At 35.4% G+C, this 61,994-nt stretch overlaps 3 protein-coding genes and 1 long non-coding RNA gene across 4 annotated transcripts; 2 read left to right on the top strand and 2 right to left on the bottom strand.

Annotated features, from left to right (window-relative positions):
• Nucleotides 1-5,358: 5,358 nt before the first annotated feature.
• On the bottom strand, nucleotides 5,359-8,217 carry LOC133869292 (receptor-like protein EIX1). Its single transcript, XM_062306246.1, has one exon. The coding sequence runs from the start codon at nucleotides 8,215-8,217 to the stop codon at nucleotides 5,359-5,361; it is 2,859 nt and encodes a 952-aa protein (XP_062162230.1).
• An 11,820-nt stretch (nucleotides 8,218-20,037) lies between these two features.
• Nucleotides 20,038-20,600, top strand: LOC133867665 (uncharacterized). Its single transcript, XR_009900131.1, has 3 exons — nucleotides 20,038-20,102; nucleotides 20,204-20,272; nucleotides 20,396-20,600. It is a non-coding gene; the product is annotated as an uncharacterized LOC133867665 (long non-coding RNA).
• Nucleotides 20,601-22,595: 1,995 nt separating this feature from the next.
• On the top strand, nucleotides 22,596-24,286 carry LOC133868798 (uncharacterized). Its single transcript, XM_062305809.1, has 2 exons — nucleotides 22,596-22,947; nucleotides 23,946-24,286. Exons 1-2 carry the CDS (start codon nucleotides 22,758-22,760, stop codon nucleotides 24,083-24,085), a joined length of 330 nt encoding a protein of 109 aa, XP_062161793.1. The 5' UTR covers nucleotides 22,596-22,757; the 3' UTR covers nucleotides 24,086-24,286.
• A 1,858-nt stretch (nucleotides 24,287-26,144) lies between these two features.
• On the bottom strand, nucleotides 26,145-61,521 carry LOC133869291 (receptor-like protein EIX2). Its single transcript, XM_062306245.1, has 2 exons — nucleotides 58,791-61,521; nucleotides 26,145-26,557 (listed from the first exon to the last, which is right to left on the bottom strand). The coding sequence occupies exons 1-2, from the start codon at nucleotides 61,519-61,521 to the stop codon at nucleotides 26,280-26,282; spliced, it is 3,009 nt and encodes a 1,002-aa protein (XP_062162229.1). The 3' UTR covers nucleotides 26,145-26,279.
• Nucleotides 61,522-61,994: the final 473 nt, after the last annotated feature.

Below are 61,994 nucleotides of genomic sequence, written 5' to 3'. Positions count from 1 at the left end.
AATTACCAAACTTGAGCATCAAAGGGCCAATTGGCCATTCACAACCTAGAACCATAACCCAATCGGTTTGAACCAAAGAGGACCCAATCGATTCAACAGAAATCAAAGGAAAATTACATCAATTTTAGTTGAAAAGTAAAGAGATAATTTTTAACACGAAGTTGAAGGGAAAAAAAAAACACCAACCTTTAAATCGGGCATCGGGAAAGGGAGGCAATGTATGGCTCCTGGGATAGCTGAGACGTTTGGGGGCGTCTCCGGAGAAGATGAGGAAGCTAGGCTAGCCAGGTTTGACTTCCAGAGGTAGAGGCCGGATGGATCAAGGTACAAGCTAGCTGAGCTAGCGAGAGAGAGAGCCGGCGGAGGCAAAGAGCGCCGGCAGAGGGAGAGAGCGCCGACGGACGGAGATAGCACCGGAGAAGGGAGAGAGTGCTGGCGGCGGCCGGGTGTGAGAGAGACTCTGAGAGGGAGAGAGTGGATGTTCTTTTCAGCTGGTGATCGAGCTCTGTACGTGCAGATCGATGAGCTAGCTGCGTTTTTCCCTATTTAGATCTAGGGCTTCGACGGTTATTTTAAAACCGTCTATAAATATTATAGACAGTTTTTAAAAAAAAGTTAAAAAATCGTCCGTAATTAGAAATTTCGGACGGTTTCAAAAAACCGTCTATACTATTTTTAGAAATTCCGGACAGTTATTTTAAAACCGTCAATATATTTTTACAAACGGTTTTAAAAAATCGTCTGTAATTATATAATTTCGGACGGTTTTAATAAAACTGTCTGTATTTTTAAGGACGGTTTTAGTAAACCGTCTGTATATTTTTTTTCCCGACGGTTTAAACAAAAAAGTCCAGAATTTTTTTTTTATAGACGGTTTTTTAAATCGTCTATAAAAAAACCGTCAATAATTCCCTTATTTTTTGGTAGTGAAGTGATTGTAATTGGTTTAAATTTTAAATTTTTTCAGGAATTCTTCTAGCCAAATGATTCATTGATAAATTCATGATAACCAATCTTAAGAGGCTTGTTATACTATCAAGTATTTCTCCTGATAGATTGTTATGCGAAAGTTCTAAAGAATAGATAAGATTATAAATAGACATACCATATAGGCATTCTCTTCCTTCCGAAACCAACGACATTTGTGAATTACCATAGCCAACTCCATCATAACCATCATCTCTATACAAGTTTCCTAAACATTGAAGGATTTCTCCTGAAAAATAATTGTGGGCAAGGTCTAGGATCCAAAGTTTTGAAAGATTACACAACTCTTGAGGTATGTCCCCGTGAAAGAAATTGGACCTTAGGTTTAACATCAATAAAGATGGCTGACTTTTTCCTATCCATGCTGGAAGTTTTCCAAAGAATTTGTTCCTTTCAAGATCAATACTTTACAAGCCTCTATAAATTCTAAAGAAAGAGGGAAGCTCTCCTTCTAGATTATTTTAGTTAAATGATATTGCATATATACAATGAACTCAAATGTCGCATTGAACTTGGAACATTTCCGAATATATTATTCTTTGCTAAGTCCAAGACCATTAAGTACTGATCTAAATCCTTCCAATGAGGGGGTAGTTTCCCAGATAGCGAATTGTTTTTCAAAACAAAAATTTTCAATTCCTTTAACATTCCAATAGAATGGGTAATTTTTCCAGTAATTGAATTTGAAGACAGGTCCAACGAATGTTACTTGGGCAATAGCTCCCTTATGTTTCCAGGAATAGGTCTAGAAAACATATTATGATTGAGACTTATGTATCTCAAATTACCAGGATAGAGTGGGAGTGGGCCGTCTAACTTGTTGGAACTCAAGTCAAAATAATATGCCGAGTCACCATTTGATTTTTTTATTTTTTTTTAATTAAAAAATTTTACGAGTCCTTGTATTTATTCAACTTTGTGATGCGATTGTTCTGAATGCGTCCACTTTGAGTTTGGAATTTTACCTCATTGCATGCAAAGACTACAGACCATAAAAAATAAAAGAAGTCAAGATTGTTATCCCGGGGGTGTACATTGGGTTTGGAAGTTTATCTCAATACCAAGACTCCTAGCTCAAGTCATCGTACATATAATTGATAAAGTCATTTAATTAATGTCGTGATGGGACAATAATACCGGTATATATGGAATTTCTGGGTATCCACTCCTTCATTCATGATTCATCCACAATAAATCCAAAAGTTGATGTAATTTCCGTCCAATTAATTTGTGATTGAGAGTTTATCTCAATGCAAATTAAGACTCCATGCTTGGAGTCGTCTATTCATAAATTGCACGTAAGTTCCATTTATGATGAATATAAATTTTTTATAAATCGATTTGTGAGAAATTTTTAATAATTTATATATAAGAGTGACATGTTTTCTTTAAACATATTCTCTATCAATTTGTCCCATCCATTCAAATGAAACATGTGGAAGTGCACCCTCTAAGATGTTGAAACTCAAATCAATATAAGTTGCAAAGACAATATATATTTAGCAACAGCTTTTAAGGGTGACCACATTGTCATAAAAGGAACAATTTAATTGATGAGAATTCATTCAATTCCCATGAGAAATGGTTTCCCCTTGCCACCAATAATTTCAAAATAAACTATGACATTGCCATCCAGACCTCCTTCTCAGCCTAAGCTACGGTATGTAGAAATCAAGAGGGTCACTCATCAGCCCCTCTTGCGACCCAAATCAAGGTGAAGCATATGCAGATTAATTTTCACTCTCGGTTCTCCTTGGAAGGTGACTCGGAGATTGTCAGTACTCTAGCTCTACAGCATCGCAACATATTCCAAAATTGGCAAATCTCTTCTACTGTCTCCAACATTCTTTCTTTTAGAGCACTAGCTGCAGTTTCCTGAAACTTTTCATCAATTTAAAAAATTAATGCTCTGTTTGTTTTAACGTATAATGCTTTTTGAAAAATATTTTCCGTATTTTCCGGTATTTCGTGAAAAAGAAAATAATACTCAAGCCGAAAATAATTTTGGTTTAAGCAAAAAAGCTTATTCAATTTTGGAAAATGATTTCCATTTTTAAATTTTGTAAATTATTTTACAAGTTTGAGTTTCTCTTTCTCAAATCATTGAACTATCACTGGAACCCAGCTGGACCACCACCACGCCACCCTAAGACTACCACCGGGTCACCACCAAGCCACTCTAGACCACCACTGAGCCACCTTCGAACCACCGTCAGATCAACACAAAGACACCTCGTACCACTCCTAAGCCACCACCGAGCGACCCTGAACCACCACCGAGCCATTGACGGACCACTGCCAAGCCACCCTAAACCACACTCGGACCACCGTCGAACCACCATCAGGCCACCGTCGGCCACCGATGACCATCACCGAACTACCGACAAGCCTCCGCCAGACCACTGCTGAAACTCAAATTATTAGGTTAATTTTTTTAAGGGTTAAATATATAAAAGCCCCCCAAACTACCACCCTTTCTCCGGATGGCCCCCCAAACTACCAATGCTTAGATTCTGGCCCCCCAAACTACCACTTTCTGATTTTTTGGCCCCATCCGTTCATTTATGCCGTTAATTTTAAACAGAATTCCGAAAATACCCCTCCTACACTTTGAAATTCTCACGGTTAAGGGAGGGGTATTTTCGGGTTTTTGTCCAATTTCCGTTAGAATTAACGGCATAAATAGACGGATGGGGCCAAAAAATCAAAAAGTGGTAGTTTGGGGGGCCATAATCTAAGCATTGGTAGTTTGGGGGGCCATCCGGAGAAAGGGTGGTAGTTTGGGGGGCTTTTATATATTTAACCCTTTTTTAAAAATATTTTATATTAATATTTTAAAGTTGTGAATAAAAATTGATTTTTATATTTTAATATGATTGAATGAAAAAATAAAATGGGGTTTTGTTATTTGTTCAAGGCATGCTTGGTTTTGGATTTAATAGCTCAGTTTATTTAGCTAGTAGGGCTTTGCTTTTCCTCTGTTTTCTGTCATGATTTTGTTATAGTTCAAGTTTTTCCTGCTTGGTTGTTGGTCTTGTCTGGAGTATGCCCTCGAGTTTTTGTAATTCTTTGAAATTTAAATGAGAACCATCCAAGGACGAATTCAATTACTGCTAGGATTTATAAATAACAGCTTCACCTATTATTATCGCTAAAATTTGTTAAACTTTTCAGTTGCTTGGTATATTGTAATCTGGAATGTGATGGTCTCTTGCGTAAAGGGATGATCTCTCTGAAATTTTGCTTGACGAATTGATGTGCTGCGGATAGGTTATCAGTTGCCTCGATATAATGCAAATGTATATATCTTTGTGTATTTGTTGTATGCATATGCAGAATAATAATTAACATTAGATCATCGCTAAATTTCAAAGATATATTACTTTGATTATGAGTTGCATATTTGGTGTTAAATCTTGATTATTAAAAAGTGATTTGGCAAGTAGCTAGTTCTATAATAGATAAATTATATAAATGTAAATATAGGAAAAATGATACACATACATCACCTACATATCTCCTACACATCTCCATACAACCAAGTTTTAAATCTACCATTAAATTTGTGGGATCCAATGTGTGTCCCATAAATCCAATGATGAATTTGAAGATGAGATATGTAGGAGATGGATTTATATCATTTATCAATCCTTGTAATTTTGGCTTGACTTTTTCAAATTAAAGTTTGGAAATAAAATGATGGTTTGATAATAAATTTTGAATACAAGTTTTGCATTTGTTAGAACTTAATTATTTTGGGTTCTAGTTTGCGAGCCCAACTTGAGCAGAAATTGTTGCATTTAATAGATGAAGTCGACCAAGAATGTGCATGCTTTGGTCTACCTTGAATAGAGGAACAATTGACGAATTGGTGTGGGAGGCCAAGCAAACAACCTACCTACAATTCTATAAGTTGGTTATGCATGGTAAAGTTTCTGTATGGTTCTCTGGACACCTATTAACAAAGAAAAAAAAAATGCATAGAAACGGCCTTTGTTATATCTAGATGAAGGAAGGGGTTTTTCCTTCAAATTAGGTTGAAAGAAATTTTTCCACTCCAATTTATACAATTGCTATATATATATATATATATATATATATATATATATATATCTTAATATTTGAGAAGTATAAGCTTTTTTAATAGTCGTACCAACAAAGTTGAAAAAGAATTCTATTAAAAAATCATTTGTTTCTCATATGATGATAAAATGATTGGTGGGATGGAATAAAAGCAAAAATGTCTCACACTAAAATAATTCATATATAGGACATTAACACACTTGATTGGAGCGTATATTATTACAGCAAAATGAAAAACTTATAATACATAATTGATGCATCTTAAGGAAAGCTCCAATGCCTATAGCCTCAACTTCTCTCCGACTTGAACTTCCGTTGCAAGTGAACAATTTTGATCATAACGAGCACAACAATCTTGTCTTTCAATTTATCAAAGCTTCTGAAGTAAGCTTGTCTCCATGAAGTTTTGATAATCAGTGTTCCACAAACTCCCCAAAATCCAACAATAAATCCAGCTGCCATGCTAATGTAGAACGAGATTGACTCAATTCCGTTTCCATTTTTGTTGGCTACTCTATTACCACCATTTGGTTTTACTCTCGGTCTAATTTCGTCTTCTGAACACTTGGTCGAAAGAGGAGGTCCACAGAGTAAAGCATTACTTTCGTAGATAGAAGAGTCATGAAGTGTTTGAAGTTGATTCCCATTTGGAATCTTTCCAAACAAGTTGTTGAATGACAAATTCAAGCGACTTAAGAAGTTCAAAGAAGACAAGCTTTTAGGAATAGGACCAGATAGCTCATTCATTGAGAGATCAAGTGATTCTAACATGTGTAAATTCCCGATTTTTTTAGGAATTCTGCCAGACAGATGGTTCATTGATAAATTCAAACTGACCAATTTCGAGATGCTTGTTATATTATCAGGTATTTCTCCTGATAGGTTGTTACCCGAAAGGTCTATTGAATGAACAAGATAAAGGATTGGATCATCGTATAGATATTCTCTTCCTTTTGAAACCAGCATCATTTGCTCACCATATGGAATTTCACTATTTTTATCATTGCTGAAGCTTCCTAAACATTGAGGGATTGCTCCTGAAAATTCATTGTGTGCAAGGTCTAGGATTCGAAAACCTGAAAGAAGGCATAATTGTTGAGGTATGTTCCCATAAAACAAGTTGGACCTTAGGCTTAACCTCAATATATATGGTAGACTTTCTCCTATCCATGTTGGAAGTTTTCCAGAGAATTTGTTTCCTCCAAGATCAAGGGTTTGCAAGTTTCCATAGTTTCTAAAGAAAGAGGGAAGCTCTCCTTCAAGACGATTTTGGCCCAATGATAATACCCCTAATGAACCCAGATGTCGCATTGAACTGGGAACATTACCGGATATATTGTTCTCTGACAAGTCCAACAACCATAACTGTTGTAAATCCTTACAATGAGGGGGTAGTTTCCCGGATAGGGAATTGTTTCTCAAAATAAGACATGTCAATTCCTTTAGCTTTCCAATAGAGTAGGGAATTCTACCAATAATTGTATTTGAAGACAGGTCCAACCAAGATAACTTGGGTAGTAGCTCCACTATGTTTTCAGGAATAGGTCCAGAAAACATATTATTATAGAGAGATATGTCACTCAAATTACCAGGAAAAAGTGGGAGTGGACCCTCTAAGTGGTTGGAACTCAAATCAATATAATATGCCAAAGGGTGAAATTGAAAGTATGGTACCTGTCCACGTAGTTTGTTCCCGGATAGACTCCAAGAGGTGACATTTGGGCAAAACTTCCAAAGGTCATGCGGAATGGTGTCAGAAATGCCAACATTGTTGAGCCAAAGATATTTGAGTTCATTTTGTGTTTTTAGCCACGCTGGAAAGTTTGGGCTGATCTGCATCTTTTCTAATTTAATTTCTGTTAGCATAAAAGGAGGAACCCAATCATGTTTGACATCTAAAACCAATGTCCATTTCGCAGAAAATTTCGTAGACAAGCTAAGAGATTTTAATCGGGTGAGATTTTGAAAATGAGTTTCAATTAGGACACCTTCCCAAGAATTCCGAGCAAGGCTCAACGAAACAAGCATTGACAGTTTCCCGATGCTTTCTGGAATTGTTCCGTTCATTTTATTGTTCGAGAGGTCAAATGTTTGCAATGAAGACATGTTTCCAATAGAATCTGGAATTGAACCCCAAAAAGAACAACCTTGGAATTCAATAGTTTTCAAATTCTTGAGTCCTCCCAATGAATAGGGCAATTTCCCCCCAAGGAACCTATTTTTACTCAAATCTAGATACTCCATGCTACTGTTGGAACATTGAGACAAGCCGTTCACAAACTCGGTTATCTCCCCACTTATATTGTTGCTCCGCAGATATAATGTTTGCAAATTGCAAAGGTTGGCAAATGAGCTCGGAATCTTTCCAGTAAAATGGTTGCCAGCTATATCCAAGATGCGCAAGCTGGTTAGATGTCCCAGACCAATTGGAATAGCACCTCTAAGCGAACTGGAATCAAGATTGATTGTTGAAAGGCCACTCACATTTGACAACCAGTGAGGTATGAAGGAGTTAAAACTGTTGGAAGAGAGATCAAGCACTGAAAGCAATGTGAAGTTGATGGAGGAAATAGATTGAGGAAGACTAACAAGTCCACAATTAACTAGGTGCAACTCCACCAAGGAAGGGAGCATATTAACCGCATCAACCCAATTTAGTACTTTCTGAAGATTAATATTTCCCAAATTAAGGTACTTAAGAGAAGGAAAACCAGCAAGCCACTGCAGACTTTCAACCTCCAATGTTGGAGAGGAATAATAAAGGTCGATGGAGGATGAAAATGAATTGAGGTCTAGATATTGTAGCCTTGATAGATTCCCAAGATGGGTAGGAATAATTTCGGCAAACATTGAGAAAGAGAGATTGAGATATGTCAAACTCTCAAGGGAACCCAAAAACCTCGGAACAGTGTATCCATTAAAATTATTCAAGCTTAGGTCTAGGTAACTCAAATGTTGTAAATTGAGTAATGAAGGACTTATCTTACCCCCCAAGCATGACTTGTGGTAAGCTTGTTCTACTTCATCACGACGATACTCATATTCTGTATATGGGGTCGAGCTTTCTCCATTGAGAAAATAAAATTCACTCACTGGAAATGGGTTTTTGAGGTCAAGCTTGACGACATCACTACTAAAAAAAAGCATATTCTGGACGGTTTAAAACCGTCTAGAAATGCTAAAAAACCGTCTGAAATTGATTCCAGACGGTTTTTTCTAGACGGTTTAAAACCGTCTAGGAATATGCGTCGCTAATTAAGGTTCGGGACGGTTTGGGTCAAACAGTCCACAATTCTAGACGGTTTGGCCCAAACCGTCTAGAACTGGTTCTGGACGGTTTTGGGCAAAACCGTCCATAAAATTTTGGACGGTTTTGCCCAAAACCGTCCAGAATTTGTCTTCTTCTTTCTTTCTTTTTTTTTTTTTTTTAAATTATAATTATAATTATTATTTTAATATAATTATTGTTCTTATTTTTATTTTTATGTCCGGTGGGCGTAAATCAGCTCCAGTTCTACCGAAAATCCATCGGAGAGACGTTCCACCGGTCCTTCTTCGGTCACTGCCAGTCTCCTTCGGGTTCCACCGGTCCTTCTTCGGCTTCTCCGGTCACTGCCGGAAATCCATCGGTCAAACCCAAGAATCACAAAACAGAGGAAAAATCCTTCACAAATCAAACAATCCAAACCCAAGAATCACAATCCAAACTCAATACAACACAAAATTAATGCAAATCTAACCTAAGAATTTCACTTACCTAAAAAAAAAAAATCAAACATCCATCCGGTGGTTTGGAGAAAGTGGTGTCAAGGAGGCCGGAGGGGGGGAGAGAAAGAGAGAGGAAGGGAGAACCAGCCAGAAATCCACGAATTCCGGCCGGATCTGTCTTTGATCCGGACAGAGATCCGGTCGGGCGTGGATATCGGTCGGATCCGGCCGGATATTTGACCTTCCGCTTCAGATCCGACCTTAGCAACGTCACCGACTCCGACCGTGTCTAGATCTCGTCGTCCCGTTCCCATCGCCCGTCTCAGTCGCCGACCGGAGAGACAAGAAGAAGAACGAGAGGGAGAGGGGGAGGGAGAGATGAGGTCGGACGAAAAAATAAGGGATCTGGGTCTTTCTTTTAAAAGAAAGAAAAAGAAAATAAATAAAGGAAAAAAGTAAAAAGAAAATAGAAGAAAAAAAAAGAAGTTCAGAGACGGTTTTAGGAAAATCGTATGGAAATTTCCAGACGGTTTTCCTAAAACCGTCCAGAAAAAATGAAAGAAAAAAAATTCAAACGGTTTTTTTTAAACTGTCTATAAATTTAGTGACGGTTTTAGGAAAACCGTCTGGAAATTTCCAAACGGTTTTCCTAAAACCGTCTGAAAAAAAAAAAAGCAAAGAAAAAAAATTCAGACGTTTTTTTTAAACCGTCTGTAAATTTACAGACGGTTTTATTAAAACCGTTTGAAAATTTACGGACGGTTTAAGTAAAACCGTCGTAATTTTTGATTTTACAGACGGTTTTCAAAAAACCGTCAGTAAATTTTATTTTTCTAGATAGTTTTTAAAACCGTCTAAAAAAAAACCGTCACTAAATGCTAGTCTTTTTGTAGTGCATGCCCGGTGGTGTTGTCACAGGTAACGCCTGTCCAATTGCAGTAATCCTCACCAACCCAAGAAAAGAGACGACCTGATGGATCTATGAGACCTTCTTTGAAGCTAAGAAGTGCTTTTTTCTCAATCTCGGAGCATCTGAAAATAGGGCTTTTGGTGCATGAAACGGGTTTGATAATTTGCAAGTAGGATGCAGTTGCAAGCAAAGAGAAGAAAAAAATCAGGAGGAGATGAACAGCGGACATATAGATATGGCTGCTAACCATTTTGCTAGTGAAAGAGTTAGACATCAAAATGCATGTGATGACTAGAAATGCATAGGGTTCAAGTATATATTGTGAACGATAAGAAATTAAAGGTCGTGGGCGGATGAAATTCTTTCTACTCTTCTTTAATTTATGACTCTCTTTTCAAGTTCTCTTTTATGACTTCATTTATTCCAAAAGGTTGTAGACAATGCTAATCGGTTGGGAAAATTAAGCAAACAGCTAATAATAATTCAATTAAACGTACCATTATGCACGGTAGAGTTTGACATCCAGATCTTTTAAGACACAAATTGGTCTTAATTAAATTGTATAGTAAAATGAAATATATATATATTTCACTTTTTAATGAGATGAGTAATATTTCTTCAAAAAAAATAATAATAATAAGATAAGGCACTAACACTAGGAATGTCCATTCTCATTACTCATGAACGAATGCATATTCCTTAAATTGAGGAATAACTATATCTCTCAAATTAGAATGCCTATTTCAAAGCTATTTCATTCCACCTCCACTTTTTTTTTTTTTTAATGAAAAAATTTTATTTTCTTTTAAGAAGGGGTGGTTGAACCAGAGGTTCACTGGTCTTAGCAGAGTCTCACCACCAAAAGAGAAGAAAAATCATATCTCAAACAAAATATCTGTTTTTATTCAACATAATTTATATCATAGTCTACATAGGAGTACAAAGAACATTTAAATAGACACTGGAAATAAACTCTAACCCTAATATGATGGACTTTTGGGCCAAGCCCATCATTAAAAGCTGACTCTTAAAACATAAATTAAATATTACTAACCATTACAAAATAATACCGGCTCTTAAAAATGAGATAAAACTTAAACTAATATTTTTTCTTCATTCTACATGACAATGAGGGCTATTAAGTTGGAAGAAAAAAAATATCTAAAATGACTAAATTGCTTTGTAAGTGTCCCACTCAATATGGCTTAACTCACTTATCACAATAAATCTAAAAAAGAAATTAAGGAGATGTTCTCATTCCGTCCACTTTGGGTTTGAACTTTCTAGTCTTTTAGTCTTCTTCTACACGAAAATTGATGTTGTACGTGAGGTGATCAATGCAATAAGGACCGACTAACAATAAATTCAAAAAATATGATGGTCAGTCCACCTTAGGCTTTAAAGTTTGTGTGAATGCAAAGAAGCACACTTTTGGAGTCTTTGGAGTGGGAAATTGGCAGTTAAATTCCATATGGGCCCCTGATGTTATTTGAAAGTGATAATCAATCAAGTGTACATGCATAAATATGAGTAGCTACAAGTGTACGTTGAAGACGTTGCAAGATGTAATATAATCAAGTGTACAAAAAGAAATAAAGAAGACCGATGTTCCGTCCACTTTGGGTTTGGAATTTTATGTCGATGCAAAGACTACAGACCATAAGAAATAAAAGAAGTCAAGATTTAATATTGTTATCCGTGCACATTGGGTTTACAATTTTGTGTCAATTTAAAGAACCACATGACTTGGAGTCTTTGGAGATGCAAATTGCCAGTTAAATTCCACATGTTTACATATCTAATTAGTGATGACTAGCTAGCTACAAGTCTTGAACCCGTTGGAAGATTTAAATTAATATAGTGATTTTAATTTGTCTAAATTTATTTATTTATTTATTTATTTTTTTTGTAGAATTCTTCCAGTAAGATGATTAGTTGATAAATTCAAGGATGAGTTTGGAAGTTTATCTCAATACAAAGACTCCACGCTTGGAGTCGTCTATACCCAAATTGCACGTAGGAATCACAAGAGAGAGGAAAATGACAGCAATTAATTAATTGGTTATCACTTGCCAAGAAATTGGTGCAAATTGGAATTGCGTGTTAAGACGTACGTTCCATTTGGATGACATGAAACATTTGGAAGGATATTGGCAATTATTTCTACTCAAATTTGTAAAATATTAAGTTAATTAACTGATAATTAACTTAAAATGCTACTATAATACTATCACATTATCAGAATTAATTAATTTATGAGGAGGAATTGTAGATCATGATTCATGAGAGATCTAAGATTGCCTATATTCTACTCCCACATTTTTTCTTTCTTTTCCTTTCCACTGTTATCATTAGTACAGCATCATAGCCCCTAACTACATTATCCCTTGCAACTTGTCTTTGCCTCTCGATTTACAAACCAATGCACTCAAGGGTTGTCGACAAATTCCCTACTAAAATGTCCACAAGAAATTATACTAAAAATGAAGTTATTTCTATGCAAATCAATATTTATCCCAAATTCCCTACTAAACCGTCACTCATTTTTCTTAATTTGCGTACAAATTAATAAAGAAAATGTTATTTGCACTACAAGCTCACAACATGGACACAACACCCCCTCACATGAGGGTGAACCCCATTGTGTGGAGTCCACTCTCATATGAGAGGGTGTTGTGCTCGTGTTGTGGGCTTGTAGTACAACAATCAAATCCCAATTAATAATATTTTTTTAAAAAAAAGGTACACTCATAATTTTGTTTTCAAAATATGTGTGTGTGTGATGCTACCCATTAAATGGTTGAGTTTCAGCATTCAAGATGAAATTGTATCTGAATTATATTATATTTTATTACGATCGAGATTGTGATCATGAAAGCAGTGAAGACTCGGCATGCACATATCCACTTTTTCTTTACTGACCAAGAATAAATCCAAGAAATCTCTTCATTCATTCACAATAAATTCAAAAGAAGATGTAATTGCCGTCTATACTCAAATTCCAAGTAAGGGCCATACGATGACAATTTTAATTTTTTTTTTTTTTATAAGTAATTAAGTTTTATTGAGAAAAAAAAAATGGTATAAGGCGCCCTTAAGTATAAAGGTGGTATACATAGGAGAAATCAAAGCTAACCCGAAACACCCACTCCTGCTATGACAATTATTTGCATCAATTCTTTTCTTCTTCTTTTTTTCTTTTTTTTCGATGAATATAATTTGCAATTTCAACTTCCCTACTATACATTAAATTTTTCTTTCATAAACAATATCCTTGTCTTACTTCCTTATATTTTAACTCAGTACAACATGATTTCGAAAGACTCTCTTTAGCCGGTCCTAGACCTCACCCCTCAGAAAACAGATCTGAGAGAAGTCTGCTCCCTCCTCCTCTCTCTTTCCCTTTCTACTCCCCAATCTTACGTACTTTTTTCCTCCCATTCTGATTTTTTCTTTTGTTTGTAAATGTTCTCTAATTAGATCTGCAATTTTTGCCTATCCGTTATGCATCCGTTCATCTACCTTCGTACTGTACCGTTCACACAACCAAAAAACTGACATTTTGCCATGTGGCTATAGTAACCGATACTGTAGTCATGTTGCGATTTCACCACATGGGTAATTTATCACGTCGCGATTTCGCTACGTGGGTAATTTAATATGTCGCGAAATGTACCACGTGGCTAATTTGCCACGTGGATTATTGCCATGTCATCAATTAGTGACGTGACAAATAAACCAAATGACTTTTTTTTTTTTTTTTTTTTTTTTTGAGGATTTGAAAATTTAGCCACGTCTTTATTTGCCACGTTGCCAATTAGTGACATGACAAATTAAACCACGTGGCTAATTTTTGTTTTATTTTTTATTTTTTTAAAAAAAAATGCGCGTATTTCTTTCAAACTATCACTCAATTGTCAATCTACCCCTTAAATTGCCAATTGCATCAATGTCCCCTTTCAAACTACCAAAAAATGTCAATGTCCCCCTTAAGACCAACAAAATGACAAAAATGACCCTAAATTTCTTTGAATAATGTCCTTATAAATTCAAAAAAAACTAAAACTAAAACTAATTTTTTTTTTTTTTAAAAAAATAAAAATTAAAAACTTAAAAAATATATATATTTTTTCCAAAAAAAAAACAAGGAAAAAGAACGATTATTTATTTATTTTTTTAAAAAAAAGCAAACGAAAAAATAACTGAAAATTATAAAAACATTTTTTAAAAAAAAAACGAAAAGAAAAGAAAAAAGAATGATTTTTTTTTTAAGAAACGAAAACGAAAAAATAACTGAAAATTATATTATTTTTTTTTAAAAAAAAAACAGTTTTTAATTTTGTTTTTCTATAAATTTTTGTTATTTTATATATTTTTTAGTTTTTATTCTATTTTAATAATTTTATGAAGGACATTTTTGTCATTAGAGAGACATTGACATTTTTTGATAGTTATAGAGTCATATTGACACAATTGGTAATTTGAAGGATACTTTGATAATGAAAAGATTATGTGTACTTTTTATGAAGAAAAAAAAATGAAGATTTGAAATACGAGCTTTAATTTCCCTCAAAAAAAGAAAAATGTGATTTTCTTTTCACTTATTTCCCTCAACATATAATAATATTATTGCCTTTGTTTTCTCTTATTTCCTCTTAAACTCCATTTGTTTCGACGTAAAATGATTTCTGTCGTAAAATATTTTCGACGAAATCAAATTCAGAAAAAATAATTTTCTCGAAAATAATTTTCGGCGTTTGGTTTGCACGAAAAAATTACGAGAAGTGAAAATGCAACTGTCACCTGAATCCAGCAACGTCCGGTCACTGTTACCGGTTTCCGGCGAGTATGTTTGGCCGGATCCCAGCAACTTTGTCCAGATCCGGCCAGATTTTGCCGGCTCCGGAATCCGGTGACAGTGGCCAAATGTCGTCGGATTCCGGCGCCGGCATTAATCCGGTGGCCGGATTCTGGGGCCAGCATTAATCCGACTATCGGATTTCGGTGCCGCCTGGATTCTGACGACCAACTATTGCAGGATTCCCGCAATCGGATATCAAACGTGCGTATAAGGGCGAAGAGTATAATTTCGGAAAACGATTTACGGTTTTTAAAACCGTAAATTGTTTTCCAAAATTTAAAGAAGCTTTTATGGTCAAACTGAAAATGATTTTCGTTAACCATTATTTTCGCTCGTATCAAACACAGTAAAATTCCAAAATCATTTTACACCAAAACAAACAAAGCATTATTTTCTTTCCTCTTTCTCTTTCTTCTCGATCCTTTTTCCCCCTTCTCCTCTCAACAAAACACTGAGTTGAACCCAACTGGAGAGTGAGATCGGAGAAACCCAAAAAGAGAGAGAACCGGTGAATCAATGAGCTGAACCCATCGGACCCAAATCACCAAGGGTCGTCACCGGTGAACCTAGGTGTTGCATTTTCCAGCAGAGCAGAGGCGCGACTTCCGGTGGATCGTTGGCCGGTTGAGCTAGGAGTGATTTCCGGCGGTTCTGGCCGGAAATCTGGCGATTTTTTGGTCGACGGATCTCCGTACCTCCCCGACGGAACTCCGGCCCTCCCCGTGACTCGCCAACCCTCGGCGAATCCCTTGTCGGATTTGGAACTACGGCGCCGAAGATCCATAGAGATATATTAGTTCTGAAAATATAAATAAATAAGTAAATAAATAAATAGAAGAAGAAGAAGAAGAAGAAGAAGAGTAATTTCTGTTTTTCCTTTTCTAAAAAAATTTTAATTAGATGTTAGCGTTGTGGGTTAGTAGCACGTGGCTAAAAGTATCACGTCGCTAAATAACTATATACATAAAATACCACGTCACTAATTGCCATTTAGCGACAACCTAATTAACCATACGGGACCCATGTCGTTAATGCCACATGGTGACCCATTAGCAAGGTGGATGACCCTCATCCACGTGGCTAATTGCATGTGGCTAATTTATTTTATTTTTTTCTTTTGTAATGTCATTTCCTCCCTAGCCTTTGTTATTTACTGGTTATGTTTTTGCTTTAAATAAAAATTGTAGTCTCTTTAGATCTGCCCTCATGGATGATCTATGGGAAGAATGTTAGTCAGGTGTGAGAAGTTATCTCTCACGGTCTAAATTTTTCATGTGAGGGGTTATCTCTCACACCTGGTTTGAATAAATTTTTCTAGAATATTTGGCTACCATTTTCTTAGATTTAGTCTGATCGGAGCATATCTGCTCTTTAATAATTTTTGTACATGTGAGTTAGCGGAAGATGAAAGTCATAGATAGTACTTTATTGTAAGAATTTTGTTTGTATCTATGACTTTATAACCTCATACCATGTGGCTATAATTTTGTAGAGTTTTATATTTTATGATGTAAAAGTTTTATGCTCGTAATCTTTAATCAATGAAATACTTAAATCTTTTATTAAAAATAAATAAAAAAGAGATAGCCAAACCTCTCTCTCTCTTTCTCTCTCTCTCTCTCTCTCTCTCTCTCTCTCTCTATATATATATATATATATATATATAAATGCTATAAGTTTGCTAATATACACTGTTGCCGCCTCTGATACTTTACAGTTAATAAACTTGACCTTCTCGGATTAGGAGTGTTATAGCGTGTGTGTTCTCTGCATGAGAAGATTGGAAATATATTATATGCCAACAGAAAAAATTATAATATTATATAATTGATGCAGGAGAAGATTGAATTTAGGGTGGATTTATTTTATAATTTTCATTTTCTATTTTTAATTCATAATTTCTACTGCTATCATATACTGTCAGAACAATCTTAATTCTGCCCGACATCAATAATGATGCATATTTATTAAAGAAAGCTCCATTATCCATTTGCCTCAACTTCTCTCCAACTTGTGGTCCCTAAGAGGTAGTTCAATCGGCTGTGGACCACGCCTCATGAAGTGAAGGTCACCAGTTCGAATCCCCCTTCCCTCTCTTGCGTGGACATGTCAAAAAAAAAAAAAATACTTCTCTCCAATTTGACCTAGCTTCTTTAGCCAGAGAACAACTTTGAACATAATAAGATTAGCAATTTTGTCTTTCAAATTATTAAAGCTTTGAAAGTAAGCTTGCCTCTATGATGTTTTAACAATTAATGTGCCACAAACTCCCCAAAATCTAAAAATAAAACTCACTCCCAGGCTACTATAGAAAAATAGTGACTCAATTCCCTTGTCATCATTGCCACCATTTAATTAAAAAAAAAAAAAAAAAAAATTGCCACCATTTGATGTTGCTTTTGGATCAATTTCATGTCCTGGATACTTTGTTGAAAGAGGAGGTTTACAAAGGAAGATTTTACCTTTGTTAATGTACTATTTACTCTCATAATTCTCATACGTTACATATTAATTATGTAACTCTCATGCTTTATCGTCATAATTCTCATATGTTACATATTAATTATGTAACTTCTAATTCTCATAGATTACATATTGATAGATTCAGTTGACCAATCTTACGAGCCTTGTTATATTATCAGGTATTTCTCCTGACAGATTATTACTTGAGAGGTCTAAGGAATAGACAAGAGAAATAGTTGAATCATATGCGTATTCTTTTCCTTTATAAACCACCATAATTTGCTTGTACAGATTTCTATGATAGATGCTTCTTGCTTTACTCAAGTTTCCTAAGCATTGAGGGAGTTCTCTTTGACAAATCATTATTTGCAAGGTCTAAGACCTGAAGGCGTGAAAGAAGACATAATTGTTTAGGTATATCCCCGTCAAGGAAGTTGGATCTTAAGCTTAACCTTCGTAAAAACCATAAGCTTTCTCCTATCCATTCTGGGACATTTCAAAAAAATTTAATTGTTTCCTCCAAGATCCAGGTTTGCCATCCCTCCATATTTTCTAAAGAAAGAAGGAAGCTCCCCTTCAAAATGATTTTGACTCAATAGAAACACATCTAGTGAAGTCAAATATTGACTCAATGACATGCCATCGGGCAGTCAATAAAATTATATTTTACAGCAGTATTCATTTGAGATGAGACTTCTCAAAACAATGGTGTGACTCCATTGTGGTTCTTTTTCTACGTGAAATTATTGATTGTTAATCTCTCTAGTTGTCAATTGTCCTATTGGCTTGTGTCTATCAAAAGCAAAGTTCCAGTTCTATTCTCACTGTGGAGCCACGCTGCGTCAAATGTCTTCTGTATACATATACTAATCACTTTAAGAACAGCATTCCCAATCAGCCAAACCATAAAAACATAACCAAAACTCCAAAACCCCCCTTCTTCCATTCACTGATTCTCTCTCCAATGAATAAAGCAAGAAAACAAATAAATCATTTCTACAAACTAATTCTTCCACATAATACACTATTTCAAAAAGTAATATTTCTTTTGATTTTAGAAACAAGAAAAACTTCTAAAATGGTAATAAAAAAAACAAAAAAACAAAACTAACCTGTTGGATGACGTCTACAGAACCATGTTCTGATTCCAATCTTCCACAAAATACACTATCAGAAAAAGTAATCTTTTTTTTTTTTTAATTTCAAAAACAAGAAAAACTTAAAAAATGGTAAAAAAAAAAAAAAAAAAAACTAAACTAGGGGCATTCTGGACGATGTCTACAGGTTCTGATTCCAATCTTACACACAAAACACTATTTAAAAAAGTAATCTTTTTTGATTCAGAAACATGAAAAACTTCTACCAAAAAAAAAAAAAAAAACCAAAACCAAAACTAACCTGGCAGAGGCACCTTGGACGACGTCTATAGCAGGAAACAGAGGTTCTGATTCACATTCATACAAACTTGATTCCATATCTGCTTGTGTTCACAATAATGTTCAGAAATTCTCCACACAATATCTTCTGCTTGTACTTCTCTCTAACCTTTAATGTTTTGCTGGAATTTTGCTTTCTTTGTGGTTAAGATTGAAGAGGAAGCCAGAACAGAGTATAAGCCAGTAGGAGTAGTAGGCCAGTCTATAAAATTCTCCTTCCCGCGTTGTTGAAAAGTGACGCTCCCGCTACCCTCCTTAACGGTGTCAAACAGCAAGGAAATGGCCAGTTGGGTTTCATTTTTTTTCTTGGTTTAAAACGTCATCGTTTGTTTTAGTGAAAGCCTGAGTCAATCCTAGCCATCCATCAAATTACAGCACCTGTGCTGTACTTTTAAAGTACAGCACAGAAGCCGGATCCCATGCGAGATATATTGTTGTTTTGCCAAGTCCAAAACAGATAACTTCAAATCCTCCCATTGAGGATGGAGTTTCCCAAACAATCAAGTAGTTGTTTCTAAAATTAAGGACTTTCCAATTTCTGTAGCATTTAAATAGAATGAGGAATCCTGCCCATAATAGAATTGGAAGAGAGGCCCAAGAACATTAACCGAGGCAAAAGCTCATCTATGGACCAGAAAACATAATTTTTTTTCAAGATATAAGATGCCTGCATTTGTAAAATAAAGTGGGAGTGGATCCTCTAAATTATTGGAACTCAGATCAACAAGAAATACTGGATGATGAGATCGAGTGTTTGGTACCTTCCCTTGCATTCTGTTATTGGACAAACGCAAATGAGCGATATGTGAGCAATAATTCCAAAAGCTAGGCGGAATGGTGTCAAAAATGCCGGCCTTCTTGGGGTGGTGGGCGGCCACTCCCATTCTTTTTTTCAAAAACTTTGTTTTCTAAAAGAAATAATTTTTTAGGTTTTATATATTTATATCTTTTTATTAAGAATGATATGTGCTAACATCTTATTGGAGCTTAACAGAATTTGTAAAACCAAATTAACGAAATTCGACTTCAGAGAGCGATTTGTAAATTAGGCCTACCACAGGTATCTTAAAATTTATTTTGATATCACATGGAGTAATTTGTAATTTAGGCTAACCACGTGGACCAATAATATAATTTTCCCAAATTTAAATGAGATTGTTGATTTGGAGAAGCCCAGGTCCAAGGTTCACAATTGCCCACAATCCAGGGCTCCCATGTTTCATGGGCCAAAACACAAAAGTAAAACGTGTGACAATTAAGAGCAACCGAAGCAGATGCCAACGAGAGGATGACATTAAAAGTTACAAGAAATTAAAGGCCAATATTGATAACAGTAATGTAAAGAACAAGCCCAAAATAAGAGGGATCAGTTTTTACTTCAAGCCAAAAAATAAAAAATAAAAAAATGGTCGGTTAGCATTTCATTTTCATCTTGAAGTAGTCCCCATCGAGGAGGAGAACCTCTTAACTGCCAAGAGGTTAAGAGGTTAAGTAGTGACCTCTGTTTTCTTATGGGTTGCTTAATTATGGCTTTGTGATTTTAAATATGTGAACATCATACTCAAAAGTTGATTTTCATGGATGTTATTATAGGTCATCAAGGGATGGGACCAAGGCATTCTAGGAGGTGATGGAATCCCCCCAATGCTTGCTGGTACAAAGAGAAAGAATCCATGAAAATTCCAATTTCTTTTTTCATTGTAATTTAATTTTGTAGCACACTTTTTAAAGTTTATTTGGTCTTGCTTAATTTAGGGGGAAAACGCACACTAAAGCTTCCTCCAGAACTTGCATACGGCATCAGAGGGGCTGGGTGCAAAGGAGGTAAGCAGTCATCTTTTACAACACAATTTCTTCATGCCTAAATTTCCTTATACATGTAAAAAATTAGCTTAATTCAACAGTGGCAATATCTTAAGTTTTTTCTGCTGATTTTGTATGTTGCAGGTTCTTGTATTATTCCTCCAGATTCGGTTCTTCTGTTTGATGTAGAGTTCATTGGCAAGGCATGAGCACTGAGAAGTAGTACGTACCCACATAGAAACAGACTCAAACAGTGCATCTCAATCAATCAGTTTTTGGGGTTTTCGATCTCTATTTGTAATGTTGAAGAGAAGAAAGCATTTGTCAATTAGAGACCTTAATTATGTCATGATAGTAGTTCACTTGCATAGCGGATAAAATAACATCAACAACAATACGAATAGCAAAAATTATAAGGTAGTGACAACAAAAATAATTAGAAAGATAAGCGATTTGAGCCCGAGTTTGAACGTCGATTATTTTTTTTTAATAATAAGAATCACCAAAAAGAAGAGTCATTGTATCTCAAGTTCCGTGAAAACTATTTTAATTTGAATAACGTTATACTTACAACTTTTTTACACATGACAGTAAATGATTGAAGTCATTATTATTTTTTTTAAGAGAAAACTTTATTTATAATCCTTGAATCTTCACATTTTTTAAAGAAGATATTTAAATTTTAAAACGTCTTAATTTAGGTTATTAATTTTTCAGAAAGTTTTAATCTCAGTCATTCGTTAGAATTTTTTTTTATTTTAAAATCCTATTAAAATTTTCAAAATATCACTGTGTTTATTTTTTAAAAAATATTTATAAAAATTTTCAAAGATTTAAGCATGACTATTTTTGCAAATTCCGTTAACTTCTAACCAATACCTAAATCATAGCATTTTTTCCCTTCTTTTTTTCCTAAAAAAAAAAGAGGGGTTTTTGAGAATTTTGACAAGATTTAACGGAAAATTCTAACGAATGACTGAAATTGAAACTTTCTAAAAAATAGATACCATAAATTGAGACGTTTTAAAGTTTAAGTATCTTCTTTTAAAAGAGGTGAAAGTTTAGAAGTTATAAGTAATTTTTTTTTTTTTAATGATCGCCAATTATATAATAACACGTGTCACCAAAGTGTAAAAGAGTTATTCTAGCAATTTTTTTATTTTTTTTTCAACCAAACATACGGAAAAAAGAAAAGAAAAAAAAGAACAAAAAAAAGAGAAGAAGACCCTGAGAGTGGAGCAGGAATATACTTATCAAAGATAGGAGGACAAGCTGGCTCAGCGAGACCCCTTCTCTTCCTTCTCTCTAGAATTCTCTGGTGTCCTCTGTGAAAGTCTCCATGGGAGGGAAGCTTTGTGCTTCTCTCCCGCTCACCCATCACTGTTCCATACCTCATCTCTTCATCCTTCCTGCCACCCATCCACCCTTCTCACCTTCCGTCATCCGTCTTCCTTTTTTAAAGTGTTTTAAGCCACTGGAGATAAGGCATAAACTCCATCTATCCCACTATCCTTTTCGATGTTTTAAGCCACTGGAGATAAGGCGAAATCTCCATCTACCCCTCTATCCTTTCAAGTTTTTCCATGCTTTCTGGTTTGTCACCACACAGCATATGTCTCTGGTTTTTCCCTCCGCCCCTCACCGTGTTCTTTGTAAATTTTTGAACGGTTTTAGGATCAAAATTTTCGAATCTAGATCTACTCTCCTCCTTCGATTTTTACACGACACGCTCCTCACCAATGGGTTCTCCGGCGTTCCCGGCTTCCACCGATGGTCTCCTGTTCTTCCACCGCCGCCTCCTCCCCAGCGCGTGGCTTGCATGCTCCAGAGCGTTTTTCGCTCTGGCCGGCGCGTGAACACCCTGTTTGCTCCCACAGCCTCCCACCACTTCGGCCATCGGTGGTTCCGGACGAAACCGGCGTTTCCTGTTGCTGAGAGGTCTCCCCTCGGCGGCGCGTGTACCTCACGCGCCGTCACGGCTGCTGGCTCCCACTGCTCCTCCTCCTACCAGACTTCTGCTGTTACTGTTTGTGTCTTTATTTTGTTGTTTTGTGTTTTTATTTTGTTGTTTTGGGCTTTATTGTTGTATCCCTTCCCCCCGGTTTACCCCTGTAATAGTGTTTGGGTCCTTGTGACTCAATACACTTGTGATATCACCTTTACTGGTGACTCCGGTTTTGTGGCATCAGTGCCTCGAGCCAAAGGGCCCGCATCTTCGGAAGCATTGCCCCCGCGTACTTTCATTCTTAGTTTTCAATTTGGGTTGCCCAAGCCCACTTGTTTTTGTTTTTGTTGTTTTAAGTTTTAATTGTAATAGTTTTCTGATGTACTTATAAAAAAAAAAAGGAGGACAAGCTCCGAAGCAGCCAAACGGGCCCTTCTCACGCTCTCAAAGGCGAATCCAGAAATCATAACCCTCTTTTATTTTATAAACCCTAACGCCCCCGAGAGACAAAGCGAAAGAGAAGCGAAGGCGGTGGTTGAAGAAGAAGAAGAAGAAGAAGCGATGGCGAAGTCAATGAGGTCGAAGAAAGAGAAGAGGCTTCGAGCGATTCGGAGAGAGATAGTGGAGCCCTTCTACGACAACAAAGACGCCGCTAAGCTCGCTGCTCAGGAGGCTGCCCTCGCCGCCCCTAAGCTCCCCGCCCGTCCCTCTTCTACCAGTACCGATACCACTACAACTACAAACGCTATGGGTAACCTCTCTCTCTCTCTCTCTCTCTCTCTCTCTCTGCGCTTATTATCCTGTTTCTGGAGTTCAATGAGTCGTCTGGTATTCAATATTTCCCAATTGTTGATTGTGTTGTGAGTAGTAGTTTACAGTTCTTCAAAATTGTGTGCTTTTGCAATTGGGTTTTTTAATGCTACTTGGCGATTTTGTGTGTAGCCCATTTTGGTTAATGATGTAGAACCCATTACCCACCAATACATCAACCCCACTATTCACGTTCTACCATAACGACATGTTTTAACTATTATACAATGATCGGATGATACCCCTTCTGATTCCTCAGTATACAGAAAAGGCAAAGGGGGAGAAAAAGAAGAAGGAAGCTTTGTACTGAGGGAACCGTGCTATGATGGTTTCTATGTTGGATTCCTCCATTTTACCATCCATTTTGTGTTTTGAGGATTGTTTTGTGTTTGGGTTGTTTGTTAATGTTTTTGTTATGAGAGCAGAAAACGTGAACTTTAACGAACAGAGCCATTGATTTTCTTTTTTTGATTAGTAACAGTCATTGATTTTCTAATAATTGTACTAATTGATTTCTTGCTTATGCTTTCTTGGCAACTAAACATAGAATAGGTGCTTGCAGTTATATGCTTTGATTCTGTTTGAAACTAATTTTGCTATTTTCATTTTGTTCCCTTCATTTTTTTACTTGGATTAAAGTAATTTAAGAATAGCATGGTCAGATTCATAATATTGATCTCAATTTACTCGCAGTCATTTTGTGGTGACTTTGCTTATTCGTGGAATTATCATAAGTTGATTTTTTGGTGATCATTGTATTTTACATGGAAATGCTTTTGCATTCAAAATATAGTAAGAATGGAACTCAAGTATGTGAATATACTGCATGATTTTGCTCCATCTGCAATTGACTCAGAGTGACTGGAAACAACGTTATCTCTAATGCCTGTCAGCACTTTCAAGTTTGATGATTTGGATTTTCTCTTCATCATTTGACAGATGTGGAGATGGCTGATGGGAATCAAAACTTGCATTCTTTAAAGCCTACAGGTGGAATAGGGAAGAAGTCCAATAGGAAGTTCAAGATGGGTAAAGGCAAGCGCGGTGGTAAGGGCATTAGGAGGAAGCACCATATTTGATTCCATAACAGATACTTGGTAATTGATATTTTTCTCCTACCGTATTAATGGCTTCTTGTGGCCTGTGGACAATCTTGGTACTTCTAAGATATGTGTTTTTTGTATTCTGATTTTGTTTCCTAGGGATTTAAGTTCAGAAAGTTGTTGAGTGACATGAATGTAAACTATCTTTTTTCTTTTATCAGAACTTATAAATGTCAATGGATGATTTTTTTTCCCACCCACATAGAGAAAATTTTAGTTGATTGGTGGACATACCGACATATGTGCCTTTATTCAAATGACTCCTTTAATTAACAAAGAGTGTTAGAGTAAGTACACAGTTGTGTAAAAACTTAGGGAAGCCCTAGTTCTTCCCTTACCTTACCAGGAGGAATTAGGAATATATATTATGAAGTTCAAGTTCTTATTTTTTTTTTTTTTTTTTAACTAAAAACAAGATGCTACAACAGTATACTTTGTCATTTATGAACAATGTTAAGAATGCAACTTTTATTTTGAATGAGAACCATTTGAGGAGGATTTCAATTATTTTATTGCCGTAACCGTCTTAAGCAATTATTTTGAATGACTTCGGGCAGTACAGCCGTTGTCCGGTCGAAATTTGGCAAACCAGCCAGATCTGGCCAGATTTTGGCCATACAGTCGGACTCCAGGCGTGTTAGGCCAGATTCCAGATTCCGGTCGGATGTAGCCGGAATCTGGGCAGATTTTGGCCAGTATTGCCGGAATCTGTCGAAGGCGACCGGACGTGGCTGAATTTCGACAGCAGTTGTCAGATTCCATTTTTTGCCGTTGGAAATTTTTTCGTGCAAGCCAAACGCTGGAAATTTTTTCCTGAAAAATGATTTATTCGAAAATATTTTACATCGAAAGAAACGGAGCATGAGAACCACACTTGAGTCTTCAAGATGCAAATTTCTAGTTAACGAATATAATGTTTGTTGATTGATTCCTTGAAGTGATCATATTCATGAATGACATCATAAGTCTATGGGATTTATTGTTTCCATTCAAATTTGTAAAGTATTTGAAATATTTATTAAATATTTAAGAGATATGATTTTCTATTTTTATTTTTATAATTACACCGATTAAAAAATATTTGTGGGTTTAGTTATGTGAATCTCTTTAAATTAAGTGATGTATACGGCTCGAATTCTATTTAACCTCTACATTTTTTAGACGCAAATTAAGTAGAAAGGAGAATTCTTACAGTTAATCGTTCTATTTTGATTTCTTCCCCTTCATTTGTTCTACTTGGATTTATGTAATTTAAGCACAACATGGGAAAATTCATACTATTGATCTCAATTTACTCGCAGCCATTTTGTGGTAAGTATTTTGCTTATTCTATGGAATTATCGTCAGTTGATTTTTTTGGTGATCATTGCATTTTACATGGAAATGCTTTTGCGTTCAAAATCTAGTAAGAATGGATGGAATTAAGTTGAGTATGTGAATTATTAGTGAATAATATGCATGATTTTGCTCCATCTGCAATTGAATCAAGAGTAATTGTTTGAAGTGGAAACAATGTTATCTCTAATGCTTGTCAGAACTTTCAAGTTTGATGATCTGCATTTTCTGTTCATCATTTGACAAATATATGTGTAGATGGCTGTTGGGAATCAAAGCATGCATTCTTTAAAGCCTATAGGTGGAATGTGTTGGATTCTGGTGTTAAAAGGATCAATAACTCGAGATTTTTTTTTTTTTTTGGTAGCTCAAATCCACTTTTGTTTTAGTTGTAAAAGTTCTCTAATAAGTACCTATTAACCGTTTTCTTGGTTATGCAATACATATTGGAAGCAATTAATCCCTAAAATTTTGGATTGACTTTTACATAGTTTGGATATAAAATCATGGTTTGATATTAAAATTTGAATTCAAGATCGATGTGCATTTGTTAGAACTTCTTTAGCCAACCTTTTGCTCACCATTTTGTTGCAGCATCATTCAAATCCAGAATGAGAACATAATGATATATGATGACAAATGGTTATTGAAAAATGGGATGCAATAAAAGATAAAGATAAAATGTCTCACATACGTACAATTATAAAATCATCCATATATATAACTTTAACAAGTAAATATTGGAGCATTTATTATTACAGCAACATGAAAATTAAACTTACAATGCAGAAATGTTTTATATTCTGGAAAGCTTCAATGCCCATACCCTCAACTCCTATTTGACCTTCCTGAGCAAGCGAACAATTTTGACCATGACGAACACAGCAATCTTGTCTTTCAAATTATCAAAGCTTCGAAAGTAAGCATGTCTCCATGATGTTCTGATTATCAATGTGCCACAAACTCCCCAAAAACCGACAATAAACCCCGCTACCATGCTAATGTAGAACGAGATTGACTCAATTCCCCTTCCATTTTCCTTGGCTACTCTAGGTTTAGTTTCATCTTCTGAACATTTGGTCGAAAGAGGAGGCCCACAGAGTAAAGAGTTACCTTCGTAGATAGAAGAGTCATTCAGTGTTTGGAGTTGATATCCATTTGGAATTTTCCCAGACAAGTTGTTGAATGACAAATTCAAGTGACTTAAGAAGGTCAAAGAAGACAAGCTTTCAGGGATAGGACCAGAAAGTTCATTCATTGACAGATCAAGTGTTTCTAACATGTGTAAATTCCCAATATTTTCAGGAATTCTTCCAAACATATGGTTCATTGATAAATTTAAGTTGACCAATTTTGAGCTGCTTGTTACATTATCAGGTATTTCTCCAGATAAGTTATTATTCGACAAGTCTATGGAAAGGAAATGACGAATACTAGACCCACCATATAGATATTCTCTTCCTTTAGAAACTAGCAGCATTTCTTGATCACTATAGTTATAAAAACGACTATATTGATCATCACTGAAGTTTCCTAAACATTGAGGGATTGCTCCTGAAAAATCATTATGTGCAAGGTCTAGGATCTGAAGACTTAAAAGTAGACATAATTGAGGTGGTATGTTCCCATGAAACAAGTTGGACCGTAGGCTTAACCTCAATAAAGATGACAAACTTTCTCCTATCCATGCCGGAAGTTTTCCAGAGAACTTGTTTTCTCCAAGATCAAGCACTAGCAAGTATTTATAGTTTCTAAAGAAAAAAGGAAGCTCTCCTTCAAGATGATTTTGGCTCAATGATATTTCCCGTAGTGATTTCAAATATTGCATTGAACTTGGAACACTGCCAGACATATTGTTCTCTGCCAAGTTCAACACCACTAACTTCCGTAAATCCTTCCAATGAGGGGGAAGTTTCATGGATAGGGAATTATTTCTCAAAACAAGACCTATCAATCCCTTAAGCATTCTAATAGAGTGGGGAATTCTACCAGTAATTGAATTTGAAGAAAGGTCCAACCAAGATAACTTGGGCAATAGTTCACTTATGTTTTCAGGAATAGGTCCAGAAAACATATTGTTTTGAAGAGATATTTCAGATAGATTACTACGAAAAAGAGGAAGTGGACCCTCTAAGTTGTTGGAACTCAAATCAAAACTATCTGCCGAAGGGTGAAATTGAAAGTATGGTACCTGCCCGCGCAGCTTATTACCGGATAGACTCCAAGAAGTGACGTTTGGGCAGGACTTCCAAAGGCCATGCGGAATGGTGTCCGAAATGCCAACATTGTCGAGCAGAATCGTGATGAGTTTATTTTGTGTTTGTAGCCATGCTGGAAACTTTGGGCCGATCTTCATGTCACTTAAATAAATTTCTCTTAGCTTAAAAAGAGGAACCCAGTCATGTTTGACATCAAAAACCAATGTATAGTTTGCAGAAAGCTCTGCACTCAAGTCAAGAGATTTTAATCTGGTGAGATTCTGAAAATGAGCTTCAGTTAGGGAACCTTCCCAAGAATTCCCAGAAAGCCTCAATGTAACAAGCATTGACAGTTTCCCGACGCTTTCTGGAATGGCTCCGTTCATTTGATTATATGAGAGGTCAAGTGTTTGCAATGACCTCAAGTTTCCAATAGAATCTAGAATTGAACCCCCAACAGAGCTTTCAGAGAGGTCAAGTGTTTGCAATGACCTCAAGTTTCCAATAGAATCTGGAATTGAACCCCCAACAGAGCTTCCAGAGAGGTCAAGTGTTTGCAATGACCTCAAGTTTCCAATAGAATCTGGAATTGAACCCCCAACAGAGCTTCTAGAGAGGTCAAGTGTTTGCAATGACCTCAAGTTTCCAATAGAATCTGGAATTGAACCCCCAACAGAGCTTCCAGAGAGGTCAAGTGTTTGCAATGACCTCAAGTTTCCAATAGAATCTGGAATTGAACCCCCAACAGAGCTTCCAGAACCCCCAACAAAGCTTCCAGAGAGGTGAAGTGTTTGCAATGACGTCAAGTTTCCAATAGAATCTGGAATTGAACCCCCAACAGAGCTTCCAGAGAGGTCAAGTGTTTGCAATGACCTCAAGTTTCCAATAGAATCTGGAATTGAACCCCCAACAGAGCTTCCATAGAGGTCAAGTGTTTGCAATGACGTCAAGTTTCCAATAGAATCTGGAATTGAACCCCCAACGGAGGTTTCAATGAGGTAAATAGTTTTCAACTTCTTGAGACCTCCCAACGAATAGGGCAAGTTCCCCCCAAGAAACCTATTAAAGCTCAAATCTAGATATTCAAGGCTATTATTGGAACATTGAGACAAGCCATCCAAAAACTCAACTACCTCCCCACTTATGTTGGTGGAATACAGATCTAATGTTTGCAAGTTGCAAAGGTTTGAAAATGAGTTCGGTATCTTTCCAATTAGAATGTTGTCAGCTAATGCCAAGCTGCGCAAGTTGGCTAGATGTCCTATACCATCTGGAATAGCACCTCTAAGCAAACTGTTTGCAAGATTTATTGTTGAAAGCCCACTCACATTTGAGAACCAGTGAGGTATGGAGGAGTTAAAATTGTTGAGAGAGAGATCAAGGACTGAAAGCAATGTCAAGTTGTTGGAGGAAACAGAGTGAGGAAGACTAGCGAGTCCACATTCAACTAGGTGCAACTCCACCAAGGAAGGGAGCATATTAACTGAATGAAGCCAATCGGGTACTTTCTCAAGATTTACATATCCCAAATTAAGGTACCTAAGAGAAGGAAAACCAACCAACCACTGCAGGCTTTTGACTTCCAATCCCCATGGTGGAAAGGAAATGAAATAGTTGATGATGTTTGAAGATGAATATGAGGTGAGGTCCAGATATTGTAGTCTTGAGAGATTCCCAAGTTGGGGAGGAACAACTCCCGAAAAGAATGAGAAAGAGAGATTAAGATACATCAAACTCTCAAGGGAACCCAAAAACTTTGGAACAGTGTTTCCACTAAAATTATTGAGGCTTAGGTCCAAGTAACTCAAATGCTTTAAATTGAGTAATGAAGGACTTATCTTACCCCCCAAGCACGACTTCTCGTAAGCTTTTACTTTTTCATCAAGGTAATCCTCATATTTGAATTCAATCACCCCATATTCGAATTCAATCACCCCATATCCGAATTTTATCACCCTATATCCGAATTCAATTACCGGTAATGAGTTTCTAAGGTCCAGCTTGACGACATGACCTCTGGAATTGTCACAGCCAACGCCTGTCCAGTTGCAGCAATCCTCACCAACCCAAGACGAGAGACGACCCGATGGATCTGTGAGACCTTCTTTGAAGCTAAGAAGGGCTTTTGTCTCCATTTCAGAGCATTTGAAAATAGGGTTTTTAGTGCATGAAACAGGTTGAATAACTCGTAGATAGGATGCAGTTCCAAAGAAAGAGAAGAAAAAAATCAGGAGGAGATGAACAGTGGACATAAATAAGTGGGTGCTAATCATTTTGGGAATGAAAATAGTAAAGAAATCAAAATGTATGGGATGCCTAGACAAGGCGGGGGGGTTCAAGTATTTATTGGTACCGATAAGAGAGGGCAGTAGCTTCATCGTCAACTTATTAGATTAGAAGCAGGGGACCAGTCCAACTTTGCTAGCTATAGCTAGCCAACTGTCATTATTTTGTCCAAGAAACAAAAATGCAATAGGGACCGACTAACAATAAATCCACTTTAGGCTTTAAATTAAAGTTTGTGTGAATGCAGAGAACCACGTGCACTTTTGGAATGTTTGGAGATGCAAATTCCACATGGGCGGCTGATGCTACAATTAAGTGTTGAACACGTACGTACGTTGCAAGATGTAATACAATCAAGTGTACAAAAAGAAGTAAAGAAGATGGATGTTCCGTCCACTTTGGGTTTGGAATTTTATGTCAATGCAATTTGAAGGTTAAATAAAAGAAGTCAAGAATTAAAGATTGACTTGGAGTCTGATTCGCAATTTGAAGAACCACATGACTTGGAGTCTTCAAGATGCAAATTAAATTTGCCAGTTAAATTTCACATATAGTGATTTTAATTAATATAGTGATTTTAATTAATATAGTGATTTTAATTTGTCTAAATTTCTATTTTTCTTTTTTTCTTTTTTAGAATTCTTCCAGTACGTAAGATGATTCAATTCGTTGATAAATTCAAGTATGAGTTTGGAAGTTTATCTCAATATTAAAAAGACTCCACGCTTGGAGTCGTCCATACCCAAATTGCACGTCGTAAGAATCACAAGAGACAGGAAAATGACAGCAATTAATTAATTGGTTATCACTTGCCAAGAAATTGGTGCAAAGAATCCACACATCCATCGAGTCTTTGTTAATTAAAAACTATGTGTTTGGCAAAAAGATTATGCATGGTATTGTACTAAAGATTAAAACGTTTAGAAATGCCCTTTTCTTTTTCTTTTTTTTTTAGTATATATACCAGTTAAAGATATATAGAAAATCATACACCTGATAAATTAGATAGAAAATCATGTTGATGAGGTGCACATTATAATACTAATACATATATTAACAGTCATAACTATTATCTTCCTTTTTTTTTCTAATCATAACAGTTATAACTGTGACGACCAGATTTTATTTAGTTATAACAGTTATAAATATGTATTTATGTTTTTATTTATTTATTTATTTTGGAGGGACTCAAAAAAGGACTAAGATGCTCTCTATTTCAAATAAAGAGAATGTTTTGTATATTATGCACACAGATAGATGTATCAACTTTAAAATTATGATCCTAAAATAAATATATATCACTCATCTAAAATTGAGAGAATCCTTATATGCTAATTAAGAACTTTCCAAGTATCCACTCATGACTTGACTAACTGATGGAGAGTATAAATAATAATAATAATAAAGAAATAAAGAAGATGAATGTTCCGTCCACTTTGGGTTTGGAATTTTATGTCAATGCAAAGATGATTGATACCTGCCGTGCACAATGCACAATGGATTAGAAGTTTGTTTGAATGCCCTTTATTTTATAATTTTTCTTTTCTTTTTTTTTTTTTGGTTTTTTTTTTTTTTCAAAACGTTCGAATGCTTCCGCCTTTACAGCAATCAAGCAACGATTTCAATAACAATAGTGCTTTCAACTTATATTTTTTAAAATCACTCGGCCATGCAGTTCGAAAATCATTCAAGCCCAAGCCTAAATAAATATATGTGATGTTACATTAATTGTTACCGATTAAATGGTTGAGTTTCAGCTAGCTTTAAAGATAAAATTATATCTGAACATGTTAAGTCAATAATTCTAAGAGTAATTATGTTTATATTTTATATGAGGTTGTGATCGATAATGAAAGCAGTGATCGAGGACTTTTCATGAAGATATCCGGCCACTTTCTTGACTGACCTAAAATAAATCCAAGAAAAGTAGACCCTGAGAAATAAAGAAGATTTAACAATATTTGCTATAAATCCAACAAATTGCTTTTTAAATTCCACATGCATGGGTCCCTAATGTCAATAATTTCCGAGTGATAATTCTAAGTTTATCATGTAGCTAAGTTTTTCTTGACTGACGACTAAAAATAAATCCAAAAAAAGGTAGACCATGACAAATGAAGGTGACCTACAATATGGGTTTGGAATCTTTATCTCAATACCAAGACTCCTCCTCCCTTCAAGTCATCTTCATGCAAATTGCCTGTTAAATTCTACGTAGGACCTCATTGTGTCAATTTGTTTGCAAGTGATAATCAATAAAGCTTACATATATAACTCATATTTTATTTTAATGTTTTGATGTGACTTATCCACCGATCTCTTGATTCATTCACAATGAAGCCAAAAGAAAAATCTACTTTGGAAATAAAGAAGCCGTCTGCTTGGGAATTGAAAGTTTATCTCGATGCATAGACTCAATGCTTGGAGTCATCTACACGCAAATTAATGTAATGAAATGTGGTAACAAATGGGTATTGGGAAACACCATATAATCAAGTAATAAACCATAAAAAGTCTTAACACAATAGTAATCATTGATCATGAGTGTGTATGAATCATCATCTCTTATCTTCTTTTTTTAAAAAATAAAAAATAAAATCATCTTAATCTTACAAATAAAAAGGAACCTTACTCAATAAAAAGGAACCTTACTCTGCAAGTACATTACTTTTATTGTACTAGTCCGATCGATCCTAGTATGATAATATGATCGATAGAGGATCCAATTGACCCTAGTGCATTACTTCGATCGATCCTAGTGCAGTAGTCTGATCAATCATGATAGATTTCGATCGATCAAATTTGACATAGTGAAGGTTCAATCAATCATGATAGGATAATATGATCGATAGAAGATCGGATCAATCTTAGTGCATTACTTTGATGAATCTAACATCAGATCGATCCTAGTGCATTAATTGGATTAATCTTGATAGAGTTTGATCGATCGATCAAATTTGAGATAGGGAAGGTTCGATTGAACGTCTGATCGATCAATGTACTAGTTTGATCAATCATGATAGGATAATATGATCGATAGAATATCCGATTGATCCTAATGCATTGCTTCGATGGATCGAATGTATAATCGATCATAATTTACTAGTCTGATCAATCATTATAGGATAATATGATTGATAGAAAATCCGATCGATCCTAATGCATTCTTCGATGGATCTAACATTAGATTAATCCTAATTCATTAGTCTGACCAATCGTGATAGAGTTCGATCGATCAAATTAACGGCGACACATCCGATCGATCCTAATACATTAATTCTATAAATGGTGGTAGAGTTCGATCGATCAAATTCGACATAGTGAAGGTTCGATCGAACGTCAGATCGATCCTAGTGTACTAGTATGATCGATTGATCCAAGTGTATTACTTCAATCAATCAAACATCCGATCAACCATATTGCATTAGACAGATTAATCATGATAGAGTTCGATCAATCAGGATGCTCTAATGGTGCATTTTTCCTTTTTTTTAAAAAAAAAATAATAATAAAAAAATTGTTTTTTTAATGGAAAAATACAATTTCCCCCCTAAACTACCAGTCATTCTACGGATAACCCCCTTGACCTATCAACGCTTGGACTCTGGCCATCCAAACTACTAAAACCTTTGAAAAATGCTCAATTTGGTAAAATATTCCCATATTACCAATGCCACTTGTCATTTTTTGTCCTCATTTATTTTCCATGACATTACTGAAAAAGGCCTAATTTGGCGAAATAAATGATTTTTTTTTTTTGGTTTCACGAATGGTTGTGATTTTGGCTGGGAAAAAAATCAAATGGATGTGGTGAAATCTGGGGGCATCACGCGAATTGATGACATGGAGTACTGGGAAAAAAAATTCCAGACGGTTACTTTTACTAAAATTTTATGGATGGTTTTGTAAAAACAATCTAGAAATGTAAATTTCCAGGCGGTTTAGTTAAAACCATCTGGAATTTTATGGACAGTTTAATCAAACCATCCATAATAAATTTTTTACAGAGAGTTTCATAACCGAAAATCTTTTACAGACAGTTTTGAAAAAAGAATCGTCTATAAATGCCCATTTTTTTTGTAGTGAATTGAAGCCAACTGGAGTTTCGGTTATGGAGATTAAGAAGTAGAACTCTCCAGAGGTTCTGGGAGAGAAGTAGACAAGTGTGTCACTTGTTGTAATTCAAGAGTGTGACGATTGCAAATATTTTGTTAGTATTAACATCTTGTAATTCGTGGATTCTTCGTTATTGGCCTGATTTAGGGTATCCATTTTTCAGAAAATTTCAATCTCAGTCCTCCGTTAGAATTTTCTGTTGTACATTTTTTTTTTCTTAAAATGTACTCAGAAAAAATAATATATAAGTACTCGATGTTATATGTATTTTGAAAAGAAAAAAAAAAATGTACTTATAATTAGGGATAACTTCACAAAATGATATCGAATTATACGCCTTTATTATGAATGATCAAATAGAAATATGTTATTCCCTCAAAAATGTTAATTATTATTTTTAAATTGTATTAAATATGAATAATAAGTCAATGCCTTAATGCGTTCTATAAAAATTTGTATTTATGACTTTTTTTTTTTTTTTTTTGGACTCAAAAAAAGACTAGGATGTACTCTATTTCAAATAAAGAGCATGTTTTGCATATTATACACACCGTTAGATGTACCGACTTTAAAGTTATAACCATAAAATAAATATTATTCATATCATTCATTTGAAATTGAGAAAATCTTATCCGCTGAGAACTTCCCAAGTATCAACTCATGACTTGACTAACTGATTGAGAGTATCAAAAATAATAATAAAGAAATAAAGAAGTTGTTCCGTCCACTTTGGGTTTGGAATTTTATCTCAATGCAAAGATGATTGTTACCTTTGTGCCGTCCTGCCGTGCACATTGGATTTAGAAGTTTGTGTGAATGCAAAGAACCACACTTTCTTGGAGTCTTCAATGTGCAAATTGCTGGCCGGTTGAATTCCACACGGTCCCCTCATATATATGTGCAAGTGATCATAATCAATCACAAGTGTACATAAAGATGACTATAAGTCTTGAACACGTGAGAAGATCTAATATAATGTTTGTTGATTGATTCCATTGATAGTCATGCAAGATTAATGCTATATACTATTTTTTTTTTATTTTATTTAACTTCGGATTAATGTGACAGTATTCATCGGTACTTATATAAAAATAAAAAAATAAAATAAAATAAAATAAAATTGAGGAGATTTAGCATTACTCATTCATGCAATCATAGTCTATATATGTGACATATTGTTTCCATTCAAATTTGTAAATATGTGAAGAATATTTTAAATATTTGGCAGATTTGGTGTTTTTTTTTTTTTTTTTTTTACAATTCCACCTATTAAAACAATACTGTGGGTTTACTTATATATGTGAATCTCAATAAAAAAAAAAAAAAAAAAAAAAAAAAAAAAAAATTGGGACTTCTCATCATTTTAGAAACTTTTGAATATCAAGTAGAGAGATACAAAATTATGAGAGAGAGTGTAAGAGAGAGAGAGAAGAGATTTACAATCCGCCCTTTATTTTATAAATTGTTTTTCTTTTTCTTTTATTTTTTATTTTTTAAAACGTTCGAATGCTTCCACCTTTACAACAATCAAGCAAAGATTTCAATAACAATAGTGCTTTCAACTTATATTTTTTAAAATCACCCGGCTAGTTCGAAAATCATTCAAGCCCAAGCTTAAATAAATATATGTGATGTTACATTAATTGTTATCGATTAAATGGTTGAGTTTCAGCTTTCAAGATAAAGTTATATCTAAACATGTTAATTAGTCAATAATTCTAAGAGTAATCATGTTTATATTTTATATGAGGTTGTGATCGATAATGAAAGCAGTGATCGAGGACTTTTCATGAAGATATCCGGCCACTTTCTTGATTGACCTAAATAAATCCAAGAAAAGTAGACCCTGAGGAATAAAGAAGATTTAACAATATTTGCCATAAATCCAACAAATTGCTTTTTAAATTCCACATACATGGGTCCCTAATGTCAATAATTTCCGAGTGATAATCCTAGGTTTATCATGTAGCTAAGTTTTTCTTGACCGACGACTAAGAATAAATCCAAAAAAGGTAGACCATGACAAATGAAGGTGACCTACAATATGGGTTTGGAATCTTTATCTCAATACCAAGACTCCTCCTCCCTTCAAGTCATCTTCATGCAAATTGCTTGTTAAATTCTACGTAGGACCTCATTGTGTCAATTTGTTTGCAAGTGATAATCGATAAAGCTTACATATATAACTCATATTTTATTTTAATGTTTTGATGTGACTTATCCACCGATCTCTTGATTCATTCACAATGAAGCCAAAAGAAAAATCTACTTTGGAAATAAAGCAGCCGTCCGCTTGGGAATTGAAAGTTTATCTCGATGCATAGACTCAACGCTTGGAGTCATCTACACGCAAATTAATGTAATGAAACGTGGTAACAAATGGGTATTGGGAAACACCATATAATCAAGTAATAAACCATAAAAAGTCTTAACACAATAGTAATCATTGATCATGAGTGTGTAAGAATCATCTCTTATCTTCATATTTTTTATTTTTTTTTAAAAAAAATCATCTCAATCTTATAAATAAAAAGGAACCTTGCTCTGCAATTACAATTGATGCAATACATTCAGGATAGTAATCAACCCAAACTTGAGATATAACATGAGTAATAGCCAGCTTGACGAGCTGATGAGTCGGACCGTTCGCATTCCTATAGGGAGATGTTCCACGGTCTAGGACTGGAAATAAATCATCTCTGATTACCAAAAAAAAAAAAAGGAAAAAAAAAAAAAACTAATTTTGAGACGTTTAAACAGTAAAACAACTCCAACATTAGCTGCAAAACAACTCCAATGTGGATAAAATAATTAAAAAAAAAATTACAAAAATTTCAATGGAGTCTGGAGCGCAGCGCACTTTCTGCGCTGGGTACACGGGAATTATGTGGATGGGTTAAAAAAAAGTTTAAAATCCATGGAACAATTAAAACCCAGAATATTAATTATGTAAGAAAGCTAATTTCAAGCATAATGAATTTAAACATTCACATTTTAACCTAAAACCTAAATCAATCACATGATTTTCGTGCTCTATCAACAATGGGTATCAAGAAAATGCAAAGTGAAGCTTTGAATTTTATCTAATACAACTCATGGCCAAAAACCTTTTTTTTTTTTTTTCCTTCTTCTCTCTCGAACTGAATCTCTGTGGATCTCTTTTGAGTTGTGCAAAAAAAAAACAAGAATGAGAAGGTGGGAGGAATAAGGGGGAAAGAAGGGTTTTATTTTTCTAAAAAAAAAAAATAATTAATGTTGTTTGGTTCCCCAAACGCCACTAAATTTAAATTTAAAGTCGTTTTTGTAAGTGAAACGACCTCTCGAAGTGGGTGGGGGTGACCTTCAAGCCACCCCAAGTGGTCGATCAAGGTGGCCTCTAGAGGTGGTCGGGGGTGGCCCGCAATTGCCTCCATGGGCTGGCGATGGTGCAATTTCGTCATTATCTGTGGGTCCCTTTTACATGTGAACCACGCGATGGTGGGGCTCACTAGATTTCACTTGCAAATATCCTTTCCGGTGAGTTTTGGGCCGACATCAATTCACTCCCCCTTGATTCTTAATTTTTCTAATCTACTTCGCAGGTTTTTCCCTGTTCTGTCCACGAGAGACTTCTGATTTTTTAATACAACAAGTCTGAAAATCTCAATTACATCCCTAAAAATAAGATTTTTATTTTTTTTAAGAAAAAAAAAAGAAGAAGAAAAAAAAAGAAAAAAAGAGAAGAGGATAGGATTGGTTCAACCCCTTCTTCAATTTTTACAAGTTTTTTTTTTTTTTTTTTTTTTTTAATGTAAAATTATATACAACGTTAAATGCATCAACTTTTAATCATGACTATAAAATAGATCCATTTCAAATTGAGAGAATCATTATATGCTAATTAAGAACTTTCCAAGTATCCATTCATGACATGACTAACTGATGGAGAGTATAAATAATAATGATAATAATAATAAGAACGAAATAAAGAAGTTGTTCCGTCCACTTTGGGTTCGGAATTTTATGTCAATGCAAAGATGATTGTTACCTTTGTGCCGTGCACATTGGATTTAGAAGTTTGTGTGAATGCAAAGAACCACGTACACTTGGAGTCTTCAATGTGCAAATTGGTGGCCTGTTAAATTCCACATGGTCCCCTCATATATATTTGCAAGTGATAATCAATCACAAGTGTACATAAAGATGACACGCGTGTGATCAGAAGATCAAATATAATGTTTGTTGATTGATTCCTTTAATTTGATAGTCATGCAAGATTAATGCTATATATTATTCTTTTATTTTATTTAAGTTTGGGTTAATGTGACAGTATTTATCAGTTTTTATTAAAAAAAAAAAAAATATTGAGGAGATTTAGCATTACTCATTCATGCAATCACAGTCTATATATGCGACGGACGTATTGTTTCCATTCAAATTTGTAAATATGTCAAGATTTTTTTAAATATTTGGCAGATTTATTTATTTATTTATTTATTTTAACAATTCCACCTATTAAAAAAATACTGTGGGTTTACTTATGTGAATCTCTTTAAAAAAAAAAAATTGGACTTCTCATCAGTTTAGAAACTTTTGATATCAAGTAGAAAAATACAAAATTATGAGAGAGAGAGAGAGAGAAGAGATTTACAATCCGCCCTTTATTTTATTTTATTTTTTATTTTTAAACGTTCGAATGCTTCCACCTTTACAGTAACCAAGCAACGATTTCAATAACAACAGTGCTTTCAACTTATATTTTTTAAAATCACCCGGCCAATTCGAAAATCGTTCAAGCCCAAGCCTTAATAAATATATGTGATTTTACATTAATTGTTATCGATTAAATGATTGAGTTTCAGCTTTCAAGATAAAATTATATCTAAACATGTTAAGTCAATAATTCTAAGAGCTATTAATCATGTTTATATTTTTGAAAAAGTACACATATCCCTCTCAAACTACAACTCAATTGTTAATGTACCCCACAAACTACCAATTGTGTCAATGTTCCTCCTCAAACTACTAGAAAATGTCAATGTCCACCCTAATGCCAACAAAAAGACAAAAATAACCCTAATTTTTTTTTAAATAAGACAAAAATGTCCTTATAAATTCAAAAAAAAAAACTAATACTAAAAAAGAAAAAATAAAAATAAAAAAAACAAAAAAAAATATTTTTTATTAAAATTGAAAAAATTAAAAAAACAAAAAATAAAGATTTTTTTTTAAAAATAAATAAATAAACAAACGAGAAAAAAAAACAAAAAACAAAAAACAATTTTTCATTTTTAATTTTTAATTTTTATTATCAATTTTTTGTTATTTTATATTTTTTTAATAATTTTTTTAGTTTTTATTTTATTTTAATAATTTTATGAAGGGTATTTTTGTTATTAGAGGAACATTGACATTTTTTAGTAATTTAAGGAGTGAACATTAACATAATTGGTAGTTTGAGGAGTACACTGATAATGAAATGGTAGTTTGAGAGAGCTATGTGTATTTTTTCCATATATTTTATATGAGGTTGTGATCAATAATGAAAGCAGTGATCGAGGACTTTTCATGAAGATATCCGGCTACTTTCTTGACTGACTTAAAATAAATCCAAGAAAAGTAGAACCCGAGAAATAAAGAAGATTTAACATTTGCTATAAATCCAACAAATTGCTTGTTAAATTCCACATGCATGAGTCCCTAATTAATGTCAATAATCATGTAGCCAAGTTTTTCTTGACTGACTAAGAATAAATCCAAAAAAGGCAAACCTAAACATGGGTTTGGAATCTTTATCTCAATACCAAGATTCCTCCTCCCTTCAAGTCATCTTCATGCAAATTGCTTGTTAAATTCTACGTAGGACCTCATTGTGTCAATTTGCTTGCAAGTGATAATCAATAAAGCTTACATATATAACTCATATTTTATTTTAATGTTTTGATGCGACTTATCCACTGCTCTCTTGATTCATTCTCAATGAAGCCAAAAGACAAATCTACTTTGGAAATAAAGAAGCCGTCCGCTTGGGAATTGAAAGTTTATCTCGATGCATAGACTCAACGCTTGGAGTCGTCTACACGCAAATTAATGTAATGAAATGTGGTAACAAATGGGTATTGGGAAACACCATATAATCAAGTAATAAACCATAAAAAGTCTTAACACAGTAGTAATCATTGATCATGAGTGTGTAAGAATCATCTCTTCTCTTCATATATTTTTATTTTTTTAAAAAAAAAATCATCTCAATCTTATTAATAAAAAGGAAACTTGCTCTGCAAGTACAATTGATGCAATACATTCAGGATGGTAATCAACCCAAATTTGAGATATAACATTGGTAATAGCCAGCTTGGCGAGCTGATGAGCTGGACCGTTCGCGTTCCTATAGGGAGATGTTCCACGGTCTAGGACTGGAAATAAATCATCTTTGATTACAAAAAAAAAAAAAAAAAAAAAAAAAAAAAACCCAAATAAAGAAAAAAGAAAGGAAAAAAAAAAAACTAATTTTGAGACATTTGAACAGTAAAACAACTCCAACATTAGCTGCAAAACAACTCCAATATGAATAAAATAATTAAAAAAAAATTACAAAAATTTCAATGGAGTCTGGAGCGTAGCGCACTTTCTGCCCTGGGTACACGGGAATTATGTGCATGGGTTAAAAAAAAGTTTAAAATCCATGAAACAATAAAAACCCCGAACATTAATTATGTAGGAAAGCTAATTTCAAGCATAATGAATTTAAACATTCACATTTTAACCTAAAACCTAAATCAATCACATGATTTTCGTGCTCTATCAACAATGGGTATCAAGAAAATGCAAAGGGAAGCTTTGAATTTTATCCAATAGAACCCATGGCCAAAAACCCTTTTTTTTTTTTCCCCTTCTTCTCTCTCGAACTGAATCTCTCTGGATCTCTTTTGAGTTGTGCCAAAAAAAAAAACAAGAATGAGAAGGTGGGAGGAATAAGGGGGAAAGAAGGGTTTTATTTTTCCAAAAAAAAAAAAATATATATATATATATATATATAATTAATGTTGTTTGGTTCCCCAAACGACACTAAATTTAAATTTAAAGTCGTTTTTGTAAGTGAAACGACCTCGAGAAGTGGGTGGGGTGACCTTCAAGCCACCCCAAGTGGTCGATCAAGGTGGCCTCTAGAGGTGGTCGGGGGTAGCCCGCAGTCGCCTCCATGGGCTGGCGATGGTGCACGCCAACCTAGAGACACTACTAGGGGTGGCCCAAACCACGGCCCCACCTCTAGTGGCTAGCTCGCAAGCCTCCCCCAACCAAGCCACCCTTTTGTTTTTTTTTTGTTTTTTTAATTAAAATTGTTCTAAGTTTTTAATTTATTTAACTTTTTAGTTTTATATTAATAGTTCTTTTTTAATTTCTTTAATTTTTTGTTTTATTTTTTGTTTTTTATTTTATTTTAATTTTTCAAAGAATAAGCGTATTATAGGAATATAATAAAAAAAAATGGCATTTTTTTACACACTTTGATAATTTAATGGATCATATCAGCACACTTAAAAATTCAGTGAGCTATTTTTAAATCGACTATTAATTAGTTCAAGAGGCTTTGTTAAAATTTTACCTATATATAAAACCTCTGCATAGGAAGATTGTATATATATTATTATACAGCAACAACAAAAACTTATAACATTACATAATGATGCATATTAATTAATAAAGAAAGCTCCGTTGTCCATTTGCCTCAACTTCTCTCCAACTTGACCTTCTTTTGCCAAGGAACAACTTTGAACATACACTACAAAAAAAATTGTAAATCGCCACATGCAGTTCGCCGCGTGTACAGTAACTGTACAGTGGCAAACAGTTCGCCGCGTGTAATTAGCCGCGTAGATACACGCGGTGGATCTGGGCAATGCTAATTGCACATTTGGCAGCGTGTATTTTAATACACGCGGCCAATTTGCCGCGTGTACATTAATACGCACTGCCAAATGGCAGCGCGTGTAAATGTACACGCGGCCAACATCTGGCCGCGTGTACATTAATACGCGCGGCCAGATGTTGGCCGCAGTATATATATATATATATATATATATATATATATATATATATATATATATATATATATATATATATATATATATATATATATATATATATATATATATATATATATATATATATATTCTATTTTTTAATTTCTTTTTATTTAAAATATATTTATATATTTTATATAAATATTCTTTTATATATATATATATATTTTTTAATTCTGTTTTTTAATTTCTTTTTATTTAAAATATATATATATATATATATATATATATATTTTACTAAAATTCTCCAAATTTATTTTATCCAAAAATATCACAAAATCAAATTGCACAAATTAATCAAAACAACTTTTTTTAAAAATTCGAATACCATGTACTAATAAATATATTCATTACTATATATAACTACTTACACAACAATATCAACAAATTTGAGATTCTTAATTTAATAAAGTTATTCGGTACTAAAAAAAAAAAAAATACACAAAATATCTACAAATCTGGAGGACGTCTCTGCGGATCACGAGGTGCAGTCTCGGGCGTGAGCTCGCCAACTGTCGATTGTCCCGCAAGAGATGGTGTAACGGGCGAAGGAGTCCCGAGAGGGGATTGTTGGCTCAGCAATTGTCCAGAAGGCGACAACGGACCAACAATTGTCGCATTACCTGCAAGTACTAAAAATAATTAACCTACATAATATTATATGCAAATTTAAACAAGTAATGAGAACAAATTAAAAATAAACCTAAGTGTATACATAATATGAACCATACCTGCAGGCGCACTACTAACAGATGACGTACTACCGACGTGTGCAGGTGAAGACTGCTGAGCACCAGGACATACGAACGATAATCCTGTAGAGGACATGAAGGCCTCAAAATGTCGCATGCGCTGCTCCATAGCATCAAAATGTCGCATGCGCTGCTCCATATCATCAATCTGTCGTATGCGTTGCTCCATGCTGTCAGCCCGCTCTCTCTCGGCCCGCACTATGCCCTCCAACTCCGCAATTTTGTGAGCAGCCCAATCCTGAGACGTGCCCTCGGCCGGTCCCCCCCGTGTGCGGCCCCTATACGAGAAACAAGTCCCGCGAACAGGAGTAACGTTCGGCCCAACCTGCCGAACCCTACCCGCATACTCGGGTCGCCCAATCGCTTGCTCGTACGCGTCGCCAGGTGCCCAACGCACCGTACCTGATGAGACGGGGTCCGAGGCAGCAGGATCAGTGGACAAACTCTGTGTCATCCGCTCCTGTACGTCGTCAACATACAAAACAATGGTAATTAATAAATACTTTATCACACGCATAACTAATAATAATCGATAACCTATAACAGTAGCATACGCATAGGTCCCGTGTCCGCTCGTTCAGGTAAGTGCCGTCTTTCCTTGTGTGCGTCTTCACAAACGACTCGGCGCGAGTGGGGGGCGTGCCAGATATAGATGCCTGTCGCCATACAGTATAAATATATAACAAACATTGGATATATAATTTAACGTTAAGAAAGAACAATTACGCACAAATAAGAATTAGGGTTTTTACATATTGTTCCATACCTCATCGTGATTAAATCTGGCATAACTTTTGGACCCCAGACTATGGGGGATGTCTTGCTGCTCCCGCAGCCGCTTCATTCGTTCAGACCTCTCCTTTACATTGAACATTCCCAAAAAAAATGTCAGAATTGATACTTTTAATTACTTATGTGTTATGATTGAATGAACTGTTTATTAAAAAAACACAACATTATAGTAATACATTCAAAGACCTACATACCACATTTACTTTTGTGCACCACTCGTGCAGTACGTCCTCCACATCCGTTCGATCATACTTATCAAAAAACGTCTCTGGCATTCTCGCACGTATTGTCAATGGCGTGTCACCATCTCGAATATTTAGCTGGGTCCTCAACTTCGACTTCCACGAACGGTGCTTACGGCCCATATCACCCCAGAATTCATTCTGTGCCAGGCGCTGGTCGACGGATACGGGTACATAAAATTCTTGCTGCACATTCAATCTACTGATTAATTTTAGCAGTTCAATAAAGAAAAAATCATCTTAACTTTAATTTCACAAAATACATATATTAGTTTCATACACATACCATTATGGCATCCCACATAGCCTGCTTAACCTGTTTATCTACCTTTCCCCATTTGTCCCGCAAGTGAATATGAGACCCGCTCCGTAACAGCTTGCCCGCAGCCCGTCTATAACGATTGCATGCTCGTCCCACTGGTTGTGTTGCAGCATTGTACTGCAACACAACTTTCTTACCCCTCGGGAGCACCCAATTTCTCTCAGGGTCCTTAATCACCTCAAAATATATGCTCCCGTCTGGGTTATACCCTAGTCAATAAATATAAAACGTTAATATATTAACACTAAATAACTTAATTATATCAATAAATTAAAAATTCAATTTAAATATTATACGAACTTACTAAATTAATTAGTTTATAATGATGTATACAAATGTACTTACCCATCAGCCGAATCTGGTCGAACGCTATGTGCTCGGTCGCTGGGTCACCAGCATGCTCCTCGCCTGCCTGATCTTCTGGGTGATGCTCATCATCATGATCGTCATCCGAAGGCATATCCTGGGGGACATCATGTGCTAACTGATCAAGCCCCAACATCACATCATCCCCCTCGCGGGGCAGCTGGCTCTCCCCCACATCTGGGTCCTGACTCTCCCCAGGAAGCGGCAACTGGCTCTGTCCATAAACATGCATCTGGCTCTCCTCAGGTCCCGGGCCCTGGCCCCCAACCGGTGCCGACAGCTGTCCCGACCGCATAGCCGGTATAGGCATCCCCCCCCGCTGTGACAGCGGGAATCTGTCATCCTGAGTCTCACTATCAGGAATGACTGGCATAGGTGGTGGAAGGGGGTATGGATAGTACAACGGAAATCTGCTCGGATCATGACACTCTCGCGCCCACCATCGATCAACATGGCCCGGTGAGGTCAGCCCCAACTGCGATAACGTCGTGAATGGAGAAAGAGAATATCCAGCTGAGCTCGTCTGGCCGGGATCTGACCTGCTCATCCCCGCCGTACCCGGGGGCAATGGTCTATAAACGGCGTCCGGGTGGTGTGGCCACGGTGTAGTATGTAGTGCCGCTGACATCGCCGGTGTCGACGTAGGCGGGTATAGAGAAGGAGAATATCCAGCTGTGCTCGTCTGCCCGGGATCTGACCTGCTCATCCCCGCCGTACCCGGGGGTAATGGTCTGTATACAGCGTCCGGGTGGTGTGGCCACGGTGTGGTATGTAGTGCCGCTGACATCGCCGGTGTGGATGTAGTCGTGCAATGCACGGGCTGGCGTGGTGCACGATGTGCGCAAGTAGGGGGTCTCGGGTCCATCGAACCCTTCGAACAAATGTGAGACAAATTACTTGAAATTCGTTTTAATTTTAATATTAAAATAGAATATGCATAATATACAATGAGCTCTATGCAAAATAAGAAAGTATTTTGAGTTTAAGCAAATTGTACCAATAATAAATATAGCAATCATTGTATAACATGTGCTTCAATCGGATCAATGTCGGGCCTGTCGTGATCGAATTCATCATTCGTATCATGCAGGTCATCAGTGGGTAATACGATCGGTACACACTCGTGATATGCATTATCTGCATCACTACTCCCTTCCCCCTGACCAACATCGTACACGTTGCGCGGTTTAGTCCTCACGGCACAAACCCAGTTTGGGTTCCTTTCATCCTCGACATAAAACACTTGGTCTACCTGAGATGTAAGCACGTAAGGCTCGTCAGTAAGCAGTTCTCCCCTGTGGACGAGGTGAGTGAAGTTGACAAACGCTAGACCATAATCGTCGACTCTAAATCCTCTGTCCATCGTGGGGTCCGCCCAATTGCACTTAAATAGGACGTACGTAGTCCTATCGTAGTACTCGACCTCAACCACATCGGTTAACTGCCCGTAGTAGGTTTCGCATTCAACGGTTGGCACACATACCCCGCTGTTCTGAGTCCTCCTTCCCACATCATGGGCTAGCGTGCGGAACAATTTCCCGTTTACCACGTACCTGTTATACTTCACTGCTGTCTCCTTCAACCCTCTACTCCGCATAACCAATTTCAGCCCCAATTCCTCCCTACTTTGATCGTCAAGGCCATCAACCTATGTTATCATTTCATATATAAAAAGAATACATCGGTTAATAACGGCATATTGTCGACACCCTATCTTAAATTGACACTGAACATAGGTAAATATTATATACGAAAATACCACTACTTCCTTACATATGCGCGGTACCACTCGCAGAACTGCTCGTGATGTTGGGCTTCAATCAGAGCGTCCGTGATGCGACCCCTAACGCATGATCGCCTAATAGCGTCTTTATGCATCCTACATTCAGCGGATATAATTAAAAAACTAATTATTATCAATTATATCATTTGATAATAAGTTTCAATATGTAAACACTACTTACATCCGCAAATTGAGAAACTCGTCAGAGTTGAACACAATATAACGATGAATCTGATGCATCGTCAACCGGTTCAATCTAACTCGCGTTCCCGCCCCCTTGGAACCATCAGGGTTTCTCAAAGGTCTGTTGTAGAAGGTTGGTGCATTTTCTAGATATCTCGAACAGAACGTTACTAGCTCGGTCGCTATGTAACCTTCCGCAATGCACCCCTCAGGAGCCGCTTTGTTGCGCACATTCGACTTGAAACCCCCAAGACTTCTGGTGCACACATAAACATTAAGGACTTGCCCCCGTTTAATGCCATGAGAAACATTAAGGACACACAAACATTTTCTTGTATACTATATATATATACTTGTATACATTTTCTCATGGCATTTCCTCTGGTGTTTAATGCCATAACTTCGATAAGTATACTATATATATATATATAGCCATAAACACCAATGTTAGGGTGTATACAAGTAACTATAAAGGTATATAGTTTCGGCACGCCGTTTACATGCATGCATGCATGCATATATTATATATATGTATGTACATAATATGACAAGATAGTTTTGAAATACAAATACAAATACAAACACAGACACATGCAACCCTAAGTGTATGTAATGTACATTCTTGCTAAACCCTAAGCCATAAAACTAAACCGTAAACTATAAATTAAAACTAAATCCTAACCCTAAGTATATATATATATATATATATATATATACTATACTAAACACTGACCATAAAATTGAACCCTAAAACCCATAATCTTAACCCAAATCTTAAGTGTATGTACCATATATATGTAAGCCATAAACCCTAACCCTAAATATATATACTATATGTATAGTGATAAACCATAATTCTAGGATCAAATGATAGTTCGACCAAGTTTTGAACATTGAACTCGATCAAATGATAGAGGCATGCAATTTTATACTTGTGTAAGGTATGCCATAATGATCGGGACCACAAGGCGAACACATTCAGATGGATGTTCAACGAACCCTAACCCTGAGAGTATGTACTACACATACAATAAATTAAGTCCTAACGCATAAACCATATTCAAGAAACTCAACTTGCATGTAAACCCTAAAACATAACTATAAGTATGTGTAGCACAAATTTATTGTTGGGGTATATAATAGGAATTTTTAATATAAATAAATTTCAAAAAATTTAAATACAAGTACTGTATAAAACTAATTAGTTTATATACTCTAATTTGGTATAGGGTACATAGCAATTTTATACTCCAATTTATTTGTTTTTTTTTTTTTTTTTTTTTTAAAAAAAGGGAATTCCAAAAAAGTGTTTTTCAGTTAGCCACGTGTATTAAATTACACGTGTCTGCCAGATGGCAGCGTGGAATTTATACACGCGGCCATCTGGCCGCGTGTATAAGTACACGCTGCCATCTGGCCGCGTGTATAAATTACACGCTGCCAGATGGCAGCGTGTAATTTATACACGCTGCTAATTGGCAGCGTGTATAAATTAAACGCTGCTATTTGGCAGCGTGTAATTTATACACGCTGCCAATTGTTTGTACGCTACATCTGGCAGCGTGTCTAGATAAACACGCTGCCATCTGGCCGCGTGTCTACAGTAACATGTATTGTAGACACGCGGCGATTTACGCCTTTTTTTGTAGTGATAACAAGAATAGCAATTCTGTCTTTCAAATTTTCAAAGTGCTGAAAGTAAGCATGCCTCCATGATGTTTGGACAATTAATTAATGTGCCGCAAACTCCCCAAAATCTCAAAATATAACCAACTGCCATGCTAATATAGAAACGTAGTGACTCAGTTTCCTTGCCATCATTGCCACCATTTGATGTTGATTTTGGATCGATTTCATCTCCTGGGCACTTTGTTGGAAGTGGAGGTCCACAAAGTAAGATGTTACCTTGATAGCGGGACGAGCCGAGCGTCTGTAGTTAATTCCCAAATGGAATTTTTCCAGACAAGTTATTGAATAACAAGTTTAAATTACTTAAGAAATTTAAAGAAAACAAGCTTTCAGCAATAGGACCGAAAAGTTCGTTTCTTGAAATATCAAGTGATTCTAACGTAGAAAAATCTACAATTTTTTGAGGAATTTTTTCATATCAAATGGTTCATTGATAGATTCATGTTGACCAATGTTATGAGCCTTGTTATATTATCAGGTATTTCTCCTGATAGGTTATTACTTGAGAGGTCTAACGAATAGAAGAGAAATAGTTAAATTATATGCATATTCTCTACTTCAAATCTTGCCATTGAGGAGGGAGTTTCCTAGACAAGTAATTGTTTCTCAAATTAAGAACTTTTTCCAATAGAATGAGGAATCCTGCCCCTAAAAGAATTTGAAAAGATGTCCAAGAACATTAACCTAGGCAAGAGCTCACCTATGGTTTCGGGTATAGGACCAGAAAACATATTTTTTTGAAGATATATATAAGATGCCTACATTCGTAAAATAAAGTGGGAGTGGACCCTCTATATTGTTGGAACTCAGATCAAGAAAAAAATACTGGATGATGAGATCGAGTGTTTGGTACCTTCCCCTGCAGTCTGTTATTGGACAAACGCAAATATGGCTGATAGTTTATCAAGAATTCCAAAAGCTAGGCGGAACAGTGTCAGAAATGCCATCCATCTTTTGGGTGGCGGCGGCCACTCTCATTCTTTTTCTCAATATTTTTTTTAAAAAAAATATTTTTTTTAAGTTTTATATATTTATATTTTTAATATATTTATATCTTTTTATTAAGACTGATACATGTCGACATTTTATTAGTGTTGAGTGGTGCATAACGAAATTTGATTCCAAAGAGCGATTTGCCAACCACAGAGATCTCAGAATTAATTTTGATATCACATTGAGTGATTTGTAATTTATACAAACTACAAAGAACAATAATACAATTTTCGCAAATATAAATGAGATTGTTGATTTTGGGGAAGCCCAGGTCCAAGGTCGACAATTGCCCCAATTCCTGGCTCCCATGGGTCGTGGGCCCATACTGTTAAAAGATAGAATTTTTTCATTTTACTTAGAATTGAGAGTAGTCATTTTATTATTAAAAATTTTATTTTCTTGCCTCTAATGGCAAGTAAATGAACGGTTTTAAGTAATTTATTTATTTATTTTTAAATAGTAGGATAAAATATAAATCACATATACATCTGACCACGAAATGAATCTCTCTGTTTGATTTGAAATAATGTGAAGTAGCGCAATTTGCCGAAACACAAAAGTAAAACTTTTGACTATTAAGATGCGAATGATAGGATCACATTAAATTACAATAAATTAAAGGCTAATGTTGATCACAGTAATGTAAAGAACAAGGCCAAAATAAGAGGGATCAGTTTCTTTTTTATTTTTTTTAACAAAGTAACCGGAGCTACATATATTAATCTGAAAGGCCTGAAGGCAAATACAGTGAATAGAGGCATAACGACACCCTACACACTAAGTCAGAAGACTGACTTGGGTGCTGCCAATAAAATCACAAATATTACAGGGACAGACATTGAAGCCACTCTTTGACAATAACGCTCTTCTAACAAAGAAAAGAGGGCCGATCCGTGCTAACAAGCCATAAACAATCCAGTAATACAGGAAAATCACTGACAGACTTTCTAAACACTAAACAACAAAACGAAAGCAACACAACAGGAAACCACACACAAAGTCGCCGTAAGAAGGTAGATCCCGTCGCCGAAGACGGCGCGTGTAGAACACACGCCAGCCCCGCAGACCCCTCTGCATTAGGCGACCTCCATGGACCACCGGACTTAGCCACCAAGACCTGGAAAATAGGGCGTGACTCTCACGCGCCAGCCAAAGAGATAAAACTCACTTGCGCTTGCTGGCCACGCGTCGGGCACCATAACTTCGACGAGGTCGTGGTTTGAAGCGATAGGATCGAAGAAAGATGGCGAACACAACGGTGGGGCGCATGTCGAGAGAATACCGGCGAATGATCACAGATCTGGCTTCAAAGATGCATATAAGACGGATTAAGAAACGGCCAAAGATTGCCGGGCACCGAAACTCCCAGAGGACGACTCGTATTGCCTTCCTGCCAGAGAACACCAAGAAAAACACAAAAACCAACTCCAGAGCCCTAAGATTTGGAGACACACAACCTCCACCGGATCTAGCCTGAGAGGAACAAAAACTTCCACAACCCTAAAGGCTAGAAGAACACTTATTGATAGCCAGATCTTAAGAACAAAACAACTGGGGAGGAGGGAAGCGTAGGGGCTTCCCTCCTCCGAAAGCACGCACAAACCTTGGTCGCTGCGTAGCCAAAGGCAAATTAGAATTTCATAAGAGGGATCAGTTTCTACTTTAACGGGGGAAACAAACAAATAAAAAAAAAGAAAAAAAAAAAAAAAAAAAAAAAAAAAAAAAAAAAAAAAAAAAAAGAAAACAAAAAACTGTGACTTTGCTTATGAGGCCGAATTCAGCCCCTTTTCTGATCAAAACTGACGTTGTGATCAAAATTTAGGCTATTTTCAACTTCTGATTTTGAATACAAATTTTCAGAAAATTTTTGGTTAATTAATGATGTAGAACCCATTACCCACCAATACATCAACACCACTACTTAATTACGTTCTACCATAACGACATGTTTCAACTATTATACAATGATAGGATGATACCCCTTCTGATTCCCCATTATACAGGAAAGTCAAAGGGGGAGAAAAAGAAGAAGGAAGCTTTGAACTGAGGGAACTGTGCTCTGTTAGTTTCTATGTTGGATTCTTCCATTCTACCATCTATTTTATGTTTTGGGGATTGTTTTGTGTTTGAGTTGTTTACTAATGTTTTTGTTATGAGAACAAAAAACATGAAGTTTAACGAACAGAGCCATTGATTTTTTTTTTTTTTTTTGATAAGTAACAGAGTCATTGATTTTCTAATAATTGTACTAATTGATTTCTTGCTTCTGTTTTCTTCGCAACTAAACATAGAATAGGTGCTTGCAGTTATATTCTATGATTCTGTTTTGAAACTAATTTTACTATTTTCATTTTCTGCCCTTCATTTTTTTACTTGGATTAAAGTAATTTAAGAATTGCATGTTCAGATTCATAATATTGATAGTTGATTGGAGGACAAATGTGCCTTTATTCAACTGACTCTTTTACCAAAGAGTGTTGGAGCAAGTACAAAGTAACTGTAAAAACTTAGGGAAGCGGGAAGCCCAGTTCTTCCCTTACCTTACCAGGAGGAATATATATTATGAAGTTCAAGTTCTTATTGTTTTTTTTAACTAAAAACAAGTTGCTACAACAGTCTACTGTGTCATTTATGAACAATGTTAAGCATGTGACTTTTGTTTTGAATGAGAACCATTTGAAGAGGAATTCAATTATTGCAAGGATTTAAGAACCTCTTTGATAGCTTCACTCCAGAATTATCTCTAGGATTTGGTTGACTTTTTTAATGCTTTGATAGATTGTAATCTGGAATCGCTGGAATGTACGTGCTGGATACTGGTGGTAAAGGATAACTCGAGATATTTTGCTTGATAATCGATTATACATATTTGTTTGTATTTGTTGTTTGCATATGAAAAGAAATAATAATTAACATTAGACGATTACAAACACTCTAAAATATATTACTTTTTTGATAAGCTTGAGTATCTGGTGCTGAAACTTGATTATTAACAAGTGATTAGACAAATAATAGATAACTTTTTCTCGAAAGACTGAAAACGCAATTGGAATGAATTTTTACGGCTAAGGGTGGTGCTCAAGGCTCATGCATCCAAAGAATTTTTTGACCCATTTCTTACTAGTTGTTCATATATTTTACATTGAAATTTTTTATTTGGGTCTATTGTTGGAGAGCCCACTTATTTTTTGGTGTTCTAATCCATTTAACCTTTTCCTTATTTACTTATTAAAAAAAAAAAAAGACAAAAAAAAAAGAAGAGAATTTATAACAAATCATAGCCTTCTAGGCTGACATGACACCCTATTTTTAATTAATAAAGAAAAACTACAGTTTGATTTTTCTCTTTTATTTTTATTAAAAAATACAGGTGACATGTCAGTCTAGAATAACTCTAGAAAAAAACTAGAAGAAGCTCTAGCATTCCTCTTTATTTAAGTTATGACGTGAATTTGTAAGTATCCAAGAAAATAGGCCATTAGAAATTTAAAGAAGATGTAACATTTGATTTATTACTTGCTCTGCCCAAGTTTATCTAAATGCAAAGACTCCAGGCTTTGAGTCTTGGTACCAAAGTCTTAGGGAGTAATTGATAGTTTATTATTAACGTTGTGACATGACAAAACCAGTGAGGATTTTGGAGTACCTACGCTCGCAACTGACTAAGAATAAACCCAAAGAAACATAGACCATGGAAAATTAAAAAAGTTTATATTGGTCCTCCACTTTCTTTTAAGTTAATTAAAAATCTGTAACTTTATCAGATGATTTAATTGAAATATTAGTTCATTTTTGCGTAATTATTTTCTACGACGAAATTCTGCATTATATCGAATTTACAAGTGCGAACTCGGCTAGGTTAACCAGCCGAGCCTCCAATCAAGCTCGAGCTCGATTTAAGCGGCAAGGATCCCAACCCTCCGTCATGGTTGTAGAAAGGAAAGAAAACAAATGTTTTTTTTGGAAAAATGATGCATTGGTGAGAAGTTGGCCAGGTAGTGGGTAAGCTCGAAGGGCGTTCTCTTTACCTCTCTGGTGTTTGTGCATTTTCTCGGCAACCAAACGGGGTTTTAGAGTCAACTAAATCGTAGGAAAAGAAAGTGCAGATTTTGGATTAGAATTTTGATTCTGATTCTAGATGCCATTGAAATTGGTCAGCGCGGCACAAAGATGGGAGAGAGAGAGAGAGAGTGAGAGTACTACTTTCGCTCGTCCCTAGATACCAAATAAAAACGGTTTCGTGAAAGAGAAATATAAGCATAGGGGTTATGTCTGGACAATGTGTGAAAGAGAATGGTTTCACCGTTTCAGAGAGAACGCAAGGTTGCAGAAGAGTTTTGTGTAAAAGTGGTAAATGGGAAAGCAGGGGTGATAAGCATGAATCTCAAAGGGAACTGACGCGTCTGACTAGTGCACGTTACGAGGAAGCCATGGCAGCAACTGATTGGAGGTGGTGATCAAAAGATATTTGACTAGCGTGTTTACCTAGAGCGCATTAGAGCATTTCTAGTAGCCTCACCAAATTTTACTCATCAAAATAACTAAAAATTACTTTTTTCTATTCTGGTGAGCCACTTTATTAAAATTCCCCCAGCAGCCTCACCATTTTAACTAGTCAATATTCACTATTCCATTTAAATAATAATTTTTTCATATATATATATATTTTTTTATATAATCTTTTTACAAAAAATCATTCATATCCATGAAATAAGGACAATATCGTGTGAGAGATGGGAGATGGGAGAAGAAAATGAGAGAAAAAAGGAAAAAAGTGTGCTAATCATGTGAGAGAGAAAGGTGAAACAAAATTTGATGAGTGGGTTGTTGAGTGAAAATGCCTGGTCTAATTTGACTAGTAATTTCAGTCATCAAATTTTTTTGGTTAAAATGGTGAGGCTGCTGGGAGTGGTTTTTAAGAGTTTTCATCAAATTGGCTCATCAAAATAGCTAAAAAACTAATTAGGTGAGGCTACTAAAAATGCTCTGGATTTCAGATTTCCCCTTACCACCTGTATGCGTTTTGAGGTATGATATGTTACGATTTTTGTACAATTTTTGTAGAATTTTATTTTTTAAAAATAAAAAATAAAAAAATAAAAATCAATTATTAAATATATAAGACTCACATATAATAAAACAGATTAAATAGTTAGTTTGAAAAAAAAAAATTATATAAAACTTGTACAAAAATTATAAACGTTTTATATCTCATGTTATTTATATGTTTTGCAATTGCAGTTTGTTTAGATGATATGATTTATAACACGTCATTTGGGTTTTTGTCCAGTAGTGGGCTTTCGGTTATTTGGGGAGTTATAAGTAAGGGCGGTCTAGAGAGTAAATATGCAGCCAAAGCCTAAAAGCAAACAATATTAAATGAAAAACAAATTGAAATTTCATTTGTGAGTGTGTGCGCATCTATTCAATATATACACACACACACGAGCGAGCTAAAAATTTAAATCGAGCGAGTCAAGTCGAACTTATACAAGTTGAGCTCACAAGCTTTATTCGAACCGAGTTGAGTTTATATAAGTATGTCTCGTCTAATATTCGAGCAGATTATTGTGTTCACGAAAGACTCATTTTTTATTCAAATTGAAACCGAATCGAGTTTAACCAAATTGAATCGAGCCGAGTTCACGAGTAATTAGCCGCTAATCTAACATCCCTAATTACATATTCCTCCTGATGATAGCTTTGCTTGAATATTGAAAAACCGATTTCAACAAATCAAAAAGTTATTACGTTGCTTTCATTGAATGAGTGAATCCATATATATATATAATGCTATTTCTTTTCATATTCATGAGATCACTTGTCAATCAACTGCCTGAAGACATATGTTGAGATAACCAAACCCCTCTCTCTCTCTCTCTCTCTCTCTCTCTCTCTGTGTGTATATATATATATATTAATATATATATATATAAGTGCTATAAGTTTGCTACTATGCCGCCTCTGAGACTAGGGGCGCGCGTTACAGTGTCTGCATGTCCATTGCGTAGGAATTTTGGAAATATATTATATGACAACATAAAAAGTTATAATATTACATAATGATGCATATTAATTAAAGAAAGCTCCATTGTCCATTTGCCTCAACTTCTCTCCAACTTGACCTTCTTTTGCGTGGGATTCTGGGAACAACTTTTAACATAACATGAATAGCAATTCAGTCTTTCAAATTATCTAGCTTAGTGTTGAAAGTAAGCATGCCTCCATTATGTTTTAATAATTAATGTGCCGCAAACTCCCCAATATCCAAAAATAAAGCCTACTGCCATGCTCATATAGAAAAATAGTGACTCAATTCCCTAGTCATCATTGCCACTATTTGATGTTGCTTTTGGATTGATTTCATCTCTTGGACACTTTGTTGGAAGAGGAGGTCCACAGAGTCAGATGTTACCTTGATAGCTGGACGAGCAAAGAGTTTGTACGTAGTTAATTTCCAAATTGAATTTTTCCAAACAAGTTATTGAATAACAAGTTCAAATAACTTAAGAAATTTAAAGAAGACAAGTTACGTACCTTTCAGAAATAGGATCAACAAGTTCGTTTCTAGAGAGATCAAGAGAGATCGAGATATATACGACAAAGTGTTAATGAAGCCCAAAAACTTTGTGAAGGCATAAAAAGATTATACGTAGCATTACTCAAGTCTCAAACGGATTATACATGGCTCACTCCGTGAAAGCATTGGTTGAGAGCATAACATGGCTCACTCTGTGAAAGCATAAATCATTAAGAAAATGCTAATTAAGATACTACCAATTTAATTACTACATTTCTTCTACAAACTAATGAACGTAGCATCTTATTCCTATATATATGGCAATTGCTACATCAGTAATTTGTAAATTTATTTGTTAAGTTGCCAATTAACGTGACAACATCCATGCAAGTGTCACACAGTTTGAAATAAATAATATATATATATGTTTGAAAATTTGTAGCCTCTGTAGCAATGCTCACCGTTTTATGCTTTGCTGGACTTCAAAAATTAATATTTTTGGTTGATCAATACTTTTTCATTTGTACTATAATAGTTGAATGTACAAAAAGGTGGGAAAAATAGGCAATAGCTTTAAATAAGAGCAAAGTTTTCCTCTCAACTAAATCAGAAAGAATTCCTCTAATTTAGTTTACTAAACTGATTCATATTCTCTCCAAAAAAAGAAAAGAAACTTACACATGTTCAAAATATATGTACGAATCATAGGATCAGGATCCTTTAGAGTTTTAAAAATATTGTAGATTCTAAAATTACGAAATTCAAGTTGTTCCTAGTATCGAACAACTTGAAAAATGTCACTTATTAAAAAGCTAGCAGGTTACCAAGGTAGCCAAAAAGAATTTCTTTCCAAAAAAATTATTTTCCTTCCCAAAGGGATTTAGGGGTGGCGTACGGACCGGCACGGCCACCCCTAGATCGATCACTTTGGGGGTGGCTACCTTCCTTTCTTCAATTTTTTCTTTTTTTTTTTTTAAAAAAAAAAAATAATAATTTTTTAAGTTTTATATAATTATATTTATATTTATATTTTTTTTTATTAAGAGTGATACATGTCGCCATCTTATTGGCTCTGAGTGGCGCCTAACGGATCCAGTTAAAATTTTTAACGGAATTTGATTTCAAGGTGTAATTTGTAAATTATGCCAACCACAAGTATTTCAGAATTAATTTTGATCCTACAATAAGTGATTTGTAATTTAGGCCAGCCACAATGACCAATAATATAATTTTCCAAATTTAAATGAGATTGTTGATTTGGAGAAGCGCAGGTCCAAGGTCAACAATTGCCCCAAATTTAAATGAGATTGTTGATTTAAAAAATAAGATTTTTTTTTTTTCATTTTACTTAAAATTGAGAGTAGTCATTTTATTAGAAAAAATTTTATTCTCCGGCATTTAATGACATGTAAATGGACGGTGTTAAAAATTTAATTTTTTTTAAATAGTATGATAAAATATAAATAAGATATACATCTAACCATAGAATAGGTGCTTGCAGTTATATGCTTTGATTCTGTTTTGAAACTAATTTTGCTATTTTCATTTTCTGCCCTTCATTTTTTTACTTGGATTAAAGTAATTAAAGAATAGCATGGTCAGATTCCTAATATTAATCTCAATTTACTAGCAGTCATTTTGTGGTGACTTTGCTTACTCGTGGAATTATCATAAGTTGATTTTTTGGTGATCATTGAATTTTACATGGAAATGCTTTTGCATTCAAAATCTAGTAAGAATGGAACTTCAAGATGGGTAAAGGCAAGCGCCGTGGTAAGGGCATTAGGAGGAAGCACCATATTTGATTCCATAACAGATGCTTGGTAATTGATATTTTTCTCCTATTGTATTAATGGCTTCTTGTGGCCTGTGGGCAATCTTGGTACTTCTAAGATAGGTGTTTTTTGTATTATGATTTTGTTTCCTAGGGATTTAAGTTCAGAAAGTTGTTGAGTGACATGAATGTAAACTATCCTTTTTCTTTTATCAGAACTTATAAATGTCGATGGATGACTTTTTTTCCCACCCACATTAGACGATTATGAACACTCCAAAATATATTACTTTTTTGATAAGCCTGTGTATCTGGTGCTAAACCTTGATTATTAACAAGTGATTACACAACTAGCTAGCTCTGAAATAAAAATGATAAATGGGAAGATATGTAATTACATTATTTGAGCTTTTCTTAAAGACTTGATACATAGGAATTGAATAATATTTTGTAGCTCAAGCCCATTTTTGTGTTAGTTATAAAAGTTCTCTAGAGAGTACATACCATTTTTTGATATCCAAAAATAAAAACGTACCACAAAAGTGTCTTAGGGGTAGGCGTATAACAACGTTATCTTGAGAGAGAGAATTTATAACAAATCATAGTCTGAATGACAATATTAGTTTCGGTAATGTAATATTAAGAAAGATGGTAATTAAGACACTAAAATGGTAAATTAAGGCATTAATTGTCTTATCTTGAGCCAACCATTTGCTCACCATCTTAACCATTAAAATCGAGAATGAGAACATAATGGTATTATAAGATGACAAATGATTATTGGAAAATGGGATGCAATAAAAGAAATAATGCATCACACAATTGTAAAATCATTCTTATATATGACTTTCAGAAGTGAAGAATATTAAAGCCAGTTTTATTACAGCAACTTGAAAAACTTATTATACATAAATAATGCATATTAAGGAAAGCTCCAATGCCTGTAGCCTCAACTTCGATCTCTACGACTTGACCTTCCTTCACAAGCGAGCAATTTTGAACATAACGAACACAACAATCTTGTCTTTGAAATCATCAAAGCTTCGAAAGTAAGCTTGTCTCCATGAAGTTTTGATAATCAGTGTGCCACAAACTCCCCAAAATCCAACAATAAACCCAGCTGCCATGCTAATGTAGAACGAGAATGACTCAATGTTCCTTCCATTTTCTTTGACTACTCTGTTACCACCATTTGATGTTACCCTAGGTTTAGTTTCATCCTCTAAACACTTGGTTGAAAGAGGAGGCCCACAGAGTAAAGAGTTACCTTCGTAGATGGAAGAGTCATCATCATACAGTGTTTGAAGTTGATTCCCATTTGGAATTTTTCCAGACAAGTTGTTGAATGACAAATTCAAGTGACTCAAGAATGTCAAAGAAGACAAGCTTTCAGGGATAGGGCCATAAAGCTCATTCATCGAGAGATCAAGTGATTGTAATTGGTCTAAAGTCCCAATTCTTTCAGGAATTCTTCCAGTTAGATGATTCATTGATAAATTCAAGGAGACCAATCTCAAGAGGCTTGTTATACTATCAGGTATTTCTCCTGATAGATTGTTATGCGAAAGGTCTACAGAATAGATAATACCATAAACAGATCTATCATATAGATAGTCTCTTCCTTTGGCAACCAACGAGATTTGTGTATCATAGTCATATTGATAAATATCATCTCTACACAAGTTTCCTAAACATTGAGGGATTGCTCCTGAAAAATAATTGTGTGCAAGGTCTAGGATTCGAAGTTGTGAAAGATTGCACAACTGTTGAGGTATGTCCCCGTGAAACAAGTTGGACCTTAGGTTTAACATCAAGAAATATGGTTGACTTTTTCCTATCCATGCTGGAAGTTTTCCAGAGAATTTGTTCCCTCGAAGATCAAGGCTTTGCAAGAATCTATAATTTCTAAAGAAAGAGGGAAGCTCTCCTTCGAGATTATTTTGGCTCAATGACAATACCTCTAGTGAACGCAGATGTCGCATGGAACTTGGAACATTGCCGGATATATTGTTCTTTGCTAAGTCTAAGACCAATAACTGATCCAAGTCCTTCCAATAAGGAGGTAATTTCCCAGATAGGGAATTGTTTTGCAACCAAAGAAAATCCAATTCCTTTAGCATTCCAATAGAATGGGGAATTTTACCAATAATGGAATTTGAAGACAGGTCCAACGATTTTAAGTTGGGCAGCAGCTCCCCTATGTTTTCAGGAATAGGTCCGGAAAACATATTATTATCGAGACTTAATGCACTAAAATTACCAGGAAAGAGTGGGAGTGGGCCTTCTAACTTGTTGGAACTCAAATCAAAATGATATGCTCGAGGGTGAAATTGAAAGTATGGTACCTGCCCCCGTAGTTCGTTACCGGATAGACTCCAAAAGGTGACATTTGGGAAGCACTTCCAGAGGCCATGCGGAATGGTGTCAGAAATGCCAGCATTGTTGATCTGAAGATCTTTGAGTTCATTTTGTGTCTTTAGCCACGCTGGAAAGTTTGGGCCGATCCACACATTTCTTAAAAAAATATCTGCCAGCTTAAAAGGTGGAACCCAATCCTTTTTAACATCTAAAACCAATGTCTGATTTGCAGAAAGTTCCGTAGACAACTGAAGTGATTTTAGTCTGGTGAGATTTTGAAAATGAGCTTCAGTTAAGACACCTTTCAAAGATTTCCAATCAAGGTTCAACGACACAAGCATTGATAGTTTTCCGATGCTTTTTGGAATGGTTCCGATCATTTGATTCCCCGAGAGGTCAAGTGCCTGCAACTTATTGAGTCCTCCCAATGAAGAGGGCAAGTTTCCCCCAAGAAAATAATTATAGCTCAAATCTAGATACTCAAGGCTACTATTGGAACATTGAGACAAGCCATCCACAAGCTCAGTTATCTCCCCACTTATATTGTTGTATTGCAAATTTAAAGTTTGCAAGTTGCAAAGGTTGGAAAATGAGCTTGGTATCATTCCAATTATATTGTTGGTTTGCAGATCTAAAGTTTGCAAGTTGCAAAGGTTGGAAAATGAGCTTGGTATCATTCCAATTAAATTGTTGCCACCCAAATCCAAGATGCGCAAGTTGGTTAGATGTCCCAAACCAATCGGAATATCACCACCTATATAATAATTGGACGCAAGATTGATTGTTGAAAGCCCACTCACATTTGACAACCAGTGAGGTATGGAGGAGTTAAAATTGTTGTAAGAGAGATCAATGACTGAAAGCACTGTAAAGTTGACGGAAGAAATAGAGTGAGGAAGACTAACAAGTCCACAACCAGCTAGGTGTAACTCAACCAAGAAAGGGAGCATATTTACCGCATCAAGCCAATCCGGTACTTTAGTAAGATTTATAAATCCCAAATTAAGGTACCTAAGAGAAGGAAAACCAGCAAACCACTCTAGGCTTTTGGCTTCCAACAAATTTAATCCTGGATAGGGAATGACTTGCTGAGTGACGAATGAATATGTTTGGAGGTCTAGATATTCTAGCCTTGATAGATTCCCAAGGTGGGGAGGAATAACTCCGGCAAACATTGAGAAAGAGAGATTGAGATACCTCAAACTTTCAATTGAACCCAAAAAGTTTGGAATAGTGTTTCCACTAAAATTATTCAGACTTAGGTCCAAGTAACTCAAATGCTTTAAATTGAGTAATGAAGGACTTATCTTACCCTCCAAGCACAGATTATTTTCTTCATCAAATGGGCTTTTGAGGTCAAGCTTGACGACATTTGCTTGTCCTGTGATGTTGTCACAGCCAACGCCTGTCCAGTTGCAGCAATCATCACCAACCCAAGAAGAGAGACGCCCTGACGGATCTTTAAGATTGTCTTTGAAGCTAAGAAGTGCTTCCCTCTCCACCTCTGAGCATTTGAAAATTGGGCTTTTGGTGCATGAAGCGGGTTTAATAAGCTGTAGGTAGGATGCATTTCCAAGCAGAGAAAGGAAAAAAATGAGGATGAGATGAAAAGTGGATAGAAAGACGTGAGTGTCAACCATTCTGCCACTGAAATTGTTAGAAATCTAAATGCCAGCTGCTTGTTATGATCACAAAACCTGCATGGGGTTCAAGTATTTATGGTTTTACCTTCACACGCAAACTTAGGTTTGAATGGAGGAGACTAGTTAAACTTTGCTTGAGGTCCAATAATAGTGACCGCAAGCGTCCAATTAGAAGAGTTATTTACGTGTGACAATAAAAGATATCCACTTTTCTTGACTCAATAATAATAATAAAAAATAAAGGATCGAGATGTAACAATTAATTGCTCTATTAATTAATTGGATTTGGAAAAGTTTATCTTCTTCATGTAAATTGCTCGTTAAGTTCCCACATAGGCCTGTGCATATAAATTATTTGTAAGTGATAATATTCAATAAAGCGTAAGTGTACATAAAGATGACCTACACCAAGTCATATAAACATGTAATTAGGATCATTCATAATTTTTTTTTTTTTTTAATAAAAAAAA

The sequence above is a fragment of the Alnus glutinosa genome, chromosome 5, assembly GCF_958979055.1.
Source record: "Alnus glutinosa chromosome 5, dhAlnGlut1.1, whole genome shotgun sequence".
In the NCBI taxonomy this organism is placed as follows: domain Eukaryota; kingdom Viridiplantae; phylum Streptophyta; class Magnoliopsida; order Fagales; family Betulaceae; genus Alnus; species Alnus glutinosa.
Note: the sequence above shows the minus strand (reverse complement) of the source record. Positions and strands in the feature narration are given on the sequence as shown.

Excerpts from the sequence above, each read along its gene's own strand:
- LOC133869292 (XM_062306246.1), bottom strand. The coding sequence starts at position 8,217 with ATGCTTTTTTTTAGTAGTGATGTCGTCAAGCTTGACCTCAAAAACCCA.
- LOC133868798 (XM_062305809.1), top strand. The coding sequence starts at position 22,758 with ATGGCGAAGTCAATGAGGTCGAAGAAAGAGAAGAGGCTTCGAGCGATT. Across the intron at positions 22,948-23,945 it reads TACAACTACAAACGCTATGG|ATGTGGAGATGGCTGATGGG; the intron begins GTAACCTCTCTC and ends ATCATTTGACAG.
- LOC133869291 (XM_062306245.1), bottom strand. The coding sequence starts at position 61,521 with ATGGTTGACACTCACGTCTTTCTATCCACTTTTCATCTCATCCTCATT. Across the intron at positions 26,558-58,790 it reads TGACTCTTCCATCTACGAAG|GTAACTCTTTACTCTGTGGG; the intron begins GTAACTCTTTAC and ends CTATCTACGAAG.